This window comes from Microchirus variegatus (assembly GCF_963457635.1).
Source record: "Microchirus variegatus genome assembly, chromosome: 20".
Taxonomy (NCBI): Eukaryota; Metazoa; Chordata; class Actinopteri; order Pleuronectiformes; family Soleidae; genus Microchirus; species Microchirus variegatus.
In genome coordinates, this window is record NC_139821.1 from 5168736 (window position 1) to 5239257 (window position 70522).

General features: G+C 42.6%; 8 protein-coding genes across 9 annotated transcripts in view; 6 read left to right on the plus strand and 2 right to left on the minus strand.

The window, feature by feature from the left end:
• Positions 1-669, plus strand: part of golgb1 (golgin B1) — a gene marked incomplete at its 5' end in the record, with an annotated part of 13629 nt that extends 12960 nt beyond the window's left edge. The window contains 2 exons of the mRNA XM_083906615.1: positions 281-371; positions 470-669. Coding sequence (XP_083762741.1) covers positions 281-371; positions 470-607 — 229 coding nt within the window. The 3' untranslated portion in view covers positions 608-669. The remainder of the gene's footprint in view (positions 1-280; positions 372-469) is intronic.
• A 2535-nt stretch (positions 670-3204) lies between these two features.
• Positions 3205-8904, plus strand: hcls1 (hematopoietic cell-specific Lyn substrate 1). The gene is made up of 15 exons (XM_083907175.1): positions 3205-3262; positions 3860-3943; positions 4034-4107; positions 4605-4728; positions 4822-4932; positions 5340-5394; positions 5661-5771; positions 5858-5968; positions 6048-6103; positions 6874-6943; positions 7042-7190; positions 7265-7447; positions 8291-8453; positions 8533-8601; positions 8696-8904. The coding sequence occupies exons 2-15, from the start codon at positions 3860-3862 to the stop codon at positions 8827-8829; spliced, it is 1494 nt and encodes a 497-aa protein (XP_083763301.1). The 5' UTR covers positions 3205-3262; the 3' UTR covers positions 8830-8904.
• A 152-nt stretch (positions 8905-9056) lies between these two features.
• On the minus strand, positions 9057-10862 carry llph (LLP homolog, long-term synaptic facilitation factor). The gene is made up of 3 exons (XM_083907176.1): positions 10786-10862; positions 9761-9980; positions 9057-9642 (listed from the first exon to the last, which is right to left on the minus strand). Exons 2-3 carry the CDS (start codon positions 9966-9968, stop codon positions 9479-9481), a joined length of 372 nt encoding a protein of 123 aa, XP_083763302.1. The 5' UTR covers positions 9969-9980; positions 10786-10862; the 3' UTR covers positions 9057-9478.
• A 286-nt stretch (positions 10863-11148) lies between these two features.
• Positions 11149-13081, plus strand: pex26 (peroxisomal biogenesis factor 26; the record flags this gene model as incomplete). The annotated part of the gene is made up of 5 exons (XM_083906554.1): positions 11149-11270; positions 11652-11792; positions 11920-12239; positions 12316-12456; positions 12965-13081. The coding sequence occupies 5 exons, from the start codon at positions 11149-11151 to the stop codon at positions 12988-12990; spliced, it is 750 nt and encodes a 249-aa protein (XP_083762680.1). The 3' UTR covers positions 12991-13081.
• A 470-nt stretch (positions 13082-13551) lies between these two features.
• Positions 13552-18536, plus strand: usp18 (ubiquitin specific peptidase 18). 2 transcript variants are annotated; one of them, XM_083907026.1, is made up of 10 exons: positions 13552-13703; positions 14638-14734; positions 14833-14975; positions 15068-15147; positions 15237-15371; positions 15469-15564; positions 15646-15807; positions 15887-16018; positions 16107-16153; positions 17567-18536. In XM_083907026.1, the coding sequence occupies exons 1-10, from the start codon at positions 13643-13645 to the stop codon at positions 17631-17633; spliced, it is 1020 nt and encodes a 339-aa protein (XP_083763152.1). In that variant the 5' UTR covers positions 13552-13642; the 3' UTR covers positions 17634-18536. The 2 variants fall into 2 exon arrangements, with proteins under 2 accessions (XP_083763152.1, XP_083763153.1); XM_083907027.1 differs by having other exon boundaries at positions 15887-16014.
• Positions 18537-45412: 26876 nt separating this feature from the next.
• On the plus strand, positions 45413-56219 carry LOC310941419 (G1/S-specific cyclin-D2-like; the record flags this gene model as incomplete). Its single annotated transcript, XM_083906591.1, has 5 exons — positions 45413-45607; positions 46519-46734; positions 49658-49817; positions 52900-53048; positions 56055-56219. 5 exons carry the CDS (start codon positions 45413-45415, stop codon positions 56217-56219), a joined length of 885 nt encoding a protein of 294 aa, XP_083762717.1.
• Positions 56220-60646: 4427 nt separating this feature from the next.
• Positions 60647-64863, plus strand: tigarb (TP53 induced glycolysis regulatory phosphatase b; the record flags this gene model as incomplete). The annotated part of the gene is made up of 6 exons (XM_083906761.1): positions 60647-60678; positions 60942-60979; positions 61876-61997; positions 63413-63490; positions 63596-63706; positions 64411-64863. 6 exons carry the CDS (start codon positions 60647-60649, stop codon positions 64861-64863), a joined length of 834 nt encoding a protein of 277 aa, XP_083762887.1.
• A 3979-nt stretch (positions 64864-68842) lies between these two features.
• The window catches only part of fgf23 (fibroblast growth factor 23), a gene marked incomplete at both ends in the record, with an annotated part of 1779 nt that continues 99 nt past the window's right edge, over positions 68843-70522 (minus strand). Inside the window, 3 exons of the mRNA XM_083907208.1 lie at positions 68843-69301; positions 70200-70303; positions 70387-70522. The exon at positions 70387-70522 is cut by the window's right edge and continues 99 nt beyond it. Of these exons, the coding sequence (XP_083763334.1) occupies positions 68843-69301; positions 70200-70303; positions 70387-70522 (699 nt within the window). The remainder of the gene's footprint in view (positions 69302-70199; positions 70304-70386) is intronic.

The following is a 70522-nucleotide window of genomic DNA, read 5'->3' on the forward strand; positions in this document are numbered from 1 at the left end:
TTACCATTATAGCTCTAAACTATATTATGTTGCTATATTACGCATAAAATCTGGTCTTTTCATGATTTATATTGTAATTTGGGTCATAATATTTTGCCATATAGAAGGTTTTGTAAACACTGTGCTAAAATATTGCAATATTATATATAGAAGATTTGTTGTTGTATTTAATATGTACAACTGAGGATAAAATGCACTTTCTGATCTTTCCAAATTTAGTAATCGACAAAATCACACGGCTAACGTCCGCTTTTATTACCCTTTTCATTCTGATTATCAGTCACAGCTCGGCTCAGTGGCGCTCAGCTCAGGAAGACGATCAGTCGGAGACGGCTGTTTTCATCGAGCCGCCGGAAGGAGCCGTCACTCGGGTGAGGTTTTCCGCTCGATTCGCTAATTTATCGCCCTGATAACGGTCGAACTTTTTCCTGTAACCTCGCGTTTCTTTCTTTCTTTCTTTCTCCGGCAGATTCGCCGAGGAGGCCCGGGTCTGAAGCGGATGCTGCGCGTGGCCTTCTGCTCCCGCCAACGCACGCCTCTGCTGTTGAGCCTCTATCTGCTCACCGTGCACGTGCTGCTGCTGCTGTGTCTGGGCGGATTCCTGTGAAAGCAGCTGACAGATAAGACACAGACCTGAGGAGAGACAGGGAGGGAGGGGGAAGGAAAAGAGTGACGCACACAGACCTAACCCAGGCCATCAATATCTGTTCTATTGTGTTATTCTACACAAATACACACTTTGCACTTTACAGGATTTTCAACTTTTAGCCAAAGTGTTTACGTCGGGGAGGTGTCGTCATTGACTATTAACTGTTTTTCATGTGGTGTGGATTTGACAGAGAGCGAGGACAGAACGGGACAAAGATTTTATCCTTTATTCCTCCTTTTCCTGCCGTTTCACAGAGGGAAAAAAAGTTTCTTATTATTATTATTATTAATGAAGTGTTTTGGTCGATGGTTTTCTTCCTGTGCCTTTAGATAGGGATTTAAAAAGGGTTACTTTACGTTAAAGAAAGAGTTGGACATTTTAGGGGGAAAAAATAACACAAACTGACACCGATAATCATCTGTTAAATTAAAGCTTAAACTGTTATTTGTATAATCTGTACAAAAAATCGGTGTAAAGAGTAAGTATTTTCTTAGGTACTGTAAGGCCATATTTTTACTTTATAGTACTTAATACTCCACACGACGACAAGTCTCTTTATTTAAAAAGCATACGAGGCTCAAATTCAGATTTGTCTCAGTTTTCATTCATCCCCTCACATCTCTCAGATCACTCTTTTCAACATGTTTTTAATGTAACACATGTACGCCATTAGTTTTCCGAGCTGAATATTGAATAAATCATGAAAAACTGAGACTTTAAGGAAAAACAACGCAGTGTTTTCAGGAGATTCAGGCCAGTCATTCCATGTTTTGTTCAGTGTTTTATCATTTGCATTTGCTGTAGAGGGGTAAGCCCCTGGAGGTGTCGCCGATGGCTTCATTTAAAGGTCATATTTGGCTTGAAATTGACGATATTCAGTATGGATTGGTGTCCCAGAGTGACACTTTTATATCTCTGTCAGGAGCAGGGTCAGCGTTAATACTGCTGCATCTTTTTGATGCTTTTATTTTGACACATCAGGAACCACAGCATTAAAGTGAATTAACTGTATATTTAAAAAAACGTAGAAACACACTGAAAGTTATCGTACTCTGACTTTTACTGCGATTTTAAATCAACTTTTACTTGTAATGGAGTTTTTTTATGGCACGACAAGTCAAAAGAGAAGTAATGGCTCAGTAGCGCCTCCTAGAAAGTGTCGAAGCTGATTTTTTTTTTTGCTTATTATATCGTCATACAGCGTCATACAGTCTGAATTAGCGTGGAAATACAAAATGTTCTCGTCGTCATTTGTTTCCCCCGAAAATGTTGAAGTTTTATTATTCCTGAGGTTCATGATGTGCCGTCTTTTCCTTCTCCTCCTCCTCTACTCGCGTCATGCACAAGAAAATAATAATAATAATAATAATAACACTAATCATAACGGAGCACAGTGCAATTTCTGTTCTTACACATTCCACTCGTGTGTGTGTGTGTGTGTGTGTGTTGTCCTTTTCTTTACTTTCCTCTCACTCCTGTATTATCTCGTGTTGGGTTTTCTTTTAAAAACGGTAGATGAAGATGCCTTAAGTGTGGGATCATTCCAGAGGAGTTATATATATATATATATATATATATATATATATATATATCCATCCCATCATTGCTTTCTCTCATGTAGCATAATTTATTGATTGGTTTAATTTTCACTTCAATCACACGGTGGTTAGTCAACATCCTTCACTACTTCTGCTGTAAATAACTGTTAAAAAGGGCTGTAAAGAAAGAAAAAACATGTCATTAAAGTGTTGGTGGTCTAGATCAGGGAATTGATTTTTGTCCAGATTTTTGATTTATTTCCTCATTATTGTGTTCAGATCTTCATGTGTTTAGTTTCACTGCAGCAAATGAAATTACAACAATATTTCCTTTTATCTAAGAAAATTAATTTGACTGTGTTTTTTTTTCATATTTTTAAAGTTATGGGATTAAAAGGGAACTTTAGGATCAAAGGAGTCCACTGGAACGTTGACCTACTTTTGAAATAAACACTTAAATACTGGTATTTATAACCATTTTTTTAAGTTTTGCTCCATAAAATGTTGATCAATCGATTATCTAAATTATTAATGCTTGCACAGAATTAAAAAAAAAATGCAGATTTGAGTTTAACTAGTGTATTTTAGAAGTGACTATAATATAAAAATACTTTATTTACTAAAAATAAACAGAAATGGAAGTTTGGTTTGCTCAGGGTTTCATTGAGGGTCGTTAAATAACTCAATTATAAGCATTTGCAGAATCTAGTTTCATTATTATTTCCTTTTATTCGTCATTTAAATTGACAATGTGAAAAAAACGTCCATTTTTAAACGCTTTGTTTAGAGATTCCAATTTATTTTGACAGTTTCCGCATGTTCTTCATGTCATTGTTGTGTGACACTGCCCCCTAGTGTTGAATCTGCAGAACAACAGCAGCATTGACTGCAGCACCACCGAGTTATTTCCACCCGCGCGCGTCCATGTGTCGGGCTGCGCGTCCACGTGTCTCACATCAAAGTGCCTCAGTGAGATGAAAAAAAGCTTCACGAGAACTTCTGCGCGTGTCATTTAACGCATATTTTGCACATTTTTACAAAGTAAACGTGGACAAACTGCGCTGAAAAGTTGAAGGTAACGTCATTTTCTTTTGTATTTCATTTATTTGAACTTGTTATCGTGCACAAATCTACGTGTACGTGTGTTTTGTTCATTTTCCGGTTGTTTTCAGGAAGTAGAGACGCAGACTTTAATCATCTAATATTATTAAAGTGACAATAACGGTACGAAAGAGACTTGAATTAAGTCCAAAAGTAACATTAAATAGCTTTATTTTTGGCTTATGTGCACCTACTGTAACAGTAATGTGTTTTATATCATGTTTCTCAAAGTATAAGCGCTATTTATTGTCGTGAAATTTAAGATATTGTTAATATTTAAGTGATTATTCCTTAACGTTTCAAATGTATGTGTATTTTAGTAGTTTATTACGTGTAATTCACAATAATAATCTAGAATATTATGTTGTTTTAAAGGGATTTAAGTAATTTTTTAAACTGATGAGGAAATAAAGCTTCAACTTCCGTTTTTAGCACTTCAGCTTTAACACTGCTGTGTGTTTATTTCAGTCAGCATAGTGACTATAGAAACAGTTTATGCTTATATATGTGATACTTTTGTGTAGTCTATATATATATGACCTTTTAATGTAAGTGTTTTTATTTGACACAGATGTGGAAGTCAGTCGTGGGCCACAATGTGAACATGAAGGTGGCAGCAGAAGGAGACGACTGGGAGACCGACCCTGACTTTGAGGTGCTGACGATGACGACAATGTCTTTTAGTGGAAACTTCACGTTGGATTTCGTGTGATTTATTTGTGTTGTTGTCGTCTTGTTGTTTCAGAATGACGTGTCGGAGCAGGAGCAGCGCTGGGGGGCCAAGACCATCGAGGGGTCGGGACGTAAGGAGCACATCAGGTGAGGAGGAGGAGGAAGAGGAAGGTGAAATGTTTGTCAAGGAGAGAAGACGCAGGTCAGAGGTTTTTCAGCTGCTGTGAAGCAACAGGAAGAGGAAGTGAGAGCAGAGCGGAGGCCGTCACTCTGTCACCGTCTCCTAATATGGAGAATATGTGATGATGACGGTGTTGCTGAATGACACTGCAACTCATGTCTTTATTTAGTGTGTGTGAAAATCCCAGTAGATCATCCAGGCCACATTCAAACTCACTTAAATCACCGTTACCTGATTCTACAACGCCTGAATGAACTGAAATGCTGACGTTTGATTGGCCGATTAGATTATCTGTGTTATAGAAGCAAAGAGCAGGTGTTCCTAATAAAGCGTCCAGTGTGTGCAAGACATAGAAATCTTACATTTATACACATTCTGTCTTTTAAAGTGTAGATTATTTCTGCATATTCCGTTGAATGATCCCACTTTCTGAGGACAAATCTCCTCTGTCTGTCCTCGTCAGTGTTGCAGAGCTCAGAAACAAAGTGGCCGTGGAGCACGAGGCGGTGAAGAAGAAGGAGCACGTTCCCAAAGCCTCGTACGGATACGGAGGGAAGTTCGGCGTGGAGAAAGACCGCATGGACAAGGTCCATTGAGTGCTTTTCAATGATTAAAATACTGCATATATATATTTTACATATAATATCTATGACGTAACGTGTGGTGTTGTTTCTCTGCAGGGAGCCGTGGGTCACGACTACGTGTCGCACGTGGAGCATCACTCCTCCCAGACTGACGCGGCGCGAGGCTTTGGCGGGAAATTTGGCGTTCAGAAAGACCGCGTCGACAAGGTGAGGAAGAAAAGTGCTGCTGCTGCAGTTTGTCTGGCCTTTTCTGCACTTTCTGTCTTTTTTATACATACATGTCTGTAAATCATACAAATATGTACGTTTGTGTACATAAAGATCCCAGTGTTCGTTTAACAAAGGTAAAGACAATTTAAATTTAAGAATATTAAATGTGTAAAAGGTAGATTAATTTAGTTTTTTTAAAAAGCAATATATCAAGATGATATGAATACAAGATAATTAAAGATAAGTTCTTCTTAAAGTGTTCGTGTAAGGCAACAAGAAACATTTTTCACCATTTTGTTTTGGCGACGAACTTTACCACTTTACCGTGAACTAACACCGATATCGATATCCTTAAAACATTTATTCATTTCCTTAAAAATTGTGTGTCTGTTTCCTGTGTGCAGTCTGCACTGGGCTTTGAATACAAAGGACAAGTGGAGCAACATGCGTCTCAGAAAGGTACTTTTCTCTCTCTCTTTTCTGACCTTTCTACTTTGACGCAGTCGTTGTCTTTCGACTGGAAGGTTGTGGGTTCAATTCCATCAAGATAAGCTCTATATAAATACAGACAAATAATACCAACTCTTCTTCTTCTTCTGATTTTATTTGGTGGTAAAAAGTAACAAAGATAGGAAGGGGAGGAAATGTAGTGGAGTACAGATACCTGAGTTTTGTACTTAAGTACATGAAGTAACATTACGACACTTTCCTCATCATTCTTACAGATTACGCTAAAGGCTTTGGAGGAAAGTACGGCGTGGAGAAGGACAAAGTCGACAAAGTGGCTTTGGGATACGAATATAAAGGCCAGACAGAGAAGCACCAGTCACAGAAAGGTCAGGTCAAGGTTCAGTTTTTAAACAGTTTGCTTTGGAAAAAAAACTGCTTCATTCATGTCACACTTGTGCCTCGTTCCCACCAGACTACGCTAAGGGCTTCGGGGGGAAGTACGGCGTGGAGACGGAGAAAGTGGACAAAGCTGCTCTGGGCTACGACTACAAAGGACAAACGGAGAAGCATCAGTCACAGAAAGGTGAGTGGACACTCATGGCGTGTCGTCATAATAAAATATCTCAGGAATCGTCAGACTGAACACGTTTATCTGTGTTTAGATTATGCAGCAGGCTTTGGCGGCCGCTTCGGAGTCCAGGCAGATCGTCAGGATAAGGTAAAAAAATTTTTTTTTTATTTGATCTTGTTGTTTTCAGCTCAGGTCCTGCAGCAAGGCTGTAAAAAACACTGTGTACAAACTTCCATTAAAGCATAATACGTGCATTTTATTATATCTGGGTGTCAATTGCCTTGGAATTGAGCATTTTTACTAGTCTCCACTAGATGGCGTATCTAGATTCGCATTTCCATTAGATGGCACTGTCACCATTCTTTGGCTGTAAAGTCCAAATGGACTGGTCGATTCTTCACATTCTGGCTCGACCAAAATTGTGATTGGTCGACTCAATTTTTTTTTAGTTTCATGGTTAATTTTATGAGGAAAGTACCAAGTGCTAAGTGGGTTTTTTTTAGAGCACCAGTGTTTCACAGGTTTTCACAGTGTGTCTTCAGAGAACACCCCCCTTGTTCTCCACTATTTTGGTTTAGTCCAACCCAGTGGGCGAATTGTGACAATTCCCCCCTCATAAATGTCATATTTTCACCTGAAAGCATTGTAGCATCATGACAAAATCTGGCATTTAAAGGGTTAAAATTGTTCCTTAGTATTTGATATCAATAATTAGGCTAGTTTGCTTTTAAAAAAGCAAATTTTTGGTATTTAGTAGTACGAGTGTGACTAATAGTAGACTATTATGATGGTTTCATCCCAACTTCCTGTTAGCAGAATTGTAGATGTTTAAGGGCATTCCTATGAATGTGTCGGAATTACAGTAAAAACAAACATGTCGTAGTGATATAATTAGCTGCTCTTTTGACTTTCCTCAGAATGCGGCCGGTTTCTCGGACATGAACTCACCGACCTCTGCTTACAAGAAGACTCAACCCTTCGAAGCTTGTACGGCCAGTTTATTTTCATTTTTTTTTTTAAATAAATGTCACAGTAAATGTTCAAAACGAGCTGCTGTTTTCATTTAAAACCTGTGTTCGACGCAGCGAGCGCAGACGCGGGGAAACTGAAGGCGCGCTTCGAGAGCATGGCCAAGTCCTCTGAGGAGGAGAACAGGAAGAAGGTGGAAGAGGAGCGAGCGAGGAGACAAGCGAGGGAGAAGAGAGAGCGAGAGGAGGCCAAACACAGGCAGCAGGTGAAGAACAAAGAAGACAACTTAATTCTTTTTTATATTTCTTATCTAATCTTTTGTTGTGTTTGGTCGTGAAGGAACAGAGCAGCAAAGAAGAGGAGACGACGAAGAAGATGAGTCCTCCACCTGTTCCACATGTGGCTCCAGAGGAGGACGTGACCACACCTGAAATACATCAGCACAAGGCAGAGATACAGGAGCCAGAGCCAGAACAAGAACAAGAACAAGAACCAGAACCAGAACCAGAACCAGAACCAGAGGTTAGACCTTCTGATTCAGCCAGTTAAAGTTGACTCAAAATCAACATTTTAAGGTTTAACCCCTTTAACACCAAGCATATCGCAGACGACACATTCGCACAAGCGTGTAAGATCATTCATATTGTTTTGAGAATATTAACCCCTTTGTTTCTGAATTTAGTTATTTTACACGCACAATAAGTTAAACTACAACTTTCAGGCTGTTTTTTTTACTGGATTATGTCACATTATAAACAATTATATCATCAAACTTTTATTAACAAAGCTGTGACAGAGTTTAAGAATGAATCCTCACACTATCAACACAATCCTCGTCTCCAGTGTGTTTAATCAGGGCTGCAGCTAACGATTATTTTCATGTGTTCTGTCCATAAAATGTCACGAAATGCTGAAAAATGTCAGTCATTGTTTGCCAAACTTGGAAACTATTTTGTCCACAAAGCTTTTCGTTGAAATGAACAAAGAAACTAACAGTGAAAGTAGAATGGCACACTATTTTTGACTTTATTTGACTGTGGAACAAGTATTTCACGACTTATTTTGAGAAGTTCTCACTTGTCTAACACCTCAACATATTTTGTGCAGATAATCTCACTTGTTTATAGTCGATATCTTCTCAAATCAAGTATTTCTTTCTCATATTTAAACTGGGCTTTTTGGAAACTAAGAGCGCCTCAGTGTCCTCCTTTCTTGTGTTTGTTACACTTTCTCACCAGGAGAGGTCACTAGTTCTTACACAAAGAACATTTACACAGCCTCTATGATGTTTGCTTTCTGTCTTAATCCAGATAATTAGAGGAGAATAAAAAGGTGATATCTGCGATGTTCTGTCTTGTTTTGCAGGATGAACCCGTGTATGAAGAGCCGCCGGAGTTGCCTCCTCGCTCAGACGATTTTCTCGGTGGCCCGCCGCTGCCTGACCTGACAGAAGAGGAAGATGATGCAGACTATGAGGAAATTGAGGAAGTCGGGAGTCCGTCTCCTCCTTCTCCTCCACCAGAGACAGGTCTGCGTCTGCGTCTGCTGCTGTTCAACTTTGACGATTTGATCAAGAAAAATGCAAACGTTTGCGTTTTCTTTTACAGACGAGGACAACGAGTACGAAGACTTGGCGTGTGGACAGAAGGCGGTGGCCATTTACGACTATCAGGGAGGTATGACGCTTCCATTAAGCTTCTTTTTTATTATTATTATTCAATCATCATTTTCACACTTGCAGGAACAAATCCTACCGTTTAATTTCAACAGAGGCAGATGATGAAATCTCCTTCAACCCGGACGATGTGATCACCAACATCGAGATGATCGATGAAGGCTGGTGGAAGGGACTGTGTCACGGACACGTCGGCCTGTTCCCAGCTGCTTATGTTAAGCTCCTTTAGTTTACTTTCTTTTTAGCGCGAGCTTCCCTTGCGAAGATCTCAGGTTTAAAACTGTAATTTATACAAAAGAAAATCACGGCCAAGTCGTTCCAGAGTGGCTTCTGATTCCACCCTTTTCTCCGTTCATCTCACTCTGTGGCTTTAGAGTTAACAGGAACACAAAATCCATGTTTATTATCATATCTTTTATTTGCAATAAACTGGAATCGACAGGTTTCCTACACATGGGCTCCTTTTTGTCATCGGTGTCAGTTTACACAAACATCAAGGCAATAATCATGATCATATACCGTGTCCTGTTCGTCTACTGTGTGATCGCCAACTAAAGAAATAGTTGCTGTTTTCTTGTTCAATATTGATTGTGTGTGAATCCTCAGTGGTTTGCAGCACACTAGGAAAAATATTCTCTGACGACAAAAACATAAGAACTGAGGTGAGACAAAATCGACAATCAGACTGTTGTATCGGTTCCGACGATGAGACTCTGTCGCACAACCATGAATCTCATAATCCTCAGAACCGAGTGAGATCCAGGAACAGGAAGTGACAACTGACGCGTACAAATCGTTACATACATACATACATCGATAGATGCTGTGTTTCTGCATCAAAAGTCTTTAAAGCAAAGAAAAGCGGATCTCTTGGTTGATCACCAGGCGAGACCCTTCTTCTTGTTGCCTTTGCCGCTTTTATTTGCCACCCGCTTGGTTTTCAGTTTCTTGGCCTGTCGCTGGTTCATCCACACAGGATACTGTCCATTTTCATCCAGCTGTGTTTTCTTGTTGCGCTTGTTGTCCATGTCCATCTTCCCACCTGGAACAACAAAAAACAGAAACTGGGTTGAAAAATCACCTTATATTATGAGACGATATAATAGCTCCCCTGCTGTTTTTAGTATCTACTGTGGACGATGTTGTGCTCGGTCACTCACTGTCGCCCTCCATCTCTGGCACATCTGTCTGCTTCATGATCTCGTCGGCCGTCACCACGGTGGCAATTTCCTGCATGTCTGTCATCACGGCGTCTTTCTTGTCCCGACTCAGCGCTTCTTTCAGACGAGCCAGCTCCTTGGGAGCGTTTTTCGTCCTCTTCACCGCGCGCATCTTCCGCTTCCATTTGCTTCGCAGGCTTTTTGCCATTTTGAGGATGTTCTGAAAGTAAAAATAACTCATTTAAGCTTTGTAAAAACATCAATATAAATCCCGATGAGGCAGCTATCTGGGGCCTGAGACTGAGTCACTGAATCCCCAAGGTACAGAAAAACATGCCTTCTTTAAACTATTCCTAACTATTTTAAGAACACTTAATCATTTGATTACTAATTAACAACTTTAGTTCTAACCAGTTACTTTGATATTTGTGTATCTTCGACGGTTACTTGGCGCATATCTGTGATTTCCACCCCATTTAGAGGACAAAACAAGACATTTGAGAAACATCATTTCAGGTTTGGTCAACATTTTATGGACAAAACGACTACTCGATTAATCGACGATGAAAATAATCGTCGATTAATCGAAGCCCTCAGTACCCATCCAGTTGAAAACGTAAGTTTACATTATTTCTGTTGAACGCCAATTTATTTATGTCAAACTACTTTCATTTAATTATGTGTATCTCTTAATTATACTGTATATAGAACCCGTTTACTTGCTAGCTAGCTGTCGAATCTCCATACTACAATGTTTAAAGCTAATAGCTTTTAAAGAGCTTAATATTGACAGCTGGTAAGATATCGACAGAACGTGTTAGTCGAAGATATTCGTTAACTGGGATTCGCTTACAAGTGATTTTAAACTGCGACACGCTAACTAAAGTGTGCTAACAGTTAGCTTCACAGACGTCGCCAACGACAAAACACACGGAGCTAACGTGAGCGCTACATTACGGCACACGTCAGGTTACTTAATGTTAGCAGCGCTTAAGCGAAGTAAAGAGTAAACAAATGTCACTTACGTTGTTTTCTTTACGCTTTAAAGTTTTTCCACAGTCCGTGACACCGTGATGTGGACACGTGTTTACAGGACGAGAGAGGAAGGGGAAAGAAAACACAAAACGAAGAAGCAGCAACGTGATTGGCTGCTTCAGTCAACGCGAAGAACACGACGTCTGATTGGCTCTCAGTCCCAAACGCGGAAGTTAGTGTGGACACGGGTTGTAAACAAACGTGTAGGGATAAGTTTAGCGTCAAAATTGACACTTTTCATGGATTTACTTAATCCCCACTCGAGACTAAGCGACTGTTAGTGTTGCAAATAAGTAATTTCTGTCGTTTTTTGTCGCCACCACCTTCTTTTTCTGTTTCCACACATTTTTTTAATGTCCAACATGTTGGATACGGCTGCGGAGCAGATGATGGTCCACAGTGATTTCCAGGCGGCGTTTGACACGTGTGACCGAGGTTTGCAGAGTCTCTCCAGCATGAACTCAGAGGACAACAGGTGAGAGACGGATACCCCCACACCAGCACCAAAACTACTCCAAAACTGCATCATTCCCTGTTAAATACTGCAAATCATAACACTGTTTACTTGTACATACTATGATATTGTTTACCTTATTTTCATTTGATGCATTGCACATATTTAATACTATTAAAGGGCTGTTTTCACTCATTTATCCCACTTACTGCTGCTGTGTTTGTTTAATTCTCATTCTGTTACAGAGTTGGATTACATTTCACCCGTTTTCTCCAGATGTTTTACTCATAAAATAATTATAATTGACAGAATCGCAGTGAAGACGTACTTTTACGTATCTAACAGTAAAAGTTACTCAGTTAATCAGATTATTGGGTGTCTATGTTTATGTTTTTTTTGCAGGTGCGGAGAATTAAAAGCTGGTTTCTGCATCTTAGGGATTCAAGCTCTGGCTGAGCTGAATCAGTGGAACAGTGTCCTCCCCTGGGTCCTTCAGCAGTACGAACACCCGGAGACAATACCAGCAAAAATAATGCAGATGTGGTGAGTGGAGCTGCATCAGTTGGTCCATTAATTCATCGGGTCAACAGAAAGTCATTTAACAAGGCATTAGACAGAAATGCACTCAAATACCTATTAAATAGAGACTTGTTTCCTCTCATTTTGGCAGCATACTCCTCTACTCTAAGGTGGGTGAACCTGCTGTGATGCAGGAGGCAGCCAGACTTTGGTTGCACTGCCCGTCCAACAGCAGCGCGCCAGGGTTCGGGACGGCGGCGGAGCTCTACCTGCTGCACGTCCTCGTCCCGCTCGGACACACGGAGGAGGCTCGCGAGTTGATCCTGGGCGAGGTGGGAAGCGCTGCGTTCACGGAAGACCAGAGATGCACGGCGCTGGGCGTCGTTGCAGACAAAGAGCGACAGAATCGAGAACCGCCTCCAAATCCTGACACAAACTCTGAGAATTTGACTCGGACTGTCCCAGCTAATGGTCAGAGATTTCACTTCATATTCACACGAGTACAAATATATAGAGTGTTCTTCTGAGTGTGTTTTTCCTTCTGCAGGTGCTGTCGTCCGGAAACTTGAAGCCATGCTCACGTGTCTGTACAGAAAACTGTTTGTGACGCGCTCCGGCTCGTTTCCTCTGCGCAGGATCTTCCTGGCGGTCGTTCTTCTCTACATGCTGTTTGTGCGAATGGATCCAGGTGAAGAAAATGTTCTCGATATCTCACTTTCATCACCACGTACAAGACAGTTGATCTAGAGCTGAAGCGATTAATCTATAAATAAATTATTTTTGATAACTGATTAATCGGTTTGAAGCTCAACACACCCACTCCATCACAACTGACTTTATATCATCGGCAAAATGATTTGTTGACGTTTTACAGAGTTTAGGGCCATGGATTTATCAGTGTTTCCGTTGCATAAAACACTGACTCATGATAATAGACAACAAGAAACGAGTAAAGTAAGTTAGCGACCACTTTATTAGGAACAGAAGACACCTGATAGAGTGGCAGGGACGACAATCAGTGCATATCTGAGTTGTAACAAGAGGATTCGGTATCATTCCTCTCTTTTTTGGGCCATTTAATGTAAATACTAGAGACGTTTGCATGTGAAATTGACAGTTTCTGAAATACTCGGACTATGCCACATTCAAACACCTTTCTTCTCCGTTCTGGTGCTCTGTTTTTGGACTTTGAGCAGTTGGACAGATGTACCTAATAAAGTGAGTATGTGTAAAAATAATGGCAGCTGTTTTGACACAATCACAGGTGTAAAATAATCAAATTTTGGATGACTTTTTTTTACAAGGAATGTGACAACAAATATGATAAAAATCTGACAATGCTGAACTATTGTTTGTTAGTTTAATTTTAAAGGTTATTCAGACTGAAAGAAAGTATATTACATTTTAAAAAATAACGTAATTAGCCATTTTCCCCAGCCATCTTATTGTTAAACACATACATTAAAGCCCAAAAGAGTTTACAGTACCTACTCAATACACCTCATAGAAGTAGTTTTATTTTATCTCTTTTTTTTTTTTCTTTTTTTTTAATCACAGAATGCATTATTTGCAAGTAAAAATTTAGCTCCCAACTGTTACGAAAAACCCAACGTTATTAAGTGTATTTGAAATAAATTGAGTTCAGTCCACGTGAGAAGGTAAATGGAGCTGGTGTTGGTGTCTTCTGCGCATGTGCAGTGTTTAGTTTCGTTTTCAGTGAAGTGGGCGCAGTGACTGACGGAGGAGAGAGAGAGAGAGAGAGAGAGAGAGAGAGAGAGAGAGAGAGAGAGGAGCTGGAAACCGAAAACGATCCTGATTTTGACGATGTGACGGTAAAGTTTTCTCGTTTACTCTGAAACAAGACGTTTGTCATCATGTCTGCTCGGTTCAGAGATCTAATGTCCGTGTTCAGACTGAGGGACTCGCATCACTGTGGTGAGTAGAGAACAACACCTGTAAATAACAAAAAGTTAACTGTGTTTATTTATTATGTCAGGTTGATTATGTACTTGTGTTGACAGTTGTGTACAGGGGGAAAAAGTTAAATTCAGCGTGTGAAAGAGAAACCAGGGAATATAATATATAAAATGTATATATATGAATATATGTGTATGTGTGTGTGTGTGTGTGTATTTATGTATATGTATGTGTATGTGTATGTGTTGTGTATATACATATATGTATGTGTGTATATATGTGTATGTGTATACATAGTGTATACAGGTATAATAGGATAAGGTGTGTATATATATATATGTATATATATATATATTGAAAAGTAAAATATGTGTAATTTATATATATATATGTGTGTATGTATGTATATATGCATATATATGTATATATATGTGTGTATGTGTATATATGCATATATATGTATATATATATATGTGTGTATGTGTATATATACATATATGTATGTATATATACATGTGTGTATATGTACATATGTATGTGTATATATGTGTGTGTATATGTACATATATATGTATGTATTGTATATATGTGTGTGTATATGTACATATATATGTATGTATTGTATATATATGTGTGTATATGTACTTATATATGTATGTATGTATATATATATATGTGTATATGTACATATATATGTATGTATATATATATGTGTGTATGTTTATATGTACATATGTGTGTGTATGTGTATATGTACATGTGTGTGTATATACATGTATGTATGTGTGTGTTGTGTGTATACATATACATATATATGTATACACATATATACATATGAATGCTCATTGTTAATTGGACACTAAATTGACCACATACACACTCATTGATAAAGTGTTGATTAAATGTATCACAGATGTTTTAATTGTTCAAAATTTTCAACTCTCTGCTCCAGCAATGCGAGGCCTCAGCAACTACCATCTCTCCTGCTGTGTGAACACTTTACTGCAGACGCTCTCTGCCACCTGGGAACTGACGGACCTGCTCCAACAGTAAGAAAATGTTCAGTCCTGTAGTCAGTTGTATATACTTCCTACATTTAGGTCGAGACAACGTTCATTTTAAACGGCCTTGTGTTGAATTTCACCAGGTGGGACACAGCTGGCGTGGGCTCGGCCACTCGTAACGTCCCTCTGCAGCTGAAGACGCTTCTGGTCGCCATGAGCAGCGACCTTCCTCGGCAGGTTTCCCATCGAGACTTCCTCCACTGTCTGGACAGAAACGCCGTCTCGCGTAAGAACGTCACACACACACACACGCGCTCACGCGTTATGGTGTCGTTTATATATTTCACGTCTTGTGACGGTGAAGATGTTGTCTTGCAGTTAATGTGCAGCACGACGCGGATGAAGTGTTCCTCTCCATCCTGAACTTCACGCATCAGCAGATGAACGACAAAGCCCTGGTCGGCCTCTCATCATTATTAGTCTTTTTTTCCTCTTAAACGCCTCATTTATACCTTCTTTTTTTTAATAATCTCTATCTCTGTATCAGGCTCTCGAAATCCAGAATCTGTATAAAGTGTCTGTGGAGACGTCCCTGCAGTGTATGGAGTGCACGTCCGTCCAGACTCGGACCAGCTACCTGCTCAGTTTGCCTCTACATGTAAAGGAAGGTCACAACTATCTGGTGTGGTTCTTTTTTATTTGTGTGTGTTTGAATATTTTTTTTTTAAATATAAGAAACAGATTTTATTTCTGAGTATTTCTGATGTGAACTTTTTCAGGAAGATTGCATTTCCTCCTTCTTGGAGGTTCACGAGCTGCGCGGCATCGACTCGTGCTACTGTGCAAAATGTGAAACCAAGACTCCGTCTCAGCAGGTGAGGCTTCGTTTTAAACGGTTCTCAAACACTTTTATTTTGAAATCATGTGAAATAGTGCCCCAATATTTGTCTTTTTAGGGCGTCAAACTTCTCTCCTTGCCTCGCATCGTGTGCATGCACCTGAAGCGGTTTAGAAATCGCCGTGGTTACGCCCGGAAACTCGATTGTCAGGTAACATTTCCAGAGGCCCTTGACTTCTCTGAGATTGCTAGAGAGGGATTCTCCGCACACTTTGCTCAGGTATGTCCATGTCCGGTCCAGTCATTTTTTATTGTTGTTTTTGTCGCCTAAAATAAAAAAAGTGTGTTTGCTCTTCTAGAAAGAGTGCAAGTACACTCTGTATGCGGTCGTCGTGCACTGTGGAGATGCGATGTGTGGGCACTACACGGCCTTGGTTCGTGACAGGATGAACCAGGACTGGTACTACGCTGACGACAGCCGCGTCGGGTTCGTTCAATCGCTTTTTTGTCCTGGATTTATTACTTAAAACTTTGTTGTCTGCAAATTAATTCATAAACAAATTTCTTTCTAACCAATAGGCTTCTTGGGAAGATGTGCAGAGAACATATGGAAACACACCGTACAGGTAAACTGCTCAACATCACGTCCTTGTGTTAGCTTAAATGTGCATTATGTAATAAATCTGGTCATAAAATCCTCCTAATATGTCACAGAGACTCAGGAATAATGTTCATATAACAAACTGAACTCACCAACAACAACAGTACAGACAAAAATATTTGCATTAAAAAAATATTTTGCATACTGCAAATCATGTTTTGGCATGTGGCGCTACCTACCGCCGTCTACCAATCATTGCAGTCAGCAGAGTCTCAGCTGCCGAGCGACCACGGGTTGCCAGTTACGTCAAAAAACGAAACCTAAAAGACCTCTGTATTTTGATTTTGAATGTAGTAACCGTTTTTGGCCACATTCTTACATATGTCGCCTTTAAAGCGAAATTATGAAACCTGGTCGGACAACGGCGAAACTAAGTTGAACCAAATTTCACGAAATTTTTGACGGAAAAGCGGAACAGCCCAAGACGAACAAAAAAGTCTATTGTGACCACGGCCTCGACTCAACAGGAATTTGGCCATTTTGAATTTGACGTCCGTCTGGGCGATTTGCACGTTTTTCGTAAAATTATCAAACTCGTCTGTGCACGTTAATTGTACAAACGTAGAAAAAAAAAAAAACCTGCGTCAAACAGGAAGTGCCCTGTGACTTTGCCATACAACATGAAGTCAGCCATTTTGAATTTAGCCAACATTTAGCCACCAAACGGCAAGTTCACTGTAACTTTGTAACTGTACATCGCCCGAAACTTAGATAAGAGACTCAACCAGAAAACATCAACACGTGAAAACTGAGTCAAGGGCATAGTGCCACCTGCTGGCTGGGCACAAGTTACCCAATCTAAGGTCTTTCTGCTAAGCTACATGAGCTCATTTGCGTTTAATTGACTGTGGAGTGCCTCAGGGCTCTATTCTGGTTAATCAGTTATTTTTAATCCACATGCTCCGAGGTCGTCACACAATGTTAAGCTTTGGTGTGGACATTTATAACATTTTATCATCTTTTCTACAGGCAATGATAGTGGTTTAACTTACAGTAGGTACCACTCAGGCTTCTCAATTAAACCTGTAAAACAGAAGATGTGATATGCTTGAACGATCCCACAGATCCTAATGAATATCATTGTAAATCCTCACTCAGCTTTTATCTTCCCACTCTCAGAAACGGCCTTAGATCTTAACACAATGCCTTATTGTCTGTTCCTTGGAAGAGAAGATATTTTTGCACTGATGGCTTTCTCAACTTTTGAACTTTCAAGCAGAGGAAATCCATCTTTGTCTTTCAACAACTGTCTATTTTGCCAAACACCTGGTCGCTCCTATATTGTCCCTTTCTTTTTTCTCCTCCCCCCCTGTTTATTTTGTTGTTTCCTGTCCCAGTTGCGAGAAGCCTAACTTTATTTTCTGTTTTGTTTTTACAGCGGCACAGCGTACATGTTAATGTACAGAAGAAGTGAGGAGAGGCAACGACCTGAATTATCCGGCTGACGAGGTGCAATATGGAGGTGGAGACCATAGGAAATCGTGAATTTAATCGAAATAATCAAGAGAAACTTTGTGTTATATCATATCAAATGTATTGAACTCACTCATAGAAGTGCTTTATATACCAATCATGACAACACCAGCAATTTCTAGCCAGTAGGTGGCGTTGAAGACTTGAGGCAGGGCTGAGTTTTCCACTCTGAGACCACACACAACGTGTATGAGCTCAGTGATGCTGGGGGTTAGCGGAGGGGGGAGCTTGGTTTGCAGGGAATGCTTAGCTTAGATGTTCAACTGTTTGGGGGGAAATACCTGCTATAGGCCTCACTGTTCATTTTCCTGACACTGCTGAATAATAGACGAGTCACTTATGAAGAACAGTGAATCATTTTTTTTTGTCTCGTTTGGGCTGCAGCATCAACAAAAGTCATCTATTTCACCATCTCTATATTGTTTTTGAATCACTACCTGTAACTACCTGCAGACGTCCTCTGCAGGTAGTTTCCTTTTGTTCGCAATAAAAAAAAGGAGGTTAAGCGTCGCAGTCGAGCGCTCGGTGCGCGCCGCTGTCAGCAGAGCCTCTTAAGTTCCCACTCGCTTGGCCCTGGAGTCGGAGGAGCGTGTGAAAACGGTGCCTGTGTGTGCTGCACGGCTCTGACAGAATGGAACATGCCTGTACAGTGCCACAGGCGGCAGGCGGCAGGCCCCTAGTGCTTAGTCAACTCACTACCGTGCAGCGTAGAGGAGGCATCGTCCTCCCACACTGAGACCACATATGTGCATTATGTCTATATAAGTATTTTAAGAGGAGATCTGCATTGTGCTTTGCTGTTATTTGCTATGATTTGTTTACTTTAACGTGGGTAAAATGGAATGTGTTTATATCGATGTGTGTAACGTGAAAGGCTCGACTCTTGGTGATAAACCCTATAAAGTTCCTCCTTCGACTCTTTTACGAAAGCTCGACAAAAGGTTTTCCAGCGTCTTTCAACTCATTGTTTTACTTCTCTGAAGCACAACTTTTATTGGTCTGACTCAGACCTCGGGGCCTCGCTCAACAATACACAAATCCCGGCGTAACGCAACCTGCCCAGGGCTAAACTGAGGATTTAGACTTGGTCTGACATCAGAAACTGTGAAAACGAGAGCGAGTGTTGAATAATGGGACGTGCTTATGTCGTAAAAAAACATTTTCGCTTTTGTGTTCAAAGTTGCCCCGCGAGTAAATGATACAATCATAGCCTAAAAATACACTCAACAAAAATATGAACGCACAAAGAAAAACGTGTAGTTTTTGGTATATAAAATCCTCCTAATATGTCACAGAGACTCAGGAATAATGTTCATATAACAAACTGAACTCACCAACAACAACAGTACAGACAAAATATTTGCATTAAAAAAAAATATTTTGCAGACTGCAAATCATGTTTATGTTTTGAAATTTCGGCATGTGGCGCCACCTACTGCAGTCCACCAGCCATTGCAGTCGGTAGAGTCTCAGCTGCCGAGCAACCACGGGTTGCCACTTACGTCATAAAACGAAACCTAAAAGACCTCGGTATTTTCAATTTGAATGTAGTAACCGTCTTTGGCCACATTCTTACATATGGCGCCTTTAATTTGTGAGCATTAGGATCGATTTCAAAACAAAAGTCCTGGAGTAATCTGTGGCATATTGACAAGTGACAAAAGTCCACATTTTGGTGTGCCCTTTTATTGACCAGACCATAAGGAGTGTCTGTGTACTGGTCACGCATTTTCCAGTGACACTGGACTACTGGGAGTATACATCAAATCATCCCAATTTTACCGACCCCATCAAAACATTCTTACTGTTAATGCAGAATTATCTGTGCATTAAGCCTAAAAACCAGGATCCTATCGTATCCTTAGAAAACTGTGTGTTTTGATCACTAACCCTTGTTCCAGGACCGGTTTCTGTTTTGATTTCAGCGATATGTTTGACGAGCACCTGTCCACCGACCACATCAGACACCAACGACTCGGCAGCAGCAGCAGCAGCAGCAAAACCCAAAAGGCCACATGTAGCCTATAAAGTCCTGACTGAGCCTCTGGAAATCTTGGCTTCTCCTGGAGCACGTGTCCCGCATGCGTGAGGTATTTGACTCTGTTGTTTGAGGTTAAGCTTTGGCCCCTAGACGTAATTATACAGACACTTTATGGCACATCATAATCTCTGCGGTGTAGTTTTAGATTCTCTTTATCTCGGACAGTCGCCGACGACGGCCTCGCGTTGCGTTTGTTTCTATTGATTGACGATAAAGTATTAAAAAACCTGCAACTGAGCTAATATTCTGCTGGGAACAGACATAACAAACGCGTACAGATAATGTTCCTCAGGCTTTTGCTGCAGCGTGGCAGCACTTCAACTGTTTTCTTTGGAGAATATATCAAGGTTCATTAATACATTTTAGTCATTGTTGATGTGTGTTTACCAGTTACTAGGTGAGCACACCACTGATGCGTCGAGGAAAAAATGGAATTTGGCATTGTGAAAACCACTCTTAAATTTTCCTTTTTTTGTGTGTGTGTGTGTGTGTGGAGTGTTTCACAGGCTCAGATCAATGCCTCCGAGTGTCTGACTGCTTTTCTTTTTTTCAGCACATCGGTATGATCTCCAGCCTTCTGTAGTTCATAACGGCCAATGAGTTTGCCGTTTTATGTCACTTTTGTAAAAGAATACACCTCGCGCTGTTCGAACAACAGCAGAGTCAGCAGAGTCTCAGCTGCCGAGCAACCACGGGTTGCCAGTTTACGAGAAAACGAAACCTAAAAGACCACGGTGTTTTGAATTTGAATGTAGTAACCGCTTTTGGCCACATTCTTACATATGGCATCTTTAAGTACAGTAAATGTCATATACTTAAAGACTGAAGTAATATTATTTTTAAAAAAGTGACTTCAACTTCTACCAAAGTCATTTTCTGGGAAGATACTTGTACTTTTACTTGATAGCATCAGAAGACGACAGGAAGTAGCAGAAATATCAAAAGAACAATGGCGACATTTCATCCCCCTTTAGCCATGCTAGCAGCTTCATCACAACGTCAGGCTTTTGTTAGCTACGGCTTCCGCTAACGTGTGTACATCTGAATTCCCAGATGATAAATAGAAATGTAGTGACTCAAACACCACGATTAGCCTTATTGTGACTTAAAGTGAAATCTATCTCAACCGCTTTACAGATTTCCCCCGCTACGTTGCTGTTAGCTTAGCATGCTAAACACTAACTACGACAACATGTTAGCGTTGTTGTCAGTCGTCTCGAAGTTTTTCACAGAAACTAACCCAAGACTTGGCTAATTTTGTCAGCTTTCACTCAGAATTTTTCACCCAAACGTATCCAACGCTAAGCTAATTTGTCAGAGTTTGTACGAGCACTTTTTTTTGTGTGAAGTTCCCCATTTATTTGGTCCATTTTTAGAAGAGCTAAGTATGACTTTTGCCCCCCACATCTGTCAGGTTTAATATAAATATATGTCATTATTATATTTGGAACTTGTGTGGCTCTGGCCCTGAAGCTAACGTAGCCTAGGAGGTTATTTTAATGAATGAGTTTGAGTCATACGGAGAATGAGGAAGCAGAACTCTGCTGATTGACGAGAATATTATGAAGGTTGTCGGAAGCTACTGAAAGTCAATCTCGGATTAACAGACGCCTGTGTTTGTCGCAATGCGTATGGTAATTTTTAATCGTTTTTTTAAATGTAATGAAAGCCGCTGCAACATGGCCACCTCGTTTAGTAATGTAACTTCATACCTAGAGAGCAGCAATAGTTCTGTAGTCAGTATAAATTCCTCTAACAATGGTTTTTCTGTGTTAAAGCTTGACTTCGGTGTCTTGTTTTGCAGCGTTTCAGCTGTTAAATACTGAATGAACAGGTTTCGTCATGCGTTTTTTTATTTTTACAGCTGTAAAAAAGGGAACTTGTTTGTGCGCCGTCTCTGCTCGGTTCTCCTTTCTGTGCTCAGACTGTGAATGGTGGCTGCAGACTGGTCTAAAAGTTAAAAGAGCAGGTTTAGACCCCTCTGTAAGTTATAAACTCACGTCAGAACCAAGAACAATCCTTGTCCATATTGCGTCTCATGCGCTCTAATCCCATATAACCTAATCTGTCAGGAAAATCTCATGGCCAGCCAGCTCCCACAGCTATCCTTTGGTTACATAATGAGGTTTCAAATAGGAAATGATTATCTTTTTGCTCTCAGGCCTGGTGACCATGGTGAAGTTTGCTTTCATAAATACCAAACAAGAACTGGCAGCAAACAGTCGGATGAATCGCCTTAGCCCCCTCGTATAAAGGCAGTAAATCAGATAACGGATCGCAGAAGTAAAAATGTATTTGCATATTTTCTCTATAAATAGAAAAATCCTCCGTAATTGAAATGACCTAATTTCAAAAGTCAGCCCGAGCTACTGCCATCTAAGGTTTTGTCTGTGACCTCTTCCTGATGATTCCGGATGAGTCACCTGCAGTTTCTCAAAAGTGCCAGCTCTCGGCTCATATTTAGGTCAGAGTGGGTGCATTTTGGCAAGTATCTGCTAGCTCTGTTAGCAGCCACGCGGCTACGCTGCTCTGCAAATGTGCTGCGGTGATTTTTCAGTGGAATTTGTAGTATGAGCGCTCGAGTCGAGCAACGAAGCCTTATCTTTCCCCAGCGAGTTCATAAAATTTCCTCTCAGCGGGGAGAAGGGGAGTCTGGTCAACACAAGTTTCCGTCTCTTTTCACATGTTCACTTGTCCTCCCCGAGATTCTTGGCAGCCGCGGCGTAATAAATACAACATCTGCTAAGTTTTCGAAGGAAAAGGGGGGGATGTCGAGCAGTCAAACTGCTATAAGTGAACGGCAATGAAACGAAGGGCAGACCCACATTTGGTCTCGTTTGGTTTGGACCAGAACGGAGGTTGGGGTTGACTCGCTTTGATTCTGGTTGACTCGAATGGCAAGTGACACTGCTATTTAGCAGCTAATGATATGTATTCAATCGCAAATTTATATTTACTATGAAGTGGACATCTGAGCGGGATGGATTTGGTTCTCACCGGTCAGTGAGCAGAGAGGCCTCTTGGTAACTATCGTCATCATATAGCGTCACCTCGGCGTGACCCCGACGGTCCACCCTCGTCTTCCCACGTCTGTTCTTACCCCTCAGTTAGCGCCTTATCTCGGCTCCTCATCATCGGACACAGGATCCAGGGACGATTGGCCACCGTCTCAGAAGCCAGGCTGCTCGGGTTACGGGGGTTAAATGGCTTTACTGATGGGCTCGGGTCACTGTCTGTCAGTGTCCTACCTCAAAGTGTGCTCCTGCTTAGTCACGTGCGCCACTATCGCCGCTGCTTTTTGCCGCCTAATCTGCACGCTGTTCATTCAGCTTCCTGTACCGTCAAACGTCAAACCGTTTTTTTTGTCTTTCGGCTTCTCCCTCTCTGGGGATTGGGTGCCTTGAACCGACAACCCTTTGGTCGCAAGCCAAGTTCTCTTTCCGCTATGGGCTGTTCGTTAAAGCTCACATAGAGTGGTCCTGTTGCACATATATGTTAGTTATGGAGGTCTACTTACATACATTAACTTGTTTTTATGGTCAAAAACCTCCTAGTTGCTGTAAACGAGCCGATAGAAATCTCTCCTTACTGACGCTCTCCTCAGCCGCGGTATTTCAGACTCAACTCTCACCCCTGAGAAGACAGAGTGTGTTGTGATTGGCCAGCCAGCGTAGAGCCTTCCCAACTGTCTTGTGATTGGCCAATACCCGGAAGTGACATATTCAGCACACCCGCTCTCAGAAGCGCAGCTCCCCCCTCTGGAACGGTGGATGCACTGCTACTCATTATCAAAACATTGACCCAGAGTCAGAAGACACTGTCGCTCGTGAAACACCTCCACAACGGACGTTATTCTTCTTCTGCGGTTCAATGTACGCAACCGGATGTGCCCGGACTAGTGCCCGGACTAGTGCCCGGAGCAGGACGATCTGCTGTTCCGGAGAACCGGTGTTTACATAACCGGACCGACTCGCTGAGTCCGAGATTACAATAAAACACAGGTGTTCTCAGCAGTGGCTGAACTGTTTGTTTTGAACCTTCAGGGCTTCGTAAACAAGGTAATGACGCAGATACACACTAAAAAAACAGCGTTAATTGGAACTTCCGGTCTAGGTCCGCTTTAACTTTATTGCCGTTCCAAACCGTGCAGAGTTGAACTGCACGGGTGGACATGCAGCTCTATTACGAACGTCTTGTTATTTTATGGCGCGACGCTTCGAGGACGAGGAATAACAACTGAATGCCATTCACTCAGCCAATACCCAAAAAAAATTTCTCTGGTTGTGACTTGTTGAGGTACAAAAAAAACAAAAGGATTTTAGATAGTATCATCATAAATAAATCATCACATGGCATCCCTCAAATTAAAAAAATTGTCTTCTGCCAGTCTCTCAGTGCACAGGAATGAATGGAATTGCACCTCGAGGGCAACCATCGCCTCGCCGCTCCAGCTCTCAAGCTTGCTATAACTTCACATCAACTTTGTGAACTGCCGCAGACGCACATTTCAGCTGTGCTTGTGTATACATGCCAATCAGCTACATCAGCACTCCCGTTAATGATTTGTACAGTAGGAGAAAAAAAAAAAACTTGTGACGGTTGGAGCGTTCATAGCGAAACCGTCCCAGTTCAAATAACTTTGTGTTTTTTTTTTTTTTTTCCTTCTTCTTCTTTTCACTTCCCCTTGGTACACCTTGCCGTGATTAAGAGACCTGACCCAGGTTCACTAGCTCTGTAAAAACGGGGCTGGGCACCTTGAGAAGTGAGCTATCCATTGTCAAACCTCTTTGACCTGCTCTCTCCTTCAGCCTCTCTTATTTCCGCACAAAGAGTCTCTAATGCCAGGTAGGTGGTGCTGGCATTCCTGTCGCATTCCACCATGGGGAAGTTGCCGGGATCAGGATGAAAAATGCCTGAAACAAAGGTCTACTCTCATTCACAGGGTTTAGGGTTCTGTGGGAAAGTCCAGACTGGACAGAGGTTGGATGGCAGAGGAATGTGAAGCGGGGCATAGCTCACACAGTCTCTATGACACAGAACCAAAGACACATTGACAAGGTGGGGGTCTTCATGAGAGGAGCCAGCCCCCATGAAAGAGGATGATGGGATTGAAAATATATCCTTGTGGCTGAAGTACATCCTTCACTTGTCATGTTTGCGGACAGATAACCATCAACTCTGCAGAGCTCTGAATGGACGTATGCGTGAGATCTCTTGTCCACGTCCTCTCGAAAGCAACCGTAATGGCACTTAGTGTCGATACTGACAAAATACTGACAAGCAAAAAATGTAAATACATACTTTACCGCAATGAAAAAAAATGTTCGTTTGATCATGTGGGAACCGCTCAGACCTAAGAATTACTGTCGTCGAGGCCCACAGCCAGTGCATGGTTAGTGTCTGAGACCTCAACGCTCCCGACCGTTTTGATTTACAGTTAATAATCATGAATTATTACCGTTTTTTTTTTTCATTTTGCAAAGGTATGAAGTCCATTCCATCCATTTCAGGTTGAGGTCAAGTGCCTGACCTCGCTTCAACCTCCCTCCCCTGAGCCACATCTGAACCGAAAGATTGTGAAGATTTACAGAGGAATTCACTTTTAAAGCTTTTCACTCTCCCACAACAAAATACCAATATATTCTTGATGATCTATCTTCATCCATTGGGTGAGGGGGGGGTGAGGCAGAGGTACTTTTAAATAACAGTTGAAGGTTTTGCAGCCCATCTTTCACATTTTAGTGGAACTGATTAGACGACAGACTTAAGCCTTGGCGAGCCATGTTGGATCTATGAATGCTAATAGCATCTGTCCAGACTGAGCTATCGCAGAAACTGTTGAATTCAGAAGTTTTATAAAGAAGTTGATTGATTTATATCCAATTGTAAATTCTTGCGATTGGGCTATGATCCGCAATATCAGGGTCCTACCGCACCTACCGCCTACCTGCCCCTTTATATGGTCTATTCTGGGGGGTAGGATTGCCCATTTACACCTAGCTTTAAAATGCGTAAAAACGTAAAAACAAAAGGTCACAAACCAACGGGTGATGTCCATCCGTCCGTCCATCTTCTACCGCGTTATCCTCCACGTGAGGCCAAGCTCAGCAGACATAGGGTATGGTCAATTTTCATCATTGGTTCTCAAAGTGCGGCCCGGGGGCCAATGGCGGCCCGCAGAAGCATTTCTGGCGGCCCGCAATGAATTACAGTTGATAGTTTTAATCCGGGAGCTACTAAGCAAAGTTAAATGTTTATTGGACATTAATGGATACAATCTGGTCATTAAAATTATTGTTTCTTTTCCTTTGGCGGCCCCCAGTCCAACGTTGGGTTCCTAAATTGGCCCTCAGCCCTCATCAAAACTTTGAGAACCCCTGATTTAGATTGTCCACTTGACCTAATCCCCAAAATCTGTATGTTTTTGGACTTTGTAACCCGGAGAAAACCCATGCACACCAACAGGGAGAACATGCTAACTTCTTGCTGCAAAGGCAACAGCATATGCTAAACCTGACACCTGTTTGACATCAGGTTAGCCCCTTTAGTCGTGTTTGAGTGTTAAAAAAAAGAAAGAAAACAAACGTCATCCCTCTTTCCTGTTGTCTCCTCGACCGCGCAAAGTAAAACTACCGTGGTGCTCTGTGTACGCGGAGCAACAACAATGCTAACCTCAGACATTTGCATTTTCGCTAAAATACACAACCACAGATGGCAACAACTTCCAGATTTCAACCTCTCTTTTTTGCGTGTGTGTAGATACAGATTATGTGTTTTTTTTCTCCCCCCCCCCCCATGTGGAGACTTTAGCCATGCACACCTAAACGGTTAAAGCTGCTATTTGTTTACGCTGTGGCTCGCTATCAGCGCGGTACTTTATATCATCTCCAGAGTCTATACATAGAGTGCGGTCGGTGGGCGTTGGAGACGGAGTATGTGGGGAAATGAGAGGAGATCTGTTGCAGCCCACAGGGCCCCCCTCAGATCCTCTGATGTGGCTTCGAGACTTCCTCGGAAATGCGAGGTCTTCTGGGATGACGCTCAGAAGTCGTCTCCAGGTTTTTTTTGTTGTTGGTTTTTTTTGTTGCAATTGTGCGTTTAGAGTGTGAAAGAGTGCACGCGCACACACACACACACAGGGTGTAATCTCTGTGTTGTTGTTTTCTCTCTCTCTGGGTTAAACTTTCTCCTTTGATATGCGAGGAGGACGCTGTTGCTGCCTGCCTGCCGCTCTTAAAGGAATGAGGGAGTGTGGCTGTAAATGAAAGGGCACAGCCGTATTGTCCAGGTGACTCTCTCTCTCTTTTGCGGGGCGGGGGCTGCGGTTGTTGATAACACACGTGAGAGTCGCGCTTCCGCTTCACTTCTGTGAAAATGTGCAGCCTTTAATACACAATGGCATTCCCACAGTTTTCTCATGGGCCGTTATCAGTCTTATTCAAACAAGGTGCTCGAGATAAACAATACGCGCTATTATCTTCGCTATCTCCTCGCCGGTTGTGCTCCCAACGGCCTGCGATGCATTACCGACTACTTTAATAGATTATAAGTAAGTTAAGAGGAAGAAAAATGTTCACAGATATTCAATACCATTTCTGATTTTTTTTTTTTTTTTTAATACTTCCCTGCTTTTCATTAAGCGAATAAGGGCTGCTGAGAGGCCCCCCAAACCCCCCCCCCCCCCCCCTCGCTCATCTGCAGCCTGTTATGGCGGAGCGGGAGGATGACATCATATTGGTCTCAGAGCGGCGGCTGGTAATTGGCTCGCTCTCCTCCTCCAGCGGCACGGGCCAAACAGAACACACAAGTGGAGCCAGGCAATGCAAGTCAGATGCACTGGGTTTTTCCAGAGTGGCTGGTGGGGCCTCAGTGCACACTGAGAGCCAAGAGGCCTCAGAGAGGGAGGGTGTGTGTGTGTGTGTGTGTGTGGGGGGGGGGGGGTTACTGCACCAATCCAACTGTAAATGTCAGAAATGAATGAAGGGCCTCAACTCAAAAAAAAAAAAACGAAATCTGATATAATGTGCCCCAGGCCACAGCCTGTTTGATCTGCTGCTGCACAATCCGCCGCTGTAGTCGTCTTCTGCCGCGACGTGACGTGACGCTGCACAAAACCGTTTTTTTTTTTTCATGTGAAAGTTTAGCGGCAGCCAACGAGTCAGCGAGTTTCCTCAGCCCACACAAAGTTCCATTACGGACAGACTCGAGCGCTGCACCTCTGGGGTTGCAGAGGAGCCAGCGATTGTTTGTAATGTTAGAGAGCGAGAGAGAGAGAGAGTCACATGCCTCGCTGTGCACATGCACGAATGTCAACAGACGATGTGAAGCTCCACGAGGCGTCCGCGTAACATCTGGAGAGTGGATTTGAAACCTCTGCAGGTTCAGATGATGAAAATCCCGTGAGCGGCACAATGGCATGCGAAAAACATCTAATCCCATTAGTTCTTTAAGCACCTTTTTGATGTGGCAACATAATTGGTTGCAGTATCTGAGTGAGTGAGACGTGCTCTTCTTACCCTTTTCTCACATGCAGCACATTGCGCCTGGCAGGGATCGTTGGATACCTCTGTCCTCATAAAAACACGCTCTTTATCTTTTATAGATGCTGCGCGCAGTCATGCCACCATGTTTCAAGCTATGCAGTGGTGTTTTTTGTTGTTGTTGTTTTTTTTTTTTGTCTGATCCTCTGATTACATAGGCGAAGGGTTACGTAAACGTCTTTCGTTATCGCCTGGAAAGCGCAGTTGTGAGAACATGTTTTGCTTTTCTGAAGACTGTGTGGGAAAACGGCGTTCCTGCGGTGTCAAAAGAGGGTGCAGTGCTCGACGTGTCGCCGCGTGCCCCCGTCCGCCTCTCTGTTGGCCATCGCTAGTGCTAGGTGCTTACTAACATATATAAGTAGCATACTAGCCCTTTATTAGTAATCATTAAGCACGTATTAACACCTTATTGTACCTCTATTACGACATGAATAGATTGAAATGATTTTTCCTACATAAGGTGTTAATACGTGCTTAATATTTACTAATAAAGGGCTAGTATGCGACTTATATGCATGTTAGTAAGCACCTAGTTAATGGTGAATGTGCTCCCTAATCTAAAGTGTGACCAAACCGTGGTGAGGTTGCGTTGCTCCTCTGATAGAAACATCAACGCAAAAATGAGTGCCGTGCAAAAGGTTAGCGTGCGCTAACGCACGACACACGTTTCTATGACGACTGAGCGGAAAAAAGACGCGAATGGCGCCATGTTTACGTGCCACAACGCCGGAGTCCAGGCACTGATTACCAGTTAGCTCCACTAGCTCCTTTTAGCGACGTTAGCGCGCCTACAGTCGAACTAGAGCGGTCTGTTTATTAAAGGAAAAGAGCAGCGCTACAAATAACCAGCGTACCTGTGTAACTGCGTATGTGTGCCTCTGTTTTTAAAGTTTATCGTTACTTTACGGACTCATTTTAACAATCCGGAGTCACGTATAAAAAAAACATGACGTCACGTGCGTCTTTTTCCGGTCAGTCGTCGTGAAAACGCAGCGTGCGCTAACGTTGACACTGTTAAATGGCGTTTACGCATTAACGTTTGACAGCACTAGCAAAAATGGATCATTTGAGACTTCACCGCCGCCGTTTATCTCCATAAGCGTCCTGCTAATGTTTGCAGAAGTGCATGGAAACACCTTTATGAAACCTCTTAAAGTCAGTTGCCTCAAATTTTTACACTTTAATCGTTTTTGCCGCTTTTGTGTTTCCACTGTGCCCAAAGGTCCGGTGTGAAACGTTTATTAGGGATCGGCGAGAGAGACATTGAAAATGCTACAGGCCTTGCTTTATGGAGGCGGCCATCTTGCATCGCAAATGTTTCTACAGCCGGAGCACGAGTTTCAGCTTTACGACACAAACAAAGAGGTGCGACTTCTTCTATGGCGCGTGCAGGACACCTAAACTCCTTGAAGCGCTCCTTTTGTTTTGTTTGTTTACGTTTATCTGCAGTCGCTTTTCCATGATGCAGCTCTAGCACGACTGCTTAGCATCAGTCACGTTGTTTTCCATGACTGTAGTGTCTCCTCAATGTAAAAAGATTAGTTCAGTACCTGCATGAATACACCAGACTCCTCTGTTAAATGTTGAGATTTTAGACATTTTCCTTTGCTAAATGTCGGAGATTAACGCACGTTCCTCATCTTTTTAACCGATCTGTAGTTGGGCGTTGTTTCGCTTCGATCCCTGTGTCGGACGCCGCGCTCACGACTCTTCCAGTGACGACGCTCTCTGACCAATCAGTGACCGGCACTCTGTCGACGTCGCGTTTTAGTATCGCCATAAATCCTTGGCCCTAGACCTGCACCTGGACCTGGAGTACAAAAAAAACACTATAATGATAATGACTTGGCCTTTTTCACTTCCTGTCATAAGTCAACTGAGGATAAAGAGCTCGCTCTGTGTGTGACTTGGTCAAAGCTGAACACAAAAGTTCACATGCAGCCATTAGAACGATTAGCCGTGTTGTTTTAGCAGCGCTCCGGTGACCAAAAACGCTTTAATTATTCCTGGAACACATACAGTTTTTAAAAAAAATAACACGTTTAATGTGACGTAAGCCGACACTTGAACCTGACCCTGACTCTTTTAAAGTGACGTCTGTCCGGTCCGAATGCCAGCGATCGCAGTGTTTGACGGACGTGGAGACGACGCGAGGAGTTTACTGTACATGCACACTTTGTGTTTGTGCTGTTTTGTGCACACTCACCAGCACATCCTCTCTTGTCTGTCAGCTGGCGAGTGAGCTGTCAAGGCAGAGGAAATGATTCGAGCATAAGGGAATGTGTTATCACTTTCTCCCTCGTGTGCACACACACACACACACACACACACACACACACACACACACTCTCTCTGTCATACATTTGTGCGTCTTATCTTGGAGATGAGAATGAAGCACGTTCAACCCTTTTTAATACTTTCATGTCGTGTCATGACGAGTTGGCCAGTACTGGACGTGTACACTGAAATATCCGATGTCGTGTGGCTGTGGGACAGTGGGAGAGTCTATATCGTGTTCCCCCGATCCATCATCCATGCTGCGTGGAGGAAGCAGACCCCAGCTGTTGTTGGCCATCGATACCTGGGTTCTTCCTCTGTGTTGAACCACAATTGTCTGCTGTTGCAACCTTCAGCTGTTAACTCCATATTCTGTCTGTCTTCACTTTTTTTGGGGGGGGGTGTTTGTCCGACTCTCGCGGCAGAGTTCGCAGTTGGAATTTTGACGATCGACAAACGCGCCGTGGCGAGCACAGGTGTAGGGCACTTTTATTTTGACGGATATTAATGAAATTAGGAAATCAGGACCCTATTTAATGCGGCCCCCACCACCAAAAAGTTGTAATTATATAATTAATTACACTTTTACCATCATGAATATTGTTTAAAAAAAAAACCTGTACTGTAGTGTGTCAACCACTACAGTACATGCTACACATGTAGTTCTTTCATAAAGTTCTATATTCGTTTTGCAAAATACCGAAGAAAAACCTGATTTCTCAATATATATAAAGCTAATTTTTGAATAAAACATTTTATGTTAGCATTTTTTGCTAGCAAGTTAGCAAAAAAGTTTTTGTGTCGGTGTTGTTGGTTCATAGCTGGTGTGTGCATGCGCGCGATGTTTTTTGGACAAAGTCATGGCTGAGAAGACGGAATCGACTCGGCTTGTGCAAGTTACGCTGCTAAATGTACAAATTTGAATACTTAACAATTTGAAATCCGTAAGACTCTGTTGAGCTAAAATCGGAAGATTGTCGCAAGTGACCGAGATTTTAGAGCAGGAGCAAGAAAATAACAAAAACAAATGCACACGATAGCCTTAGCTTAGCGAGCCTTAACTAGCATAAACCAGCTAGTCTGAAGACTGTGCTGATTCTGCGCTTTTTTATATATATCACGCCATTATTTTCCTTCAAGTGACACATTTATTGTCACGTGACGTCGGGGGGGGGGGGGTTTGCGTTTTTTTTTTTAGGGCGGGACGTATATGAAGGGGGAGGCGTGGTCACGCGCGCTGTGATGTGGCGTTAGCGCCCCTGTAGGAGGTCCACATATTGAGGCATGCAGACCCTCACAGCGCTACCAGGCGTGGACCTTATGAGGTGAGACTCTGTTAAGCTAAAATCGGAAGATTGTCGCAAGTGACCGAGATTTTAGAGCAGGAACAAGAAAATAACAAAAACAAACTCACGCGATAGCCTTAGCTTAGCGAGCCTGAACTAGCATAAACCAGCTAGTCTGAAGACTGTGCTGATTCTGCGCTTTGTTTTTTTATCATGCTATTATTTTTCTTCCAAGTGACACATTTATTGTCACGTTCTGTTCTTAATTTTGCCGTGTGACATCGGCGTGGTTTTGGCGTGACGTATACGAAGGGGGGGACGCGTGGTCACGCGCGCTGTGATGCGGCGTTCGCGCCCGGCCGCCGATGAGTTCAGGAAACTGCGCAGAGTGTGAATGACCCACTTCACTGATCTGAGAACAGATCACTGTGACAGGGCGAGACTGCAGAGGGTGGAGAGACATAGAGAGAGACATGGAGAGAGAGAGAGAGAGGAGCCGCACCTTGAAAGCCCTGGCAACTCTTCATGTCTAGCAAACAGCCACATGTGTCAAACTTCTCCTCCCACGCAGCACATTTCACACATTCCTGAAGAATGTTTGCTTTTTTACCAGGTCAAGAGAACCAATCCACCGCCTCATTGTGTCTCACTGACTTGGGGAGATCGCGCTCTCGTCTTGTGCAACTCCACTTCTTTGCCCAGTCATCAGTTTTTTCTGCAGTCCGATTTGAAAGTCTTGCTTCTCCCAGGGAGTATTTATGTCTTCATGGGCTAACCATAAAGACAGCTTCCCTTTTTCTTTCATTTCCTCAGTGACAGTGGGAATCCTGACAAAGGGCTCGAGCTCCGTCCATAACACTGCTTCCTGTTATCAACGATTACGTAACAAATCGGAAAACAAAAGACGATCCCAGACTGTGAGGGGAAGCGCTCAGCCGTGTCTCTCGATGTCTCCGAGAAAGTCTTTTCATTTTAAAGGTGCCATATGTAAGAATGTGGCCAAAAACGGTTACTACATTCAAATTCAAAACACAGAGGTCTTTTAGGTTTCGTTTTTTTTGACGTAACTGGCAACCCGTGGTTGCTCGGCAGCTGAGACTCTACTGACTGCAATGATTGGTAGACGGCGGTAGGTGGCGCCACATGATTTCAAAACATAAACATGATTTACAGTCTGCAAAATATTTTTTTTTAAATGCAAATATTTTGTCTGTACTGTTGTTGTTGGTGAGTTCAGTTTGTTATATGAACTTTATTCCTGAGTCTCTGTGACATATTAGGAGGATTTTACGGCCGGTTGCTTTAGATTTATTACATAATGCACCTTTAAAGACGTCGGGCAGTTGTTACCAACGCTGGAATTGCGACGTCTCTACTGAAGGGACGATCAGAGTTGGCAAAGTCAAAGTTCTCGCTCGCAGATCACCTGATTTACATCATCCTGAAAGCTTATTATGCTAACTATTGTTTAATAATGCCAAAAACATTATAGAATATCAAACACAGCAGGTCTATTCCATCATATTCCTCGCTTGCATACGGTAATGTAGGCCATAGCATTGAGAGAAGAAGAGAGTAATGAGGAGGCAGGAGTGACAGAGCTGGAACTCCCAGCAGGACTACCCCCCCCCCCCCCCCGGGGACACGGCCCTGGTCCTGGGAAGCAGTGACCAAAGATCAACGTGACAACTGCAGCTCGAGGCTGCAGCAGCACTGTGAACCCCCTTCTTTCCCAGCGTGGGCCGACCCACAGCTGATATTTGAACGACTATCAGAAATAAGTCCCGTCCCTTTCCAGACTTTCAGTGGGAAGATGTGATGATTTGATCTTTGGTGACTTTAGGCAACGAGAGAGAAAACATTCCTGGGCGGCACCAGCGCTGATATCCCACTAAAGAAGGCAGTCCTTGTTGTGGGAATGTTGATTTGGTTCAAATGTCATATTTCCAGTCGTTTTAAATGATTGTTTGTGTGCAGCGTGTTGTATCATGATCGGCCTGATCCACCTCTCGTAGCTCAGGGGGCTCTGGGGTTGGTAATAAAGCCCTATCTGGTTCTGCGAGCTTGTTATTTGATTAAGACTAATCTCCGGGTTTTGATTTCAACTGGTTTTGTCTGGGGAGGAAGTGCTTTTTGCCATGTTTCTGTGTCTAAACCAAAGCTCAGCCTGTTAAACTGGATTTCTGAGCTCTGTGTGTGCTGAAGAGGGCTGCACCCAGAGTGATATGTGAGGAAGAAGGGCATGGGAAAGTGCTGATCAAACACTTTTTGCACTGACAAATTGCAGAAGGAAAAAAAAAAAACGACATTCATTACAGAGATTGTTTGACATTTTGAGAAAAATGCGAACACCGTCTCTCGGAGTTGGACTGAATGTGTCCTCGTCTCCTGCTTCCTGAGACTGGTATCAATTTTCTCATTCAACTCATTGAAACTTTCTATTTATTCCTTTTTGTAGGAAGCGAGTGAACTCAGATTTGAATCACTTAGTTTGGTCAGCAGGGGCGATTCTAGAGTCTGTAGGGGCTCTAAGCAAAAATTCCCAGGGGGCCCTTCCTTCCAACCAGTGTTCATCACCATTATGTTACAAATAATCTGACACCAACGAAAAATGTATGAGTTCAAAATATTATTTTTTACCAAAATGAATGAAATAACATGGAAAAACCTTGTAATTAAAAAGTATGTGAAAATATAAATGTAAAGAACGCTAAAATACTGTAAATAGCTTTTAAAAAACTATATAAACTTAGTAAAAAAAACATTACACTGTAAAGAACCCACATTATGAAACAATATAAATATATAGAACAATAAAATACTGTAAATAACTGTATATAAACTTCACACAGGTTAAAATGAGGTGGGGCCCCTTTAGGGGGGTTTCCTACTGAGATGTCATTGCAAATCGCCCGTTGTTGTTTAAGGGGGACGGGGAGGCGGCTGCTCACTGCACATTTCAGTAAAAACAGTCCTCAGGCTCCGAGTGTCGGGGGCCCCCCTATCGGCTCGGGGGGCCCCAGCAGTTGCCTGCCTTGCCTGTTCACAAACTGCGCCCCTGGTAATCAGAGACACAGACAAAATGCTAGTCCAAGCTAATGGTCTGCCACGCTAGGTTTGTCCGTGTGCTGGACGTCCACTGGTCTCCTCCAGTCGATGATGAGACCAGAGCCCGACTGTGAGAGGACGAGAATGATGTTGTCATCAGCCTCTGACCACACCGTCACCAACACTGGATCTAAGCCTGGTCTGCGGCCGCATGTTTGTCTTTGAAAGGCAAAGAATTGACCCAAAGAACTGGGTCAGGACACGTAGATGTGTGGCAGAAGATTCAAATATTGGGATTTGGGTGGAAGGGAATGGGGGCCTGTAACTGTGGAGGGTTGCCAGGTCAAGGGCTTGGGGATCCCTACGTGAGGTACCCAATCCCCGTTGTTCTTTGTTAATTTGACCCCAAGCCCGGATAAAGACGAGGGTTGTGTCAGGAAGGACAGTCGGTTGCCTTATATAGAAAACTTTGGGAAACACTGAGATACAAGAACTTGACGACCATTTCTGTCCTGTGTTCACACGTGTCTTTGTTGTCTTTCAGGCTTTGCTGCGTCGATAGCGTAAGCTGGATTCGTCCTCCTTTTGCTTGGCTCTTACGATCATTAACGCTTGAGGAAACTTGCAGACCTCACAGAGAGAGAGCCGGCTCTTTGAGTTCTTGACCGGTGTTGTCAGCTGGTTCATTCGTTGCGTCCTACATCTGTGTGAGATTTTCTTTGTTTTTGGACAAAACGTTTGAACGTGCTTTCAACTGAGACGACAAAGGGGGAGCGCGTTTTGGTCCAACCGCCGAAGATAAAACACGTACATAGAGGACTTCTCGTTAAAAAAAAAAAAAAGAGTCTTGTCTGAGTCTAACTCGGGCGTGAGAATCCTGTGTTTTCCAAAATTTGAGTCATTAACAATAGTTACCTCACAGAAATAATATTTGTCCCTCCCATTTAGAGCTCTTGAACTGACAATAGTTATCAGTGTGTATCAATGTGTTTGGACTGGCTCCGGTTCACGACCTGGTTCTCGGCGTTCTCAGCACACGAGGGCCATTGTTTTGCGACAGGCTCCGGCTCTTACGCTGATAACGGGGCTTGATTTCCGTGCCTCCGTTTGAATGCATGAGACGTTTAAGGGGGCAACAGGGGCCCGATGTCTCCCCTGCTGAATTTAATCAAGCAACGAGACCGATGAGATGAATTGGAGGTGGAGCTGACTCAGCCTTACAGAGGCCTCTTTATGCTGCAGCCGTAGAACGATGGGGCCCAGGGTTTAAATGCATCACACACAGGAAAACACCGGGCAGCTCCCAGACGGTCCAGGCCCCCAGAAGCCCGACCCTTAAACCCTCCCCTGCCTGCCGTTTATAAGTAGCATATCGCTTCACTGGAAGCGCTTTCAAAGAGCGCACGTTCACGTTTTTTTTTTGCGAGGCCCCCCCCCCCCCCCCATTTCCTCTTCTCTCTCAGGAGGGAAATGTAAGTGTGCAGGAGTGGAAATGTTGCAGAGCCGAAGGGAAGTGAACGGACGAAGAAAGCGGTGTTATTTGTGGAAACGGCGAAGGAGCCGTCGCTTTAAAATAAACTCGCGCGAAAATGACTTACTGGAAACTCCTCGGTCATCTGCTGCTGATTAATGCCTGGTGCTTTTTTTTTCGGCGCGGTGGCACAGAGAGTGTTAAAGGAGGAGGAGAGACGGAGAATGAGAAGCTAAAACTTTTGTTTGAGTCAAGGTCACAGAGTGGCCAGCTGCAAGGTCCCTCTATCTGCCCCTGGGATCCGTCTTCCTATTGGACATCCTGTCCCTGATGAATTGTCACTCTTCTCATTTAAGATCACACGGAGGAAGCAGAGGCCGCTGCCAGGACGCACCCACTCGTCTCTGCCGGACCAATCGGTCGCCTCCAGTCGTCGGAGTCAGGCAGTCGGAAAACCGCAGCTGTCACAGGAGCTCCTCCGCAGGAATTTTTTGTTTGTGTCCGTCTTTTCCCCCCTAATCTCTGACCACACACACTTGTTCGCTTGTGACAGGCAGCCGCTTGCCTCTTGGCCGTGGCCCAGTCATAACCCCCCCCTACAACCACCCAAACCCTCCCCACACCCCCCACACCCCCCACCCCCTCGCCGTCTACGTCTTCACCACCCCGAGACATCTGTGTTGTGAGGCAAAAATGAACAGGAAAAGTAGGGGGAACTTCAGAGTTGACTGCTGGAACAGAACAAGGGGCCCCCCCACTGCAGTGTTATATAACAGTCTGAAATCCAGCTCACAATGAAGAACACGCCAGCCTCCCTCTCACGCCGCGAAAACACAGACGATGCTTTACTGACAACTGCTACGTAACGCCCGATCTCGGCGCGTCTCGGATGTCTGAGCGACTCTTTCTGGGCAACACTGTGTTGTGTTCACTGTTAAATTGAGAGGATGTGATCTCACTCACTTAAAATCCAACCTATGTCGCTTGCGGCTTATGACTGAATCCAGGCTTTTCCTTTGTGTCGACTGTCCCACCCCAACAAACCCCCCACACAGAGAAAAAAAACACTGTTCTTCCAGAATTTATGGATGGCAAATTGGATCCATATACTCTACAATAGACATCTAATTTCTCCCAATATTGAAAATGCTGGATCTTTGGGGGGGAATGGACTTATTACCTTTAGTATGTAACATTTGAGAGAGTTTACTGGGGTCCACACGGTATGGTGTAGCAGTTAGCACGCTTGTCTTTGCTAGCAAGAAGACCTGGGTTCAAGCCTTGGAGGGAACAAGGGCCTTTCTGCATGGAGTTTGCTGGGTTTTCTCCGGGTTTTCCGGCTCTTCCACTGTCCAAAAACATGCAATATGGGGATTAGGCCAAGGTCAAGAGACAAACAAAAAGTGGGAAAAACTGTTCACAATATTGCATTATGATATCACACGTATACTTAATAATACTATTTATGATGCAAAATTAATTTATTTTAAATTACATCAATAATAATAATAGTGTTGACAACTGTAATTAAAATTCGTACCAGGAGCCGTGTCGGCCACTGCCGTTCGTGGCTCGGGCCCTAACAAGTGTATTTATATATGTAATTGAATGTTTTATATGATACATTTAAATGTATCCAAATGTCTTATTATTACTGTTATAATATAATAAACTAGCAAACATATTATCTATCACCTCGCTGGCAGCTGTGCCTCAGCTACACACTGTGTTTAAAAGACGATGAGGTCGTCGGCCATGTTTTCATTATAACATGATATTAAGTGGGGGGGCCGCCAGTTTGAGACCCCTGCTCTAGATTGACTGTAGATGCATAGATATGAGGTTATTTGTCTCTATATGTGTCCCTGTGATGGACTGGCGAACTATCCAGGGTGTGACCCCGCCTATCACCCTATGTCAGCTGAGATTGGTGGAGGTTAAAGCGGTAGAAAATAGCCTTTATTTTTTCCCAGTCAAAGGGGCATCCTTTACAGAGGCCGCCATCTTGCACCAACATGTCCCTGCAGCAGCATGTGTGCAATTTGAAGCGAAAAAGCGGCACTCTATGCAAACGAAAAAGCGGCTTCGCACACGTGCATCTAATGCATATTTGAGCAGAGGAGTTCGGCGTGTGAGAGTGGAACAGTGTGTGTCAACAGTTTCTCTTGGTATGCACAGGCCACCGTAGTTCCCTGACACATTTACGTAAGGGAGGGCTGGGGGGTGGGGGGTGGTGGCACACTGCCGCCCTAACCATTCGATGTCACTAATTATTGTCTACCGGATATTTCAATGATAAAGATCAGCACCGCTCTTGTGTCTGTCCATTAAATATTAGGCCCGGAGATTAGTTTAACTTAAAAACAGGAAACAAGAGGAAACGAGCGAGCGTCTACTTCCCCCCTCCTCGACTGACGCTAACAAACTCGAACACACGTCACAACGCTTCGCTAATGGTTTTTACTGTCTATCTGTGGTTTAACTATCCTTTAAGAGGACTTTTTTTTTACAGCGTCTCACAGTGCTGACCCCGTTGTTCTGGCACCTCACAGGACCCCTTTTGTTTAAAAACGTACCCTCTTCCTTTCCCCCTCCTCTGTCTGTGATTACTCCTGAGTGCATGGTAGAGAATAGGCCAATGTTCTCAGAGACTCTGGTAGGAGTGAGGGATGCAAGCTGCCGGACGTCAGACGCTGTTCACAGACGACGCGGAAAAGAAGGGAGGGGGAGATTCAATAGCCGCCAGCCGAGGCTCAAAACTGCAGCAAAGAAACAGTCCTGTGTTCGCGGCCGGGATAACTAAAGACCAGGCCCGGATGTTGCCGTCTGTCCCCCGTCATTGTCTCCTCAATTCTGGCATTTGAGTTTGAATGATGGCTTTTAGTTTAGCCAAAACATTCCTAGGACACAGTGCGGAGGGGAACACCCTCTTCTCCCCTGTGCTGATTTGACGACGTCGCTCCGTTTGTTTTCTAATCTCGCCGTGTCGTCGCAGTGCAAATTAGCCGGTTGCACCACAGGGCTTCCAATTACATCGTAAAGGATTGATGGGTGGGGAGTTACTCGAGCGTTATGGAAGTGGAATTCACACATCCAAAAAAATATAATTGGGAGACGCCGGGTAGAGAGAAACCGCAGCGACAGTTGGGAGTTATTTATCCAGGGCTGCACACAATCTGATGAACTTCTTGAACTTGAGGAAGGGAAAGCACCTTCTCTCCCATATTCATCCCCCTCCTTCACAGTGACGGGACGGCTTTCGATGTTGTGACACTCGCGATAAGAGGCGCACTCTGATAGCGTCACCAGAATAGCATGTGAGAGCGCCGGTCACACACACACACACACACACACACACACACACACACACACACACACACACACACACACACACACACACACACACACACACACACACACACACACACACAGACAGCCACCACAGTGAACATTCATGTCTGCGAGGACGGTTGTTCCAGCGCGGTGTAATCGCTTTATGCGAAAGCACCGACTATGAAGCCGCGTGACGAGATGGAAGGGGGTCGTATCTATGTTCCCCGGGTCCTATGTTCCCCGATCGGGGAGCATCCCACTTTGTGGAAGCCTGGGTGTGGAGCTCCAGGGTAAAGGGTTAGGGTAAGGGTTAGGGTTGGGTTGGGTTGGGGTTGGGAGTTAGGAGTTAAAAAGATAAAACTTAGATAGCATTGGCCTACTGATCCAGTTGGTGGTGGAGGTCCAGTCCAGGGTCAGGGACGGGACCAGGGTGTGATCCCCAGGCAGAGTTCTGGGCAGGAAAGAGGTTAGGGTAAGGGTAAGGGTAAGGGTTAGGGTAAGGGTAAGGGGTAGGGTCCAATGTCCCTGGGTCCTTTTGGGTGAACAACGGGGAACATAGAACCCTTTTTTAGAGAAAGGGTCCTATGTTCCCCGGTCTCATACAAAGCGGGGAACATAGGACCCTTTGGGTGTACAGCGGGGAACATAGGACCCTTTTTTAGAGAAAGGGTCCTATGTTCCCCGGTCACATACAAAGCGTGGAACATAGGACCCGGGGAACATAGATAAGGTCCCGACGGCAGCCACTTTTATCTGCTTGCGCTGCTGAGCCCCCAGGCCAGGCATCACACGGCGCTGGGAGGAGCGTTCACCGCTGTTCACACCGCAGCATTCCAGCCATAGCATCCTCTCCTCTAGTGTCAGTAAACCCAAACAGCCGGGCTCGACTCACGCGCGCACACATGGGGCAACCTGTAATCAAGCTCGACTCTGACGCTGGCACGTAAAAAAGTAAATCTTGTGTTTATATCCGTCAGAGAGGCCCTCCCTCATCGAGTGACTCGTTTTAATCTCGCACAGGAAGAACACACAGGTGACGCTAAGCCTTAAAAACCGATCTCTGGGATTAAACATCTTGCCTGGCACCTCTCATCTTTCTTTCTTTTCCCTTTTCTTTCCTTTGTGTCCTCCTCTCGATCCGGTGGCAGTCTGCCCACCTCCGGGCCCCCCTGTGCTCTGGTGGGTTCAGTGGACTGGTATGCGGCAGGAATCTTTGGATCAAGGTGATTTCACGCTCCTCCACGTTTTCCCAGGGCTTTGGCTGCTCTCTGTTACCTCTGTGCAGGCCGGAGTGTGTGATAGCGGCTGACATGTGTTATCATAGGACACATGCACAAACAGCAGCAACAGGGTAAGGCTGCTTTATCTGGCTAACACCTCTGTTTCCCTCAAGTGTCAGTGCTTTGAATGTCTGGTATGGTAGGCTTCTTTGGCCTCTTGCAAAGAGAACCCCCCCCACAAATTTTGACCCAGGGATTTGTCATCCTCTTCATACACAGTCAAAGGTATAACACTCAATTCCAATTCCTATCTTAACCCTCAAGCTCAACCCTTAATCTTAACTGGCCCTCAAAACCAAGTGTTGAGGGTTATTTTGTCACTTAGAAATGGGACACCCCTTAAATGCAGATACGTCTTCAGACTGTAGGGGGCAGAATAACGCATTTACGTCACGATTATTTATTACGATCCGCTTGTCAGTCAAGTTATTAGGTTGTCAGTTAGTTATAAGATGATACTCATACAAATACCACAACCACGGACATATTCAGCTGACAGTTACCACACACCACGGCTTATTGAAAAGTAAACGGTAGCAAACGGTCGCTTGTCCGCACCGGCCAGCTATTGACAAAAGATCGTAAAATAAAAAATAAATGTTACGCAACAATGACGTCAGTAATCCATAATATGGGACTAAACTAAGATAATACAATGGTTTTCATCATTTTTATATCTCTATTAACAAAGAAAAGACTTAATTTGTAGCTGCTTTCGGGGGCCATCTTTGTAGGGTAGCTCCCAAGGGTGGTCTCGGAAAATCTCAATATCGAGGGCGATACAGCCCTTAAAAATCGGGACAGCACTTGCACTAGAGGGAGCGCACATTTTTGAGATTGAGGGTTAAGCAAGGAATTGGAATTCACCCGAAATCTCGATCGCGAGATGAATCATCTCAAACGTTCGCGCGGCGCCTTTGAAGTCGAGCTAATCTCGCTAACCTTGACATTCCCTCGGAGACGATTCCCACTCTCGCTTCACAGTCTGCTCTCATAATAGCTTCACAGTGTTCCTCTATATTTTTTTTTTCTTCTCCTCACTGAAACTTCATATCTCATTCAGTTCTCCGGTGCCGAACTGTGAAAGGGGTCAAAGTTTTTTTCCTCACAAGCCGCAGATTTGGTCTCCACGTGTGACGGCTCTGCCTCGGTGTCATGTGTTGCCTGCGAGGCGAGCGGATATTTTTTTGTAATATTTTGATGCCGCTGATCAAGAATTAAACGCCGTGCAGCTGCACAGAGAGCCACGAGAGACTTAAAAGGCCTTCGTACATCAAAAGTAATAGGATGTCGAGAACTTCAAAACTTCCTCTCCTATTATAATCCCACCTTTTTTCTTTTTTTTTTACAGGTTAGCGCCTGACTTAGAAGGACAGAATAACTCTCTCTCCTCATACTTGTATCCTCTGGCATGCCACCATGCCAGCGGACTTCCTTTACGGAAAACTTTTCTTTGGAAAGCAATCAACACGGCGTCCACACCCTTTAGGCCATAAGGATGTCAGCAACATCACACTGTGATCCCACGCATCCAGCTCACATTGTAGGACTATGACCTGATAACAATAGTTAGTGTACTGTGCCAGTGTCACACTGGTAACACACTTTAACGGCCTGTGGTCATGATTTAAAGATATGTAAAAACACAACCCTAACCCGAGCTGCAGCAGCCACGGTAGCAACTTTTGGCGCTTTCCTGCGATACAGTTCTAGCACGCTAAAAGGAGACCCCTCGAGCATTCATACTTCTCTGCCGTGGTGACAGATACGCACTGCAATTCCCCGCCCGATCAGTAGGGGTCGCTACGCAAGGTTGTTGTGCTTTTGGCTACAGTGAGCAATGGCGTCCGAGAGAGAGAAAGACTGTGGAAGCGGAATGACAATGAAACAGTGGCCGGTTCTCACTTTTCTGTGTCACAGAACGCAGTTTTAAGATAATTTGATAGCTTGGCAGCGACGTTGTCGGCGGTGATCAGCTCCGCCTCTGTGGACGCTCGGTGCGCACCGTGGCCGGCACAGAGCAGCGTTAGCTCGGCCTGTCCTGAGGACCAATCGCAACCCTTGCCGTTTCCGTTGTCCCTTGACGGAGTGACGGACCCTTAAACAATATTTTGTGCAGCCGGAGACGACGCAGAGAGCTCTGCGAAACCTACGTAGAGCACTTTGTCATTGCAAATCGCCCATTGTTTTTTAAGGGGGACGGGGAGGCGGCTGGTCACTGCACATTTCATTAAAAACAGCCCTCAGGCTCCGAGTGTCGGGGGCACCCCTATCAGCTCGGGGGCCCAAGCAGTTGCCTGCCTTGCCTGTTGCTGCGCCTCTGCCCACCCCAGCCGATACCGATATTGTGCCGATAATATCGTGCTCTCTCTAGCCAATGAAGGGCCACTGAGCGTCTAGTTTGGTCTAGAAAAATAAATAATATTTGTAATATTTATGGTGTAGTTTCACATCATTTCAAAATAAAAGTGTTTGTTTTGATATGGAACGATAAATACATCGTTCGATTGGGGGCCATCGAGTTTGAGATCGCTACTCACTTAAGGCCTGTACATACTCTGCAAGAACAGAGAAATGTGTTTTTGTTCTTGAGGGAAGTTATTTCTAATTTTCATATTTCATACTTCATGAGAAATTCATGTGCGCAGAACTCCTGGGAAGTCCTCATCGCGTATGGAATGACAACAGCTCCACGTTAACCACGCTCACTTCACACATTTCTGGCGAATCACACAATATTTGTCAGTCTAACGTTCTGCCCGGATTATGGCGAGTCGAGAACGAGGGCTGCGAGCAAAAAAAAAATGATGACGTCATTCTTTTCTTGCAGTCCTGGGAGAGAGAGAGAACAGAATTTCTTTGTTCCTGCAGAGTACGTACAGGCCTTTAATCACATGACTAAAAACACCACCGCGTCTGTCACTTAAAATGCACTCTGTTTAACCCTCAGTGCTCTCACAGACACAGAGCTGTGCCGTAGGTGCACCCTTGGTGAATTGCCGTGGGAATAATACACAACTCCTTATATGGACATCCTGGGTGTGTGTGTGTGTTTATAGGTCACACCTTTAGGCTTTACAAAATGCATTTCTTGCCTTCTTGTGTGTGCTATTTTTTTGCTCAGGTGTGCTTACATAGTTGAAATACATTTAATCTGATTGCCTATAGGTTGTGCTTAAAAAAACACAAGGATATAAGACACTCTACATTGTTGTTTTAACATAGTAATGGAGAGGTTCATGCCTCCTCTGTAAAGGTACACAGTTTAATGTCTGTTTTTTATTATCACATACTTCAAGGATTCTTCTCATAATATGACACACCCATATGTTTGAGATCAATAGAGGATGATGAAAATGATGATTATACAGTTTATTTTTATACGCCTACGCAGGCCCCCACGTCACGGTGACAGTGTCCGCCTCTTAAGTAAGAAAGAAAACAATACCTGTAATTACATACGTAAGTAAGTATAACAGATTAAAGTAAGTGTGTTAATGGGAAATGCATGAAGGAGGATTTAGCAATTAGAAGGACAGAGCAGTGGTCAGCAAATTGGTGGCCCGTGGGCCAAAACTGGCCCGCCCGGCATCAGTATCTGGCCCGGCAGATGATTTAACAAACCTGATTGTAAATTATTTGCTTAGCTTCACAAAAAAAATTCAGAGTTCAGAGCTTTTATTTAGAAAAAAAAAAACTTATTCAAATAGATGATGTTGCTAGAATTGATAGTCAAAGGTAAACCTTTCAAAAAAAATATGTAAACACATAATGTATCAGTCAAAATGGGTCAAAGGTCACAAATATCACTCACTCTGGGACCTTAATTAACGGCAATTCACCTGTCCTCATCACTCACGTGTGTAATTTTAATTTATTCATTTTTTAAATTCAGGCCAACATTTTTTTTTTTTAACTCGGTAACGGATGTGATTTTTAGTAGAAAAAAAACATACCTAAGTAAAAGTAAAATTACAAATTTTAAAAAGTACACCAAAAAAACCTGCTCAATTAAAGTAACGCGAGGAAATGCAGTTTATTACTTTCCACCTCTGCCTGGTGAAGATGTTTTGACCCAAATATTAAATTGCTTATTTAAAAAACAAAAACAAAAAACATAATAAAAACATATAAAACACATTTATTTTACTTGCTGATCCCTGGAGGCCTTTAGTTTGAAGGTTTGGCCGACCGGAAGTGCTTCGCTTGTTGGATGCCTAACAACAACCAGCACCAGCAGCAGCAGCAACAGCAGAAGAAGAAGTGAGCTGAGAGGAGGCAGCAGGAGTGGAGCATAAGCCAACAGTCTCTGCTTCATGCTTCGTCCGGGCCACTTCTCCTCCTCCTCCTCCTCCTCCTCCTGCCCGCTGTCGACAACACTCTGACAGTATTTATATTTTTTAAGTTGTGTCATTTGAGCATAAACAAAAAAGAGAGAGGGAGAGAAAGTAAGTAAAAGTGAAGGGGCCCGAGTCATGGAGCTTCTTTGCCTGGAGTCGGACATAACCGTGAAAGCTCAGCCTGACCCGAAAATCCTCTTCGATGACAGAGTGTTGGAAATTCTATTAACCACGGAGGACAGGTTTTTACCTCCGTGTTCTTATTTCCAGCGGGTCCAGAAGGATGTTCAGCCCTATATGAGACGAATGGTTGCTTCCTGGATGCACGAGGTTGGTCAGCGTTTTTTTTTTTCTTCTTCTCTCTCCTCAATGCATTGATGCTTAAGCTAGTTTTCGCACGCGCAAACCTTTCGCTTTTCGTTTCTTTTTTTGGTTATTAACTCACAAACCCGGTGCTTAAGGTCACGCAGGGTTGTCGTGGATGTTGACCCGTTTGACAATTGAATGACAATGAGTCACCAAAGGCGTGGGAGAGACGGAAATTCCACCACGAAGAAAAATCGGCTTCAAAGAAAAATAGCCTAGCTTGGATATTTACATTAGTTAACGGCGTTTAAGTCGTCGCCTTTAGCCGGTGAACTAGTCTGAACGACGGGGGACCACTTGGTGTTAATTAACATGACTTTAGAATCCGCCATTTTACTCTCCTTGTAATTATAATTAATTTTTAAAGTCGAGCGAGCTCAGGGCGAAAAGGCAACACAACACCAACTTTACTTTTAAACGTATAAAAACACTCGATTTTAGCTCGCGCTTCTTCTTCCTAACCGTCGGATATGATTCAAACACAAGTTTTAGACATTGTGCACGCTTTAAAAAAACGTCTTTATTATTATTTTTTTTATTGTTTTGTTTTTTTTAAAACACACGCCAAGCCCTAACAAGGAAGAGGAGGCGAGGAGAAGGTTTTAGCTGAACTAAACTATCCAGTTGAACTTATTTGTTTTCTTTTTTTTTTCTCTTTTGCACCTTATGACTAAAGAGCTGATTAAAAACAAAAGATTCAACTTTTAAAAATTAAACAAAATACAACGGTTGCAAAGAAACGAACAAGCAAAAGCCACCCCCATCTTGAACTGCTTTTATCAAGAGAAAAATCAAGGTTTCCTTCAGTTTTTTTTTTTCTTATTTAAATGAAACCTGATGTGTTGTTTGTTTATATATATCTGTCTTTTCCCCAGGTTTGTGAAGAGGAGAAGAGCAATGAAGACGTCTTCCCATTAGCCATTAATTATTTGGACAGATTTTTAGCAGTGATGCCCACGAGAAAGAGTTTTTTGCAGCTTCTGGGAGCTGTGTGCTTATTCCTGGCCTCCAAGTTAAAAGACAGCAGGCCGCTGTCTGCAGAAAATCTCTGCATGTACACAGACAACTCCATCGCACCACGGGAACTGCTGGTAAGCACTGGACTCTCAAAAGACCCATTCATTCGTCCATTCAATCGTTCACGAGAGCCTATAAAAAATGCAGTTTTACATTTTGGGATGATTTTATAATGCTAATGGCTTAATTTGTTACACAGGAAGTATCCCATTTTCTCTATAAGTGGAGCTGTGCACAATACAGCCACATCCTTTCTTTGGATCCATGTGGACCGGGGAGGGGTGTGATGCCATCTAGTGACAGTTATGCAGCATAGAATTGGGGTTTAGCCTGAAATATATGGATTATTTTCCACAGCACAAATAGACTTTTACACCAGGGAAGTAGCCAGAAAGCACTTTACCTTTTACATGATGATGAGATGATTTCCTCCCCTGTCTTACAGTAAACATCAAGGTGGTGTTTGGTGAGAGCGGTTATCAATATCAGTTAAAACATCATGCATTTCCTGGATTTGCCCATATTGTGATAAAATGCTAATCAAGAGGATCTAGAAAAGAAAAGAAAATGAATTTGCTTGTTTTGTCCAAACAAACGGCAAAGAACGCAGAGATATGAAGTTGACGAAACAATCTCCACTCAAGGTCAACATGCAAGAGCTCACTGTGGAGCTTTGTATCCTCATCGGCACTTTGAATTAGCTGTTTTTAATGTTTGCACTAATTCTTTGATATGCTGCTACTACATACTGTAGCTTTAGCAAAGAGAAGAGGAAGTGAATCAGTCGAAAGAATATCTGATTGTTTTCATGCAAGAAATTCAGCGGTTTCCACGTTTTGTGACATTTTGAAGCCAAAATGATTTGATTCATTGAGAAAGTTATAAGTTGCACTTTTAGAAAAGCCAACATATCCTCCCGGGTTGAAGCGATTCCTCATAAATGACTCAACCAATCAATCTCATATCAAAGTAATTGCACAGTAAATGTCACTCTGTCAGTCGACCGCTCAATAAACATTTCAGGTCTTCAAAGTTTGACTGTTTTTAATGGGTTAGATCTGCTTCTTATTTCAAACAACCAGCACCATATGTTCCCTTTACATCTTCCTGTGGTGCCTGGAGCTGTTTAGGGAAATGACATTCGTCCGATTTGATGCTCCACATTGTCATAAGTCTCCTAATTCCTGGATATCCTCACAGGACGCAGCGAGAGCCACCGAAGGATGTAGCAGCTCTTCTTGTAATGAACGCTGCTGGTGCTGCAGAGACGTTTGAGGGGGTGGAGGAGTGGTTGTGTGTGTGTGTGTGTGTGTCGTGGCAGCTGTCCAGGAAGTGAGTGCACGGACAACAAACCACCACCCTGCTCCTTCCACAGTCAACAATCTCCTCTCAAATAGGTTAATATACACGCACACGTGTGCGGCAGGTTATGCTCTGGAAAGTCGCGTCAACGTGAGCGATGGCTGACATTTCACACGGTTCATTAGCATGTGGTGATTGGAGGATGGAGCAGGGGGGAAGCGGGGTGCTGTCCCCGTTCGATGGCGGTGGGGTTTTTTGCGGGCGAACGATGTTTGCATTTCAGGTTACACAGGAAGTGAGTTGAAATCACACAGTCATCACTTGTCAAGCATGAGTGCGAGTCTACCGGTTTATGTGCCCAGCTCGTCCAGTTGACATCGAGTTTATTGACTAAAGAGGGTGTAAGTCATCTTAGGACGTAATTGCCCCGTATCGCAATGTGAACAAGACTGTTGGGGTTTATCCTTGAATGAATGGCTCCGACTCGTTGGACACCGTCATGGTGCAGTTGAGGTGTTATCTCTATTAGGCGTGGGACGACGTGAACATGATTTTAATGTTAACGTTTATCTCCCGTCACAATAATAGCAATTCAACGCAGTTAACTCATTGTAATTGCTTTTTATCACGATAATGTCCTAATCTCCACTTTATTGACAAAACGGGTGGCGGATGTCGTCGTAGGAAAGGCCTGTTAATGCAAAAGCGTTTCGATAAAAGTTTGGATTTATTGCTTTAGCTTGCAAATTATTGCCCGCGTTCCAAGGGAATGAATCATCATCCCTGTGTGGGTGAGTCTGGATTCCGCATGGGTTAATCTGGACTTGAACGAACGCCTCGGATTCATTTGATGTATGATGTGACAGTACAGTAGCTGCCTTGATGTGTGGACACCAGTTCTGACTAGTGGAACAACATATTTAAAGTTCACAACACTGGTACTTTTGGAAATATCATAGCTTTTGTCGGAGTGTCTCCAAATCTGTGTGTGTGAGTGGAATTAATGGACATCGTCGGCTAGTGACTCATGTGAGTGGGGAATTTGAACAGATTTAGTTAAATCTGGTCACGATAACGAGAGCCAAACATGTCTCTGCACTACAACTTTTGACATTTTCAAACGGAAAGCTCACAAACCGCGACGCACGTCGAGTCAGACACTCTTTATATTACTCATTCATAAGACCGTAAGCCTAACGGGGGGGTGGAATAGAAATTCTGTACGCTGATGAAGACGCAGGAAATGAAATCATATAACGTGTGCAACTTTTTTCTCGCTGGTGTGAAGGCAGCGACTGTACGAAGAGCGTCGGCTCTTTGCCGCTGCAGCCCGTGCAAACTCATGGTAGCCGTTTTGAGACTTGTGACAGGAAGGAAGGAAGGCGCGAGTTGTCTCATTGGCAGGGCCTCTGAGCAGGGGAAAAAGTTGTCACATGCTGGTGATGTGAACACAAAGGATGCGAGGAATGAGAATGGCACGCAGATAATGAGATACAGTGAGGAGAGATAAAGTGAAGAAATGTTACTCTTCTTACAGAGTCATTTCCTGTGGGAATAAAGATGGACTGTGATCCTTTTTCACGGTGAATGGAGGCATGGCAGTCTGCCATTTAACCCTCTGACTGAGTAGACTTTGCCTTCAGACTGTGGTTGAATTGATCATCTTCTTTTTTTTTTTTTTCTGTACTTTTTCAGGACTGGGAACTGGTGGTGCTGGGGAAATTGAAGTGGAACATGGCCTCAGTCATCCCCAATGATTTCATAGATCACATCATTCGCAGGCTCCCCCTCCCCAAAGACAGACTGGCGATGGTTCGCAAACACACCCTCACATTCATCGCCCTCTGTGCCACAGGTAAACTGCAGCTGCGTGTCATTTCACGCCCTCTCCTTTTTCTTCGTGCACGTTTCACATTCGCCCTTCACGTCCACCGGAATATTCCCACACACACAAGCATTCCCTCATTGTGAGTCATCTGTGACCTCTTTCTTTTCTGCCCTGGCTGCCTTATCCACTTTCTACTCTCTCCACAGCTTGTGTTGTAGGGTTTTCTTTTTTTCCTCAACAGCCGAGCAGCTGCAACAAGCTGCTCGACATGGTCGTTTCCCGTGTTTCTCTGCTGAGAAAAAAAAAATACATGTGCAAGTGCTGTGTTTAGATTAGTGATAGTGTAACTGCAGACGCACATCTATATCCACATTACGGCATTTTTCGTTTTTGATAATTCGATGTTGATTCTCTCCTCTGCAGCTGTTTGGTCATATTTTCCTCAAACTAAGCAAACAAGACGCAACAGTGGTTAAATATCAGAACAGGGATTTCTCTTATGAAACCAAAACTGAAATAAATAAGTGTTAACAGAGCTTTTTTTTTTTTCACAGCTGGTATTCGAGATGTGACCGATAAGAACTAGTTAGTGAGTGAATCTGTGTAACCACATTGTCGTTTACAAAGAGCTCATTTTTGTCAGGTTTTGGCTGAAATATATGTCGTGTCGTTTCTCTGTCATATGATGAGATTTATATATTACATAAAGTTCCTTAAATCCAAGGTTTTCTACGTTAGAGATCTAAAACGAGATGTATTACCACCGAAGATGCCATCAAAATAAAACCACTAAACTCAACGAGGGCTTGAAGATATGAGTTTCTCTCATTTATGTATTACAAGTCATATATAATGTAGAACGATGAAAAATAACTGAGTTTTTAAGCTTCTCGTCACTTGTTTTGTGCTTCTTAAAAGGACAGAAGACTTCAATTTAAATATGAAACAGAAATGCAGTCGCATGGGTGCAGCTTCAGATGCAGCCTAAAATTCAACCCACGTTGCGAGTTGACGGTGAACGCCTCTCGAGTTTAAAAAGTCAGGACAGTGATCCAGGGTGATCTTCCTTCCTGCTCTCATCCTGGCCTCATATCCAGAATAAACTCTGGAGGCTCTGCAGAAGCGCAGAGACTCGGACGTCCCCCCGAGGCCTCTTCCTAGGTGAATTTACACGGCATTCCTTTGTCCATACGAGGAATCCCTCTAATATTTTCATATCCTGGATGGAAATAAACGACGGCGACAGGGTCACCTCGCACAATGCAGCGCTCCGCTGTCACAAGGCTGCCACTTCCTCTCAGTTAATTCAATGAAGGAAATAAAGAAAGGAGGTCTTTTTAGTGCAATAAAAATCCCCACAAATGGCAGTCGATTCTGGCCAATAAGCACAAGTTTACTAGAGGTACTTATTGCGACCATAGGCTCCTTCAATGGCTTTCATACCCTGTTCAGCACGGTTTTAGTGTCGCACTTTTTTTATATATATTTGGGTGTGTTTCAGTGGTCGCCTCTGCTATTCATAAGCAGCGAGTTATATCCAAGCACAAAGCAGCCACAGTGGAAAAAAGGAGGCCTGCTGTGGTTCTGCAGTAATGTAAATGTTTGGAGTTTTATATGGAGTTGAGATGTTATTCTTATGATGGAGGAGCTCCTCCTATGGACAGCTGCTCCCCCGGAGGAGAAGATGGGCGTAGTGAAGGCAGGTCGCTCTCCAGGGTTTAATCAAAGCGAACAGGGCCACCAGGACTGAGTGGCACGGGGCTCCTGGTGGATGTAAGATTAATGTTAAACGTGCTGAGACCATGCTAATGCTAAAAGTAGATCCTTGCAACTTGCAAGGGCTTGGAGAAAAACCTTGGCTTTGCACTAAGAGCTGCTAAATATCTGTCAACTGCAGGAAATGGTGCTTTTTCTCAGATCTTTTTTCAGGTAAATGAGAACTTAAGATATGATCAGTCTCAAAATGCACAATTTAAGATGAAAAACCAAAATGCCTTTGCAGAAGTATGGATTATTTTCCCCTGTCCTACGTTACCCAGTGAGTAAAGTGAAGTAAACACGGTATATATCTATAGATATAGATGTATATATATGCGGTCCATATAGTAAGGATGTTCAGACGAGGAGAGTAAGAATCAGCCCTAAATACGAAAGTATAGCACTGACATTGGCAACTAGTGTTCTCCTAATAGTTGCCTGTTTTAGGTGAACAAGAATTGGACAAGTTCTTAGTCAGACTCACCCCCACACCCTTCCTAATATGGTTGCTTTTAAAACCGCAACACGGTGCTGGCCAAAGTATGAACCCCCTGGCTTAAAAAGAGCAGTTCATAAACTCGTGGTTGACGTCATGGTTGGGTCACCACTTGATCTCTTCCTATCTGTCTGTTATTGATACATATGTGTGCCTGTGTGTTCTTTTCTGTCATGGATCAGTCACATGTAGACGTGGTGAATTCTTGAAACATTTTATCGTCCATAGCAGCAATGGGGTCAATCAGGCCTCCTCTTTTTAGTTTCTCCCTTCTTTTTACATTTTCTCAGCAGCGACGTCTCAAAGCGCGGAGGTAGTTTGCCGTTAATGGAGAACTCCTCGTGGCCAGATAAGAGGTGTTTGTGAATACAACCCCCGGGGTTTCCCATAAAATTAGGAATAACTATTAAGGTGAGAGCTGAAGTTATGAGCTGTTTCGAGGCAGCGCTGGGCTCAGTGTTGTAATCCTCCTCTGCCTCCTCCATCCAGGCCTGTTGTCGCTTAAGTCTGTCAGAGTTGGATGTGGACTGGAGGGAGTCGTTCCTGGAACTCATTTTTCAGCGAGTAGGAGGCTTCCTACTCTGCTTTTCTAATCATGGCTGTAGTTTCTGTGTAGGAAAACCACACAGGTTCCTCCGTGCAGCCCCCTCTTGTTGAAATCCAGACTGTGGGAAAGTCGGGTTCAGCTGCAGAGCTTGAGGATGATTCAGATGTTTGCACACCTCATGCATCTTTCATACTTCCTCTTGGCTTGTGTTGAAGTGCTTTGAATCAGACTTACATATGTGATTTCCGTGTGTCATTCTGGCTCGGGGCCGCAGCTCTCTTGACTAATACTTCTTCCCCGCCTCGCAGATGACCGCCTCGCCATGAACCCTCCTTCCATGATCGCTACAGGCAGCATGGGAGCCGCTGTATGCGGCCTTCAGCTGGACCAGGCTGACCAGAGGCTGAGTCGAGACAACCTGACGGACCTGCTGGCCAAGATCACCAACACAGAGGTGGTGAGTACCACAGCGTTGGAACTTCAAAGCTTGAATCCTTAGACAACAATGCGTCGTTAATAATAATCAAACTCATTGCAACATCTCACGACAGCAGCAACAACAGCGATGACTTCAGTAGTGGCAGATTGAAGCTATTTACTTTTCATGGAGAGAGGGAGAGCGAGGCTTTTGGCTCTTGGCTGGGGAGCCAGACTGCTGCTATAAAGAGCAGCGGCAGAGGGAATGTCTTCTTGAAACTCAGATCCCACATTCTTGTGGTAGGACACATGCAATTTCTTTGCATGGCTCCCACTTGAGCTGTGCTGCCCCTCCTGGTGGAGGAATATATGGAGTGATCTTTCCATTTATTAGCAATCGGAGAAACGGAAAGTTAACCAAGTTTCACCTCATGGTAGACAGACAATGTTATTGTGCTGTGTAAAACATACAAATGAAGTCATATCATGACTCTTTATTGTGCATCCTGCACAAATGCTGTATTCTAAATGAAATGGTCTCCGCCGAAGGGACGGGTATTAGATTATTGGCTTGGTTATTCAAGAACAAATCGCAAACAAGAGTGCTTGCATTTATAAAAAAAAATATTTCTGCTCCAAGCATGCTTTTATTTTGTAGACTCCATGTGTGTTTACGTAGTCTTTAAGTATAGTAATTGTCATAAATCATCAATCGGTTATTTAATTTGTAATTTGGGCCATGAAATGTTGATCGGTGTTTGCCCAATCTCAAAATGGCAACGACCTCAAATGTCCTCAGTTCAGTCACAGAGGACCTAAACAATCAGTTCTCAAAAATCTATTATGTCTTAAATTACACCCTCCAAAATGCTGTTTTATACACACTATATTAGTGAATGGGCCTCTGTAGCCGTCAATATGCAAGTAATTAAGTTCTCATTCCATTATAATAAGGTTATGTGTCGTATATCGGTGTGTAATAATAAAGCTTTTGAAGCTCAAACGGAGTTTGCACAGTTAAAACATGTGCCACTTTAAGCACTCGTTTAAAAGAAACAACAAACTATGTAAGCCATATTTATCTCCCAGTGTGTTATCGTTGTCACAGTATCTTGTGACTCTAGAGGTAAAAAAAAAAAAAAAAAAGCCGCCGTCATTGGTTGCCAGACGAACTGCACGGGTGCCTTTTTGGCTTGCGGTTCCATCGCCATGGCGACGGGTGCCCCCACAACCCAGCCGTCACAACAGGCACCCGACTGCAGCCCATCGGGTTCCAATTATCCGTACATTTCAAAGGAATGCTGGCCTCTTTGCGAGCCTCGGTGCATTCTTTAAGACTCCTGCAGTCAGACCTCCCACATGTTCAACGCAAGCCCGCTGAGAAGGGGACGGAGAAGGGTGAGACCATTCCACTTTCACAAGTCTCGCTGTCCGAAAACATCCGGTCCCACTGTCTTTTATTCTGTTTTACACACAAACTCAGAGGGTCAGAGTGCACTGGGTCAAAGCCATTTCCTCTTGGTCTCTCATGGGACTGACCGCACTGTCAGGAGGACGGCGGGGGGTGGGGTGGAGGAGAAAGTGAGTCCAGAGTTTAAGATCTGCTTATCTGTTCCCTCGTAGACCACAGAGCTCTTTTGGGACCCTCCCTCGTTCCTTGGCTCTGACCTCAGACTCGTGTCAGTGAGGACCCTCATGTCCCACCATTTAGCCGTGTTGTTGCTGTGTACTGGTACCCATTGTTCTGGGCATGATGCAGACAGGACCACCTACTGTAAAAACAGAATTCCATGCTGGTATGCCGTGCATGTGACCAAAGCCACAATTCAAACAGCCTCTTCCAGGAAATTTTGGATTTTTTAATGCTAGATTTTACATACAGGTATATGCAGTAAATCAAACTCCCCAGAATCTGTCTGTTTTATTGATGTTTATTTTGTTTTTAGTAGCATCTAAGCTAAAAACTTTCAAATCATATTGATAATTATTGTATAGTATACCCTACTTTGACGCATACACATTTTTTCCCCTTGTAGTTTTTGACGTTTTCCTGATTTGATTAATCAACAAAATGTCTGACTTTTTTTTATTTCGACCCCAGGTTCAGATCCCAAACATTAGACCTCAAACATAAGGTTGGATCAATATCACTCTGTGTCCGATACGGCGTCACAACCACAAGTATCTACAGATGCTGAGGAAGGGACAAGCTTGAATACGAAATTGTCGATCAGTATATAATCTTGAAAAATGTTTTCCAAATGACTTCAATCAGGATAAAACAAAAACGTCCTACTATAAATGGACTATCCAATTTGAGGAGCATCTATTACTGCATACGTGTTTGCAGGAGTGAGCAGATTTACCAGGGTCGTTGAATGCATCACCTGTTCTTTTTAATAAACAAGAAAATTCACTAAAAACCAATTACAAAACGTGCGAGAGGGGTTTGTAAGGAAGCTTCAGTAGGATGGTGTGTAAGCTTTAAAATAGTTTTCACCGATGTTTGCTCTGAGCTGTAGTCGTTTGCAACAACAGCTGTGTGTGTGTGGGAGGGTACGTTAAAATTAGCATCCGAATTATTCGCACTTTTCGTCGTGTGCAAGACATTTTAGAAGTCTCCAGAAGTCTCGAATAACATCAGAAAACATCACTAGATTTGCCGCTAGTTGTTTTTTTGTTTTTTTTAAAGAGTTGCTAGAGGGGTTGAATACACTTATTTTCAGAATAAAAGCCCTGTTTTATTTAGATTTTGTAATCGCTTGGAGCCGAAATCGAAATGAAAGCACTATATATTGATTTTTGCAATGGATCACATTTTTATCTCCGATAACCAAACCTGTGATTTTGATTCAATCATTTTAAATTCAGTTAATCGTTTCAATGTTTTTACCACCTGGTGTACCCATTTTTTTTTTTATTTTAAGGATACCACGTTGGCAAAAGCGTTGTTTGTTTACTGTGTGAATGGTTGGCCACACGAGTGTTTACGCACTTAGGTTGGGTGTAATGTGTAACAAGACTTTGCTTTTGTTCTTTGTCTCAGGATTGTTTGAGGGCGTGCCAAGAGCAAATTGAGCGTGTGCTGGCCGCCAGCCTGCAGCAGGGTCAACAGTACCGACAGGATACCGGAGTCAGGGCAGGAAACAAGGCGAGGGAGCAGCAGGACCAGTCCAGCACCCCCACAGATGTACGCGACGTCAACTTATGAACTGCCAATCACTCGCCGAAAACACCACTCATGCCCGTCTGCCAATGAACTAATGTGAGTGAGCGAGCGAGTGGGCGGGTGTGAGCGAGCTGCCAGTATCTCCATCGAAAAACACTGCACGAGTGACGGTGTGACAATCTCTGAACTCTTTATTAGAAATTAAGACAATTTCTAGTTTATTTTTTCTCCTTTTTCGCCCCCCGTTCATTCCTAGCTGCGTGTTACTTTCACCTGTTTCTTTTGTACGGGCCACATGTAATCAAACAAGCTATTTAAAAGAAAAGAAAAAATAAGAAAAAAGGTAATTTCTTGAAAACTTGATAGTGCCTTTAGGTTTCCCCCCCCTCCCCTACCCGAAAAAGGAAGCCTAAATATATTTTCGTACTTGAAAAAAAATATAAAAATAAATAACATAATTATATGAAATATACTTATATAATATTTCTTTTGATACAACCTAGTAAAAAAAAAAATATATAAAATATGATAAATATTGTATATTTAGCAAGCATTTAGTTAAGTTACTCTTTTATCATCTTTAGCAAACAATTATCAACTCACAGTTTTATTGGGGGGGTGATTGAAGTGCTGATAAATACAGAAAATGGCATTTTAAGCGAAGCTGATACACAGGTAGAGGAGCGCCGTCATACCGGGTGCACCTGTAGCACTGCTTATTATTTATGCTGAGGAGTGCTGGCCAGGAGTGGGCTGGGCCTGCTCACACAGGAAAGGACATTAGGCCGGTGTCGAAGATGACGCCGCCGACGTGTCGAGCAAGAAGCCGATGTCTGAAGAGGTTTAAGAAAAATAAAATAAAACAGTAGACAAGGTCAGTTGTTAAGGTCTTGATTTCACTGCCGAAGCCACCAGTACGTAAACGGGGACCACGTGTGGGTGTGTGTGTGTGTGTGTGTTCGCTTCGTCGCTCCGACCGTGTTAGAAGAAGTGTTTGCTGGGTCACAGGTGGCAGTGACGATGTCGTGTTACTAGGAAGGAGAAAAGGGCAAGTTTTTGCAGGTTTTCAGATGAAATGAATGAAGATTGAAAGGATTTTTGTTGGAAGACATGAGCAAGTGAAGAGGATGAGTCGATGGTATTGAGACGGCGAGGACATTAACTTAAGCTATATGATGTGTCCGATACTTGAGTGACACACAGGAGGAGGAGGAGGAGGAGGAAGAATCCCTGATGTTGTCTGCCGGATCAGTTTTGGGCGCACGCCGCAGTTTCTCCTGTTATCGATATTTACCATTTTAACTTTATGGAGAGTGGGCGACTTAATACAATATTGATGCACTTTTAAAAACACACTCCTTAAGATTGGTAAGGGGATGGTGGTTGAGGAGAGTTCAGTGGGTTGGTAGGGTCATTTTATTTTAGTTTTTAGTTTTTTTTTTTTTCATTTTAGATTTTCTTTTAAATTATTTGGTTTTTTTTCTGGGCTGGATTCCCATGGGGTAACGCACGTCGTCTTGAAAGCTATGCCTCGACAGGTGAGTAGACGTAGGATAATCAGTTTTAGTTAGAATAGAGTCGTACCTTGGGAAAGTCGAGTCACGTGTAGACTTTGATTTCTCTTCTCTTTTTTTTTCATTTTTTTATTTCATTGTTTTTTGTTTGATTCAGTGCGTTTATTTACTTGAAATTTTGTTCATACATAGCCAAAACTTTCCAATAGTTGTCAAAAAAGAAACGTTATAAACACATATTGTGTCCAAACTATTGTTCTTTTTTTTCTCGTGTTTCTCGTTAAATGTTCTCTGAACTCAAATAGTACAAACTGCCATTTTTGTGACTTCTCTCCATTTTAGATGTTATGGTGGGAAGGGGTTTACATCAAGTTGAACGTATATATATATATATATGTATATATATATATATACGTTGTTCCCCCACCCACCCAAGAGTCGAAATGCCACAAATCTCATATTTTCTAAATTGTTGTTGCGTGTTCTGTTGTGCAAAAGCCAAATGTTTGTTTTTTTTTCCCCTAAAGAAAAAAAGAAAGAAAAGATGCTTTAATTAAACAGACAGAAATGTTCATGCTTTTATATGTTTTGTGTATAATTTGTAAGACAATAATTCCAAAGTGACAAAAAAAACAGATTATATACATGATTCTCTTGCTGCTATGGAGCTTTTTTGTTGTTGTTTCTTTTCTAGTCTTACACAAAGATGCCTTATTGTGATTCACTCGTGTGCTGCTATATTATGAATTTTTTTTTTTTGTAAGTGTCTTCTTTTGCTTTTCCTGTTTGTACGTGTCGTGGAGGAGGAGGAGGACGGGCGGGGGGGGGGACGGGGACGTAACAGTTTTGCGCGGGACTGGAAGTACTTGTGTTTGCCGATCTTTTTTTGATTAGCATGTTTTTTTTTTGTTTAATTGTCATTTGTATCTTTATATTCTATCATATTCTTGCTGCTTCTGTGTTAATGTTTGTGTACCTCAGGTTAAATTTGGACGGATAGAGCGAGATCCCATCTCATCATTACCTCATCACACTTCGTATCTCACACACACACACACACACAAACAAACACACACTCTGAATTTGTTTTGACGGGTTTCACTTTTTTTTTTCCCTCTCTCTGTCTGGATGAGAGGAAGTGTGATGCTTCTTCTCTTTCTTTCAATCAAAAGGATTGTCAAACACCAGGTTCCACTGTACAGTTAAAGTGCCTACACTTTAAAAAAAATAGGTTATTTCATTCATCTGGTGCTAAACAGCCTATACTGTATGTTTATATATGTATCAGAAAGACAAAAAAAAGTTCCTTTTTTTTACAATTTCATTGGCATGTTTAGATCAGTTCATTGGAATAAAGTGGAATGTTTTTTTGAGGTACCCATTTAGTCAAAGGTTAAACCACGAGAATGTTTTGTCGTTGTTCGGTGTGGTTGTGTTTCCAAACTCTTTGTTTTTTTTGTTATTTCCCCCCTACTGTCCCCCACATGCAAACACACAGTGTACCTCAACAAATTCTCCTCAATAAATTGGCTAAAATCATGTGAGTGTTGGTTTTTGTCTCTGTTGAGAGCGTGACATGAATTTAGTGCCGCATTTCCTCTGAGTTGCCACCAGAGGGCGAGCTGTTATCTTCTAATTTGTTGTCACTAATCACATGAATTTGCATTTTGGAACAGATTTAAAGTACTTTTTTTGTCTTTACCGGGTAGTTTTTTTTATGACAGTCTTGTCTTCAGTGTCAAGTGTTTGAGAATGAAACTGGTTTCCACTAACAGTTTTCTTATTTTCCTTCTCCCTGCAGTATTTGGGCTCTTACAAATTGGCAGAAATGGAATGTACTTCCCGTAAGTACATGTGTGTTTAAGTATAATTGCTTTTGGTAGAGTTAGAATGAGCCCTTTCATATGTCCTTTAGGCCTTTGTGTCATTTTTCACATTGTAGTACAAGAGATCTCCAAGTCGTGGCCCGCGGTCTACATGTGCCCCTCACTAATCAGTTTTATTATTTATTTATTTTATTACTATGTTAATTTTGCATCATAAATAATATTGTTCCATATGAGAAGAGACACTTTTATTGTGAAATTGTGTGAAATATCACCATAAATATTATTATTTTTGTGTATTGTTCCTTAAAATGTTATAGATTTGGGATTATTATTATTGTTGTTATTATTTTCCATCACAGACACATGGAACCACGGTGTTGTGGCCAATTTGGATCTGTGTGCTTGTGTGAGTGAATGTGGGTATGTCAGTGGTGAAGCACTGGTTGTTATGGGTTACTTGCACACCTGTGAGCATGGGTTGGGTAATTAGTCACACAAAAGTTAGATAGGGGAGACACAGCTGAGGAGGTGGAGGGAATTAGGATCAGGAAAGCCACACAGTTTTTCAACCGTGTCTGTGTGTGCAGCAATTGAATTGTTTTGTGTCACAGTATTAGTACTTTTAGTCTTTTATACACAAGTCTGGTTTTAAGTCTTGTGGGATCCAGCTTTTGTAATTGACTTTAAAAGATTTGCAAGCTAATAAAAGTGTCAAACTCAAGCCAATGGAGAACATCATTGTTGTACACCATCACGCGTTGGAAATGGTTTCAAATTCCCTCAAGTGGCCTTTTGGTAGCAAGAATGCCACTACACACGGTGAAGTAAGTTCGAGGTTGGACAGTCGAGGCACACGTTTAAGACCTCATTGCTTTCGCTGACTTTCACATGATGTTAAATTGCGGCAACGTTTTTGAAAATATATTTATTGAAAATGAATTTAAATTAATTCATAAATGGCCCCTGAAGTGAAAGCGTTGAGTGTTTTGTTGTCCATCCAACCTGACACTAACTTCGCCGCTGAGACGTGCTGACGACTCTGCGTGCGTGCGTCAAAGATCTTATTACGTCATTGCGCAGCCGGCAAACAAACCAGGAAGTAGCTTCAGACCTGCCGCTGCTGAAAATGTTGACTTTTAGTTTAACACTCGTGAGGCAGTAAGTAATGACTTATTTGCGCGAGTTTCCGCTTAAACACTCGCTGGACTTTAACGTGAATAAACACGCAGTGTTTGTTTCATTCGAATTTGGTGGCGTAAAATGGCGGCTGAATGTAGAAACACGTTGAATGTGTCAGTCCTCTCCTAGCTTAGGTTTTTATGTTCACCTTCAGACTGTAAATACACGTTATTTTCATTCATGTGCTTGATACATATTATGTCTAAGCTAATTGTGTGACGTTGTTTTTGTTTCTTATGCAGTGGGGAAACGCAGTACAACAGGGACAAGCTGCTGCAAGGTGAGTTTACTTCCTGAAACTTCCGTGCATGTCGTAACACTAATTTAACTCCTACGTCATACAAAAGTTAAAGTAACCAACCAAGTGCCTACTGATACATTTAAAGGATAGGCTTTAAGAATGAGGCACTGTACGATATTGTCCGTATCGCGATACCAGTGTTGTAATATTTCTGTACTTGATTACAAAACTCACGTATTTGTACTTTTACTTCTTTACATTTCCTCTAACTATCTTTGTTACTCGTTACTGTCAAATAAAATGATGTTGTCTGTGTTGTGGATAAATAGGATTTCTCTATTTTATATCCATGTATAATCCGCTATATGATTCTCTTGCGATATATTGATTTTCACAGAATCGTGATGTTATTGGTGATATTATCGTGAACCGTGTATCGTGTATCCCACCCCTATGTATTTCTATTATTGAGATCGTTGGAAATGGGGAAAATCAATAACGTTTTACATGAGTGATTTAAAAAGAAAATGCTGTGAATCTTATCGACATAGTGCCAGTCATGTTTCTTTTTAATTGCCACATGATGGAGCCTGTATTATTCCAAAGTCAGTAATATAATTTGGAAAATGAAGACGGAGACATGCACACTGACCAGAAAAAACAGTGAAACCACAGAGAAGCACACAACAATTGTAAAGAGACGGAGGATAACCAAGATGAGGTGCAAATCAAATCAAAAATTAAGCACAATGTTCACTAGAAAGACACAGAACAACCACAGGGGGAACAAAAACCCATAAACCACAACCACAGTGAAACCACAAGCAAAGTGACCACAGAGCAGTGCAAAAGACACACAAGAACCACTGAAATACACAAAATTGTGCTTTTGTGTGTGTGTCTGAAACTGAAAACACTGTTAATTGTACTTGCAGGTCAAGGTGTGGACACACCGCTGTCAGAGACGGGTGCACTGCAGGGTGAGACAGCAGGACAATACCTCCAAGACATCGCATTCACCAATGTGTTCGCCAGTAACTTACAGCGGGCCGTGCAGGTAAGACGTCACGTCAGAGCGGTTATCTCATGTTATCTCATGATAGTGACAGGAAAAGACTTAAAGCTCCTGTCGGTGGGTTTGTCTTTTCTAACTTCCTTGTTTTGCTTTCACGAGCATGACCCACCCTCCTCCTTACCCCATAAACATATTGAGGGAGGATTTTTTTTTTTGTACCATTTCGTGCGTTGTTGGTGGAACTTCTCGTGTGGGTTGATGAAATTATCTCAGAATAAAGTCTTTGTGCAGCAGCCTTACGTCAGTGACCTTTTCGCTAAAGTAATGCCAGACCTGGCAGACGTCCTCCAGCCAAACCTCACACATATTTTCCTTTTTATTCCTGTGTAAAAATATATCTCTTGTACCTCTTTGCAATTTTACAGTGATACTCGCCGCAGACGTTGGTAACGATTATAATGAGCTTCTGTCATCGGTTCATATGTTGGAAAGTTGACAGGTTTTGTTTATACCATTGACCTCAAATTAACTGGAAGAGCAGGAAAATACAATGGAAGCTCTGTGACTCTGTGGCTTTTACAGAAACTGTTAACACCCCATTCTGATTTCAGAGGATAGATTTTATTGATACTGATCATTATAGCTACTCCTACTTATTATAATTTGCTGCAAAATAACGTTGTTTAAAAGTATTAGTAACATTTTCTTGGGTCAGTCGATCCACATAACCATGCTGTGGTACATTCGGCCGATACTGTAGTGTTTGAATGGAATTACTGGTGTTACTCCCTTCAGTTGCACAAGCATGCATATATAATAAGATCAAAATAAGTCATGAGGAAAAGATGTAGCTCCCTCTCGTGGCATATTTAAAAAAATAAATTGCAAGGACTGTATGTTGGCGAGTTAGGAAGTCACTGGAGTGAAATGTTAATGGGTTTTCTTCGTTTTACGATTATCTCAACAATAGAAATTAACTCATTTTAAGTGCTTTTTTAAAAATTACGATGTTTGATAATATCGTATATTATACGATATACTAATGCTAAAGTTAGCAAAGTGAACCCAGACTCACATTTGTGTGCAAATGAGTAGCAAATGTGTACTCGAGTGGAAAACTGGCTCCACCCAGCAAGAGCAACAACTTCCTACACGGCAAAGAAACCTCAAGAGTTGGACGCTGACAGCTATAAAAACGCCTGTTGCTTCTGTTTTGTTTAATCCAGATCAACTATTTGAGTGAACGAGACACAAATGTCACAGTCGATTGTGGAGGAGAAGAGAAAAACAGGATGTAAACGGAAATGACTTCCAGATATGACATTTTTGTGTTAACATTCATGTCTCTGTGGGTTGTGACTCAATGATGCTGACAGTTTGGTAATTTAGTTTTTTTTTTTTTTACATTTTACCATAACATGACTCAGCAATTCCCATGTGTCTTTTCCTCTCATAAGACAGCTGAAATAATTCTGAGGAACAACACTCACTGTTCTGGCATGGAGATGGTTTTGGAGCCGTTACTAAGAGAGCGGGTGAGACTTGATGGCTTCATCCTCATTTAACATGAGCACATCGCAGCTGCGGCTCCAGAACACACGTTTCTATTTTTAAAGTTGCCGTTTTCGTCGCTCCTGCAGAGTTTCGGCGTTGCAGAGGGCCGTCCCAAAGAGCATCTGAAGAACATGGCCAACGCCGCGGGTCAGTCGTGTCGTGACTACACTCCACCAGGAGGAGAAACGTTAGGTCAGGTGAGTCAGGATAAAGTACTGTAATCACCCGTAGTTCACAACCTGCTTTAGACACTGGTTTTTAGTGGATGACAGACACTAGGAACCCTGACGGTCAAGAGTATTGCTTGTACAACAGCGCCCTCCAGTGTTCATTTCAAGACATTGCTCTTTAAAGCTGAAGACGATAAATGTGTTTATATTTTACATTTTTTACACCATTTAAGGAGAGATGGGTTCTTTTTATGACAAAAATAGTGAAATATTTGAATCATATTGTCTCATTTTATTCAACAAGAGTTTCGAAACCTGTCATATACTTCATGGAAACATCGCTTCAGTTTAGGTACAAGAAGTTCATGGTTTTCATCCTTCTGCTTTTTGTATATGTGTATTTATATATAATAATTTATATTAATAATTTGTATATAAATAACGGCAAAATGTGAATTCAAAAGCCCAAAATATGCACGCAGTGTCAAGTTTTAAAACCACAAACTTCATTGTTTCCTTACTTAACTGGCCGTTCTCTGTGGCCGTCCTGAACTCAAATATATTTCATATACAGTGATGGACAATATAGAAAAGCAGCTCATCCTCACTGAAAAAAAGCTGCAACCTACATATTTGTATTTATTGTTTCCTTGAGGATTGACGATCAACATTTTAGCTTTCATTGTCTTCGATCGACCTCTTAGCTCTGGATAATGTCACCTTGATTCCAGGTGAAGCTACGATTCAAAAAATTCCTCCAAGTCCTTTTCAAGCAAATGTTGAGTGAACACGGGCCGTCCGGCTCGGATGCCTCTGCCGGAGCATCAGAAGACGGGGTCACTGTAAACGGGGCGGCGGCGGCTGGTGCTGCTGCTGCTACTGCTTCCCCAAAAGTCACCTCTGTCGGTTCGGCCGATGAAGGTCTGGAGGGTCTGTCGGTCCATGCTCTGGTCGTGTGCCACGGCGCCTTCATCCGCGTGGCCGTCGGGCACCTCGTGGAGGACTTGAAGTGCTCCGTCCCTCCGGGGACGAAGACGCATCACCTGATGTCACCCTGTGCAAACACGGGCATCGGCCGCTTTCTCTTCACCCTGAGCCCGTCCGAGTCCGGCCCTGTCCTCTCCTCGGTTCGTTGTGTTTTCACCAACAGAAAACGCCACCTGGAAAACCTCATAGATGAATAGTGCGTAGTAGAGCTGGGACCCACTGATGGTTTGCAGGAGATTTTTTTTGAGAAGCCAAAGAGATTTGCTGATTCCCCCCCCCCCCCCCACGTTTTGCTTAAAACTCTAGTGTGTAACTTTAAAATTTTTAAAAAACGAATGTCTGTTAGACTGGAAACATTATCACATTGCTGAACAAGCCTATTAGCTCCACATCGCTGTATCTTTTTGTCATAGTTCTGGTTCCCGAACGAAACTCAGAAGCTAAAAAATACTCGTTTTTTTCCTTGCTAAACTTCATATAGTCATTGAACGTCGGCTGTAGACGAGAGGAGGAAAGAAAGACAACATACTGATGAAAGTTTGACACAGAAAGAGAAGGAAATTCTAATTTTTGTAACGTTGTGCGAGTAAAGTGAGACGGCTACAAAAAACACTAAGAAACGTCCATGAAAGGTTTAAAAAAAATAATTCTACTGTTCAAAAACAGGACTATTTCAGTTAGTAGTAGTAGATAAACCCTTCTTATCCCCACCCACCTCTGCTCTGCTGCTGTGCACACACAAACGCTCCCTCAGTCGCTCAGTAACTCCTCTGTTAATTATTGAGATGTTTAGCTCAACATTTCCTTGTTAAATGTAGGAGATCAACGCATGTTTTCTGGACTTTTTAACCGGTCTACAGTTCGGCATTGTTCGGTTTGATTCTTGTGTCGGACGTCGCGCTTGTGTCTGTTCCAGTGACGACAATCTCTGACCAATCGGTGGACGGCAGTCTGCCGACGTCACATATAGCATCGGCTCTCATCAGCTCTCTTGCAAACTCACCACGTCACCATTTTGTTGAGGTTTCTCCGAGTAGGAAATCCAAATTCGGGCGGCGTTCCTGCGTAAAGTCACCGACATGAAATCGGAAATTCCGAGTTGTGATTACAAAATGGAACGCGACGTAATGTTACGTCGTCTGCGTTCACGGAGACCAAACAGTGGCAGAATAACATCAACAGCAACAACAACTAGTCACCAAAAGTTACACACTCCAGCTTTAAGATTTTTGCGCATATTTTCTGTATTTCTTGGAAACGGGAAAGGACAGCGCTTGAAACGTGTCAGGAAAAGTAGTCAGAAATATTATATAACGCACAAATTCACTTTTCTCGGAAATGTATAGCATGAATTGGAAAAGTGGGTCCCCATATGTAAAGGAATTTGTGAAACGCTGGTCGAGAGGGGATGAGATATTAGCGTGTGCAGTATCTGTGTCTGAAACAGTCATGGAAGCTAAAGCGGGGAAACGAGAGGAAACTGAATACAGTGAAGTATCGGCGCAAATCCTGTTTGAATCAAGTTTTAAAAACGGGCTCCAACTGTACATCAGTAATGACACGCGTCGTGTAGGGATGCACGATATTGTCGGCAGTTATCACTCCAATCACAAAAGTCGTGCAATATCGCGAGTCCCTGGTGTCATTCTCAAGTATTTAATAATATTATTATAATTGTAATGTTTCTTTGGTTTTGTTTGATTTGATTTGGTGTTACCAAAGTCAAGGTATTTAAAGTTTTTTTTATTGGTCTCCGTCTGTGTTTTCAGCTGCTCTTCTCACTTATCGTGCAATATGAAATATTTACAATGGGAGAAGCTTTATGTTTTCATTGATTACTCGTATACCAAGTTGGGTTTGTGTTGACAATAAAATGAATCACAGACATACTCTCACTTTTCGTACTATATGTACTTGCAGTATTTGCAGTTTTTGTTTATTTTGGAGAATGTTTCTTTTGGGTTAATCTTCTTTTTTGGATAGATGGATGGATCTGCCGTTTGAAGGCAACAAATCAAATTAAAACACGACTAGTTTTATGGACACTGTCTTTAATATGTTGGACTCTCTGTAGTTTCTGGCAGACGCAACCGTAATCTGTTCAATGAAGCAACTGCCGGATATTATAAGTTATTCTGGGAAAATGGGGCTGACATTTTGAGGCTTAGGGTTAAATTGAAGGGTCAAATATTTGGAGTCGTTAAAGTCTAAACCTTAGAAGATCAGTGATTGTGGGCAATAATGATGTATAAAAATAATAAAGAAAACAGGAACCGTTCGGAGTCGCTTTCTTGGCATTCCTGACTCATTTAAAAAAAAAAGCAGTTTGATGTTTTCTGTTTCTCGATTGAAAAATAACAGGAATGTAATGATCTTATTTCTTTGTGTACCTCAGTTACACACTGATGAGTGATTTAATGATCATTTTTAACAACTTTAGTGCATATATGTTTTTCTTCTCCTCCATACCGCTTCATAGCACCTCATAGTGACTGTGATGTCTACGTTCGGTGCTGTCGTGTTTTCTGTGTCGACTATTTCTATGTCTTGGAAGTTCTGGAACTCAAAGGTCAAAGGTTAATTATCCAACAATGACGACTTTAGCTGCGAGTTACTCCGCTGAAATGTCTCTGCGGTGTATTTTTAGGCCGCTCGGCCCGCAGCTCATGTACCTGTTTGCTAATGACAGAGAGGAGGCGTGAACGTGCGGCTTATTTGAGCGGAACTCCGCCGTAACTGTGGCAACGTTAACCGCCGCTGACGCATCCATGACTTCCGCTCGTGTTTGAGCCAGAAGACGTGACGTGTCGAGAGAGTTCTTAAATCCACAGAAAACCGACACAGGCCACTTTTCATTTATGAGTTTATTTTGTCCCAAGTTCAAGCAAAAACCACATCCACAACTCCTACTCATACATTCAATGACAAACTACGCTTATTTACATTGAAAGGCCAAAAAAAAAAAAGCATTCATATAAATACCATAAATAACACTAAAAGGAATGTTTTTTTTTCTTTTTTTAAATAAATAAATATTCTTTACTTTGGGACAGTTTTCCTTGCTGCGTGTTTGCCGTTTGGTGCCCGGCACCTGTAAAAACTCATGAATTTCAGATTTTAGATCAGGATCTGAATATGTTTGTTTTACCCTGTAGCCGTATTCCTTCAAGTCATGAACTGTAGGTTGTGTTATGGGTGACAAAAACAAAAGCAAAAACTGTAACCAAATTAGCAAAATTAGGACTTCACAATTAAGACATAACCTAATCTCTACTCTCCTTAAGGCACATTTTCTGTATATTTATTTTTAAAAATATCATGTTTGTCTGCATCGCTGTCACCTGGAAAAGTGGGTTTCTCAGACCAGCTGTAAAAAACCTTTATGGGAAGTTATTAAAGGTCCAGTATGTAACATTTAGGAGGGCATACATTGAATAACTCTGGCGTTAGAAACTAGCCCTATATGTATTTAGGGTGAGGGTAACATCCTGCACTACCATGCTTCTCCAGCAGGAGCGGAATGTGCATAGTGTTGTGAAAGTTTGATTGTTTACATCGTTTCTGGAATGCAAAGGCCACCGTAGTTCCCTGACATGTGTTGCACTCTGTAGTCTCACCATTAGATGTCACTATTTCTCCCTAATCCTGACCCACTGGACCTCCCTCCCTCCATAAATCATCCTATTTATCACCTGAACCTGATTTGGGGTATGGAATGTACAAAATAGTGATTGGTGATGAGTGAAATCCCATTTAAAAAAAAAAAAAAAAAAAAAAAAAACAACAAAAACATATATCTGATTAAATTGATTAAAGTGAAATGACATTTGTGATCTCAGAGCAGGAGATGTTGATATAAGAGAAACAGAAGCGATACAGAGTGGATCTGATGTGAGCTGTGCAAAAGGGCTGCAAGTCAAGTCTAATACTTTGTACATTCAGTGTAAAAACACACACTACTTCTCTGAATGACTGATTAAAATAACAATGATTTATGATTAAGGCAGAGTGTAAAAAACCCCGAAGAGAACCACCTGATTTGTCTTCTTTTACCTTCCCCCCTCCCCTCAAAATTAAGTCTGTTTGTGTCTCATATTATGATAAACTACGAGGCTACACTGATAGTATAGGTACCTATAGTCAGAAAGGGGGGCGTCTACACCTTCACCTGTGAAATCACCCCATGGTCCCAGAGCTGCGTGGGCTGGCCGGGTTGGACCAGTGCGCGTTCCACGGGTCGTGGGAGGACGGAGCCATCGGCGTCTCCCGGGACACGTTACGCCCGTCGTCCCCGGCCTCCGTCTCCACCTCCACCTCCACTTCTAGATCCGTGTCGTCCTCCGGCACGGCCCGGGAGTCCGAGCCCGCCTCGGTCTGACCCTGGTAGAAGTTGTGCGGGTCGGATGGATCCACGACCTCGTTCCGCTTCCCCCTGTGCAGCAGGAGGCGCTCTAATGGCACCGTGTTCTTCTTGGGCAGGAAGAGCGAGGTCTGCGGCAGGTTCTGGCCCACCGAGTACACCTGCCTGGAGCCCTCCAAGTTGAACAGGATGCCGGTCCGGCAGGAGTAGTACACGTCCCGGTTGTTCTCCAGGAGCTTGTGGTTGAAGAGACAGTCGTCTCTGAGACAGGTGGGCTGAGAAAGGAGGACGCAGGGAGACGTTTAAACCAACATTTGAACATTTCCATAAATGTTCCTCAGTATATTTTTAGACCTATAACTGCAGTTTATGTTGTGCGTAAAATCAGTGCGTAAAACTCAGACATTCTCTCCAAAATGCGAGATTTTTGGGGGTAAAGTAAAACAACTTAACTACAGTATTACACGTTTAACGGAAGAAAAACGACGATTAATTAGATTTTTTTTACAAGTTATGTTTAGCTCTATAATTGCAGTTCTTTTTGTGCGTAAAATCTGCGCGTGAATCTCCAAGATAATGACTTTGTCACTTTATGACGAGTTGGACGCCAGTGAAACGACTACTAAAGACTTCAAGTTATGTTTAGATCCATTCATTGCTGTTCATTTTTGTGCGTAAAGTATATACATAAAACCCAATTCTCTGCAAATTATGGAATTATTTGCGAAAAGTAAAATAACTTAGCCACGGTATTACAATTTCGACCCATTAGAAGCAATGACAAAGAGAAATCTAATAATACATTTATTTTACATCTATAATTGCAGTTCTTTTGATGCGTAAATTCCGTGCGTAAATTCCCACGATTCTCTCCAAAATGTAAACTTATTTTGGAGAATAAAACGTACAAAATAAACTAAAATTTGAATGCCAGTTTAACACTGAAGATGGGATATTAATAATACTTAAGTGTACAGCCATGATTGCAATTCAATTTGTGCGTAATTTCAATGCGTAAAATGTCGCGATTGTGCCAAATGTTAAATAAAGTTGTTAGTCAAGTTACTATATGTCAAAAACAACCTACACCTTCATTCTGTCTGTGCGGAAAAGATTTTTTTTAAATCGTGCGTAAAAGTCATTGTTTTCAAACAAGTTAAGTTAGAGACTTACAGAGCTGAACGGTCTGCCTTCCACATCCAGACACAGGTAACGGCTGCTTTTTACGCCGAGGATGGCGACGCGCTCCCTCGTTTCAGCTTTCAGTAAAATCACACCTGAAGTGGAGAAAAAAAAGAAAAAGTTAAAACCAAAGTTAAACAAGTAAAACTGTCAACAACAACAATAAAATAAAACTTACTGTACGAAGTCCTGCTTGTAGTTTTGCACACGGTGCCATCTAATCTGATCTCCAAGTAGAAGTTGTTGAGGTCCGTGGAAGTCTGCAGGTGGACGTATCTCCTCGGATTCCCCCAGTTGGATCCGACCAGCGGGGA

Bases quoted from the DNA above. Each gene is read 5' to 3' on its own strand.
- hcls1 (XM_083907175.1), top strand. From the start codon at position 3,860: ATGTGGAAGTCAGTCGTGGGCCACAATGTGAACATGAAGGTGGCAGCA. The intron at 3,944-4,033 runs GTGCTGACGATG...TTGTTGTTTCAG, and splicing joins AGACCGACCCTGACTTTGAG to AATGACGTGTCGGAGCAGGA. The intron at 6,944-7,041 runs GTACGGCCAGTT...TGTTCGACGCAG, and splicing joins GACTCAACCCTTCGAAGCTT to CGAGCGCAGACGCGGGGAAA.
- llph (XM_083907176.1), bottom strand. From the start codon at position 9,968: ATGGCAAAAAGCCTGCGAAGCAAATGGAAGCGGAAGATGCGCGCGGTG. The intron at 9,643-9,760 runs GTGAGTGACCGA...TTGTTGTTCCAG, and splicing joins GCCAGAGATGGAGGGCGACA to GTGGGAAGATGGACATGGAC.
- usp18 (XM_083907026.1), top strand. From the start codon at position 13,643: ATGTCTGCTCGGTTCAGAGATCTAATGTCCGTGTTCAGACTGAGGGAC. The intron at 15,372-15,468 runs GTGTGGTTCTTT...GAACTTTTTCAG, and splicing joins AGGAAGGTCACAACTATCTG to GAAGATTGCATTTCCTCCTT. The intron at 16,019-16,106 runs GTTCAATCGCTT...TCTAACCAATAG, and splicing joins ACGACAGCCGCGTCGGGTTC to GCTTCTTGGGAAGATGTGCA.